Source organism: Lytechinus variegatus, chromosome 1, assembly GCF_018143015.1.
Source record: "Lytechinus variegatus isolate NC3 chromosome 1, Lvar_3.0, whole genome shotgun sequence".
Lineage (NCBI taxonomy): Eukaryota > Metazoa > Echinodermata > Echinoidea > Temnopleuroida > Toxopneustidae > Lytechinus > Lytechinus variegatus.
In genome coordinates this window covers 56,488,272-56,560,360 of record NC_054740.1, presented here as the reverse complement: position 1 = coordinate 56,560,360, position 72,089 = coordinate 56,488,272, and the positions used below count along the sequence as shown (strand labels likewise).

Sequence of the window (72,089 nt, the reverse complement as noted above, 5' to 3'; positions counted from 1 at the left end):
TATCATTGGTAGATGTGAACATATCACAGAGGGGCGGGGGTAAAAGGGATGAGATAGGAAAGAGCAAGGAGAGAGAGAAAGAAAGATATAGAGAGAGAAGAGATAAAGAAAGGAGAAAACAGAAAGAAAGACAAGGCAAATAAAAGTGCTATGACGTAATTAAACACCCCCCCCTTCTGGCCTGGTAATTGAATACCTTCACCTTAAGCCATGCAGGATTAGGTCAAGCTCCTCAAATTCAGATATCGATGGATTCACCTATCTCCATCGATCACTTCCAAAATTAGTGCAAGGTAAACACATCTTCCTTAATGACTTTATTCCCAATCCAACATCCTCATAAGAAAACTGCAGGCAAACCAAAATACTGCTTTGCAATCCACCTGGAGACTTGGTAAACTAAAATCATCATAAATAGAACGATAACTAGAAGAAGAATCAATAAATTTCACCATGATCATGGTGGGACTTGTATCGAATATGAAAATTATGTAGAAAAATGACTATTCATGCAATGTTATACAATAATGGATTTGGATAATTCTGTATGATCTTGGTAACCTTGTAACATAATACCATGCAATCACTTAATCTGTTAAGCAATCTATACCACGTAGGATATTGAGCAGTACTTAGAGGAGTCATTATATATTCATAAAATCCATCTGTGTTGATCCATTTTTTGCATGGTAAGCAAAGTTGTGTGATTTACCCTGCCAAATAGCAATGCAGAGACCAGAATTGCAGATTTTTAGCCTGGTCACAAATTTTGAATATCCTATAGGATAAGCCAATGCTTTTCTTTAAAAGCGATTCCAGTGAATAGGTTTATGTCTTGATACATTACCCTTGGTGATGTAACCTTCCAAGCATACTGCTTCCATGGGCATCCAATATTCCTAATATGTATGTGTAAACAAAATATTTTGCATTTATTTTTAAAGTATGATACCTCTTTTGTATAATGTCTCATTTTTATACTTTGTAATGTTTGTATGTATCCTTGATTTTGCATGTTTTTAATGAAAAATAAATGAATTCAATTCAATACTGATTATGATTTTTTTTTACATTTGACATAACAAAGATACATGAATTTGTGGGCAAACTAGTTCTAATGTAAAGTCAGTAATGCTTTTCACTTGTAGCTTAGCCTTTTAAAATAAATAAACCTTACAGCTTATCCTGGATAAAGATTGCTAATCGACTATAAAAAAAAACATTTTGAGATGAACAGTTGTGAATTAACCTTTCCTTCATTCAAGGGCATTTCTATTACTTAAAGTCAATTATCGTAGGTTATCATGATGATCATGTGATATTTTCTTAGGCTACCTTCGATGCCATCCATCTTAAAAAAACTCTCATCATTGATTGTTACTTGTCACCTTGTCCGAGCATCATTTACCAAGTGTGTTTTGACAAGAAAGTAATGATAATAACACCGTAAATTACCCTCTGTCCCACATGCCGATGTATTGCAAGAACAGATGTACGCACAGACGCGTGACAGGCATGGTGAAGGGACACTGGGGTGGGCTAAGATGATTATGTTTTGATGACGGTGGATCTTGTTCCCGAAAGAGGCGTAATTTATCGGATCATCGGCAGGTAGTTAGAAGCCAGACAGATCGCATCAACGTCAAATATGATTTATGAATCCATCTTTGAGTCATACTCGAGGCAGCGTCCTGTTTCCAAGTATTTGGTCCAACTTGTACAGCATATTTTCAGCAATCAGCAACTGAATGTGTCATTAAAAAATGAAGCCTTAAAACCACCATAGTACTCTGTTTTTTATTGGCTGTTGATGACATGGAAAAACTAATAATATTCTCAATAGTTATTAAAGATAAAGAATTTGTATTTATATCAATTAATAAGTAAACACTTAGTTCGGACAGTAAGTTATTCATTGGATATTAAAAACTAAGCTTAGAAAAGTGCAAATATAATTGGAGGATGTCATTAAAGAGTGAAAAAGAAGTTCGGTAAATCAAAGAATCAAGATTAAGTTGCAATATAAATCTGATATGCATGGGTAGAAAAGAATGCATCAATAATATTTAAATTAAAGTTTAGTTCCTAACAACTTGTTTTTTTAATGCATGATTTTCCCCCTGTCATATAAAACCAATTTACAGGGAATTGAATGAAAATTTCAGAATGCAATTATCGCAATTGACTTTCTGATATGCAATAAAAAAAAATTGTTAAAGACAAGTATTTAGGGAGCCTAATAAGTATAAAGACATTACTGAAGATAAATCCAATTAACGAGATAATTTAACTTTTCATAAAGTATCAGATGATGAAAAGCGATACAAGCGATATTAGTGGGCACTACAAATGAGATGGGGAAACATAGTTTAATAGCAATAATGCACATAACTCTACATTTACCACAGCTTTGCACTGGATTGAGAGTGAGATGCCTTTATCTATCTTCATGCTTTTATTTATCTTGATGCATGATGAAATAATTCAATACTGTTACAAAAAAATATGACAAAATATTTGAAAGATTGCTCCGGGAAAGCTGCAGTATATCTCCCATATCAATCATCCTGTAACTCAATATCATAAACACTTTTAAGCTGATATTTTGAAGTTTCTTTAGTAGCCACAGAATAATTCCCTATTGTAATCAATTATTCAAGAAGCTAAACCTCGATGAAAGAATAAAGACTCGCAATATCATTCCTCATTTTGCTTCATTATTCATGTATTCTTAGCTGGGTAACAGGTGGGCCATGCAATAAATCTAATACCACGGCCGCATCCCTGCACGTGGGGGCGTGCTTAACCCCCCCCCCCCCAATATAATCCCCAAATCTGCCTTGCTTGCTTTATTAGGAGAACATAAATGTCACGGTAACATTTGTAACCATGTGCCCCACATCATAAACGAAGATTGATGCACAAAGAATATTGCTTTTTTAAACTTCCTTAATAAAACAGAGGATGCAGTTGCCGAAAGCCGAAGTCTCTTTTAATCCCCCTTGTACACGTAATGTTTGCCAGGATGATGCACGGCGGCGTGTACATGTATGAAGGTTGTATGACGCTGCCAGCTCTTCGGCTGTGCACCAGTGTTTGAGGTTTTATGTGTGCTCTTGACTAAAAGTCGGCATAATGAGAAGCAAATTTGAATCGTCGTCGTTACTTTGTCTCGCATTTAAAGGAGATGAGTCAGACTGTACGTTCGCAGGCTCTCCATTTTGGAAAATAATGTCCCCAGTTTAGAAACTGTCCTACGACACTCACCATAGCTGTGTAATTTCATTGCAATTAGTGTAGAGATTGTTTTTGCCTTAATTGCATGAATGTTATATTTTTGTACCAATGCGTACCTGTTTGAAGAGTTTTGTTTTTCTGATCAGTATAGATTCAGTTTTGTACCAGTTCATCTGTTTGAATCACTTGCCCTTACAGGGTCTGTGTGTTCTTCCTTATGTTTTTACACACTTTATTTATCCCAAAAAATTGATATCCTCCAATAAAATAGGAAGATAATGTGGTTGTTTGAAGGAAAGTAACTTGTAGATTTTATGTTAACAGTACTGTCTGTTCAGTCCTTGACCAGAACTGTAGTAGTTGCTTCAGCAACCATATACCTTTTGAAAGGAACTGTTTATAATAACTGCATAGCGTTAAGTTGGAGCACGGAGTTAAAGGTGAATGCTAGTTTTGGTAACGATATCAAAATAAGTTCGTACAGAATCCAATGAAATGACCACCAAAGTGTCTGTTTGTATAAATAAAACGCATGTGCCAAAGGATTCTGGAAGAAACTGTAATTGCTGAGAAATCAGCAAATAAGCACAGGATTCGGGTAGAGCGTCGGGCCCGACGCTCTAAGCAATAATTATACATTGTCCCACGTGCGCTAATCTGTGTTGGGGATCTTCGGTGTGAACATTTTTCAGCGTAGATTTCAAGATTTCACAAAGTTCAGTTAATGTAACTGTACCAGATCTAGATCCTCGATGATTTACTGACAATTAAGCCTTGTTTTACAGACTTTCTCATGAAATCAGTGTTTACTGCAACTACTGGAATTTCTCTTTAAGGAAGCCTCCCCCTGAAGACCACCTGTCTGGGAAAACTGGAGACCTCTTTCCAAATCTCCTTTAATGGTCTTAATACTAGATGCATTGTATGACTGTGGGTATTTGAATCTGTTCATTTTCGTGACCTGCTCTAGTTTTCTACTCTTTTTATCTCTCTCTTTACGTCTTAAAATTTGACACCTGAACTTCCCCCTCTCAGCAGTCTTTTATTCATTTTTACTCCTCTCTCTCCCACTCTGTCTCCCTCTTTCCTCTCTCCCCCTTTCCATCTCCATCTCCTCTCTCATTCATCTTTCATGCAATTTTGATTTTCATACGCAACCCTGAACCAACCCTCCGAACGATGACGCAATTGGTTGAGATCAATAAAAGTATGAAAGTCCTGTGGACTGTGAAGGAGGGTTTAGCGGAAGAGACAACCCCAAGGACAAGGATACGTTGTCTAAGTTTAGCGCTATCTCTCACGTTAGGTGTGAACTTGCCTCCATTTTGAATCCGATCACTCATTTTTTTTTTCTGGTCAAGCAGTTGAGGTTTAGAAAACATTGGGTGCACAACAAACAAGGGGCATATGGGCGTTATGCTGGGAAGTCATGGAAAGCAGCAATTTAGTCATGGAAAAGTCATGGAATTCTGTTTTCAAATTTCTGTAGGAACCCTGGTTGGGCTTTTCCAACGATGAACATCACCCTTTGCCTTGGGTTATCTCCAGTGCATACGAACCAGTCATCATGAGCTTGTATGCCTTTAGTTCTCAGAAAAAAACAATTCCATCTGTTGTGATTAATTAGAGGGGGATCGAAACAGGTTCATTTACAGGTTAGCTGCCGAGAAAGATGGAATTTTATCTACTGAAGATGTCAAACAGTGAGAGGGCGAAGACAGGAATGGTCGTCACTTCCTAGAAATATACAAGTACATTGACATTATTTGCTCCTTCAAAATGGCAATATGATTGGGGACTTGCAAATCAATTTTGAGAGGGTTACCTGGTTTTCCCGACCCTGCGCTGCCTTTGTCCAATAACGTCCAATCTCCATACATGCATGTCGTTTTGTAGTATTTTCATTCTCTCCGACTTCAGCTGTTGCATTGTACTGTTTGATGTTGGGTTGATAATACTGCTTTGGAACATTCTTATTTTTAGGGTATTTTTTTTTTATCTAGGTCCATTCCATGGGAAGTTGTTTTTGAGATACCTGAGGGTGTTTTACATAGAGTTTCACAGGACAACAGGGAGAAACTAGAATGTTTCATATTTTTTATAATAAAATACAAAAGAAATAGTGAATGAGTGATGTTATCAGTCCCCTCATTTGCATACTGACCCGGATGTCAGTATAACTGTTTCGTGAAATTAAGCGAAACTTAGAAATATCATAACTTTCTTATTTCACATATCCGATTTTGATGAAATTTTCAGTGTTTTGTTTGTGGATTTTTCTCTTTTTATTCAAATTAACAGCTTGTTGGGGTGGACTTGTCCTTTAAATTCCTTCTTCAATAGTTGCAGATCGGATAAGAATGGTCAAAGCTTTATCAGCCAAGCTTTCTGGTATTTATAAAGATATACAATAACGATAAACGCACCACTGTTTAAGATTCTTCAAAGGTATGGTTCTATGTGTCTTTTCGTTTCAGAGTATTGCAGGTAAAGCTTAGCCGTAGTCATAAAAAAGTAAGGTATGGTTATTTACCAATGTTATAGAGAACTAAATCTTTCTGATTAAAAAAAAATGCATGTATTATCAATTACATACAGAAAGTGAGAATTTATTCACGAGTGAGTTTTATACAGTGATTAAACTCCTGCTATGCTGCAGAAAATTCTGGTTTGTCTCAGGCTTTGAACACCCATGAGCTATATCTGACATTAACGATTGATCATAACTTTCTTAATAATTGTTTGCTATATAGACCTGCAGTTGTGCGTAATTCTTCAATCAATTGTCTCTTTTATATTACACAGGTATGTTATAAATCCCTATTTAACTTTAGATAGACAGGAGACGAAAAAGGCGATTCATCCTGCTATATTCATAGGAACACAATTGATTTTAAGTTTGTTTAATTATTCAAAAAAGTAACACGGGATATTCCTTGAATCATGCCTCATTTCAGTAAAAGAATCCATTTCTTTACAAAATAAGATTTTGTCAGACTCTCTGCAAAGTGATCAATCTGAAAGGAAGACAATACTCAATAAAAGAAGCAAATATGAAGCAAGGCCTAATTGATTTTGCCTGTAAGAGCAATGACTAATGGTATGTGGAAAGCAATTAAGGAGTGCAATCAGTCAGGGATTTTTTTAGGCAAGAATCACTCGCAAGAATCTCAAATCCAAATGCAAACTATAAGCTTGATTATTCTTTTTAATAGGTATTTTTTTAGTAATTTAACTGTAAAATAGAGGAAGGGTTCTTTGAAAGTTTTGTAAAATAATTTTCCTGCGCGTGTTGAGCTGAAAAGTTATCTTGTTTATGATTATTTTTTAAATCCTTCAAAATGTAGAGACATGCATTTTTGTTCTTATTTCATGTAACCCAGGGCCCCTAAGTAAAATAGTATTTTATTACTGATTGGACTATGTGAAATAAATAAAAGTGTCCAGTTACACCGTTTACTCATCTATTTAACGTTGTAAGGAATTTGTACATTTTGTTTTTACTGATATTTCTAAACATTTCTATGGACTCATTTGAATAAAATTGAAACCTTTAAATTCTACTTCTACAACTTTCTTTAAATGGTCCATGATTTTTAATTACTTGAGTAACATGGAAAAAGGCTGACATGGCGGTGGATGAGTAAGACAGCTGAGCTAGGGCTGACAAGATTTAATCATGTTATAAAATGAAGAAGGTACTAAAGCTGAGGCAGGAGAAGGCGGAACAAAATGTTTGAGCTTAGAAGGGCATCGGGACAGATTTCATCGCTCTGACATTCACACGTGTTCATATCCAACAAAGCGGGACTAGGGGCTAAGCCAGGGTTCTGCTGTCTTAGGTTACATTCTATTGAGCAGTTTTCTCCCTAGAATTGCGATTCTCAGAGATGTTTGGTTAAAACATGGCTGTGTTCAAACGAATGTCGTCGCTTTGAAAAAAAAAATAGGTAGAATGTAAAATGGTGTTAGAGTTAACTCTTTCAGTGTTCAGACCACATCCTGAGGTGTAAAAAATACACCTTGGAGTTTGGACATAACACAAAACTAGAAGTGTTCAATAAGAAACATAATGTATCATTTTAACACCAATGGGTGTCAAACTAACACCGTAAATTTTAACGCTGGTGTCCAATGCTTGTGTGGTCCACTGTTAAAAGTGCTTGTGTAGTTTTCAACAAGACTGTTTTGCAGTTTCTTTCGAAACAATCGTTAAGCACTGGAATGCATCAGGGGCTTTCAGCCTTGTTTCCATCACATTACATCACTCTTATGCACTGCAAAAACACTGATGTTAATTTAACACCAGCCTGGTATCTATATCGGTCCACACCAGAGGGGTGTTGAAACAACACCAGTTTGGCGTTAGGCCAACACCAATATGGCATTAAAGCAACACCCCTCTGGTGTGAACCGATATAGATACCGGGCTGGTGTTAAATCAACACTGGTGTTTTTTCAGTTGTGTTCAATCCAGGTTGACGTTTACTTCCTTGGCCGGACTCCACACCACCTTGCGTTGCTCGAATTTTGTAGAATCGTGGAAATAAACGTTGATGAAAACTAGTCTGAATGCCTTCTCATAGTATATGTGTGGGCACATTGTTATATGTGAATCACATTACTTTTGTGATTCTAACAGAATAGAAATTAGGTTGAATACACCCTAAATGGGGTGTTCCCCTCCTTGGTTCATCTTGATGTTTTAGTGAGCTAATATCAAGCTGTTTGCCCATTTGATCATATTTCTTTATATCAAGAAATAAAAAAATGAATTTTGTTACCAGGAATTCATTTCTAGATATCAATTTGTATTGTTAAAAAGATGGGAATTGTTGATATCAAGAAATAGGATTAAGTTGTTTGGCTTGCCATATGTTCATTTGCATACACTGGCTCAAACGTCCCGGTGCAACAGCCCCTTAAGTCACATTACGTTCCCTGATTGAAAAGGATTGAATGATAACATGTCACATGTTCTTACAACCTGATATACCCAAGATCACCAGATAGGGCCCCCTTGAAATTTCTCTTTCCCTTCAAATCAATGAATGAAAGCAAGCTGGGAACATTGACGTGGTAAAAACAAGTTGAACGGCCGTTTTCAGAAGCCACAGGCTGCAGTGATGGAAAAGGAAAGTTTAAATTTAACCATGGTTAGGGGAAAAGGTTCAATAAACTCCCACCGTGTTGGCTTGAAAAATCAGAACCTTTTTGATGCAAATCTTTTTTTATAATTTGTTCATTTTGAAATCTCCGTAATCATGTAAGTTTCTTTTTTTTAAAGCTGCAAATTTGTTCTGCCAAGATTAGGCACCATGCCTACCCCTCAATTAGCGATGGCTTCCAATTTTGAAGTGAGAACTTTCATATTCTTGTTAATAAGATTATTTTGAACAAACATATCCTTTTAATAAGATTTTATTTTTGTTGTTGCTATTTTGCAAAGTATTTCCTGGCACCAAGCCGGGTCTATACAGTATTGCAAATTATTTCATTTATGTGGAGGGACAGAAATATCCCGGGAAATATGTTTCAGCAAGTTAACATCTACATATTTTTACTTCAGCTGTTGTGATTGTGACATGTGGCTATAGCCATACTTGCTTATACACTCCAAAAACAAGTGTTAAACTTTACCACCAGTGTTTGCAAAGCACCACCCCAAGCACTTTATACTAGTGATATATTCATGGTGTTGTGGTGTATATTGAACACCTCAGGATACACTATTCGCACAACACAGGCTGGCGTTCTTATCAATGGTGTTTTTACAGTCAAGGTTTGTGCGTGAATTTAGGATCAGCTTTACTCCTATAACACTCCCTCAGCACATTCCAGAGCAAAAACAAGTTATTACTGAGGGGTCAGATGATATGTTTTTATTTTTTCCATTCATCCTGTGATTGGTATCAGTGATAATCTAATAATCACTTCATATCTACCGAAGATTATCACCATGGCAATCCTTTCATATTATCGTCTATGATGACCTGAAATAATGTGACATTTGCTCTTAGGGGATTGGTACTATACTGTATAGTGGGAGGGAGATTGAGAGCTAAAGAGTACCGTGGGAGCAAGGGAGCTGGGAACTGCATCTAGATATTAACCTACAGGTTCTCCTGCATCATGTACATCCCATAGACTTTTTACAGGGACCATTGATTTCAAGGAGGCAATGGGTTAGATTTAATGTGATATGTAGTATTATACATTTATATGTAGGAGTAGATTGAAAGGAATTAGTATCAGTATATAATGATTTGAGATAATTATTGGTCGTAAAGGTAGAATAAAGTTAGGTGGAAAGTGGAGTAAGAAAGAGAGAGAGTAGGAAGATGGGATTAAAGGAAGAAAGAGAGAGAGATAGAGAAAGAGAATGATGGAAAGACGGATTGAGAGATTGTGAGAGGTAGGATAAATCTTGGGAAAGAGAGAAGAATGAGCAAGAACATGAGGGAGAGAGAAAGGGGGGCGTGGGAAGAGAGAGAGAGAAGTCCATGTAGGATAAACACCAGAGCAAAGTTTGTTCATTTGGGAATTCATGGCTTTTCAATCCCGCCAAAAGTACCATACCTGATTTATTTTCCGTTAAAAAAAGCTGTGGTAGAATAAAGGATGAAGGCGTGGGGTATATAAAAATGCTAAAGTCATAGCGGTGATACTGGCTTGCCAAATTAGCCGTAAACTTTAAATATGTGGTAGAATAATTGAGAATATGTGGGAGAAAACAAATAAAAGACAAATCTGAAATCTGGCTGGTAAAATCTAAATTAAGAACAACGTTGATGCAAGTGATAGATTACAAGATGAGATGTTATTAAAATTAGCTGAATTATTAATGAATATTAGCTGAACTTATTGAGGTAGGCTTGTGTGGGAGAATGTAAATATGTGAGGTTGAATATAATGAGGAACATTATACAGAATCAGACCATTATTTAGTTTGGAAAGTAGAGTCAAACCAGGAAAGAATCCAACAAAAGATTTATTCAGTGTACTTTATGGCACATTATTCACTTATCCACTCTCCACCCAGGTGTTGAATGGGTACCCGGTATGATACAAAAGCCTGTCTGTTATGCCAAGCAAATTAGTTTGGAAACTCTTGTTAGAATGCTTAAAAAATGTAAATTTCAACAAAGTTGATGTGTGCTGAGTTTACGGGCAAACAGGATGTGTGAAATGTGTAACTTCTGCTTTATAGATTTATATGTAAGGCATGAGTCATGTCATAAATTTTTGTCCTGTAAAATCCGCCGGTGTGGCGCCTTGGGAGTCTGGTATTCATTGTATTGATATTATATATTAATAACACACAACAACAGCAAATCAAGGGTTTGCTGTTCCCATGAACTAAATATAAGGAAACATAAGTATGTAGGTTATAACAATAATCGATGAAAATTGCTGATTATTTTTCACTGCTTTTTTTTTCATGAATGTTCCCATTGTCAAAGAAAGACAACGTTTGCATAGAAATTGTCGATAATATTTTTATACAGACAGAAGCCCCCCCCCCCCCCCATCATATATCTGCTCCTATGCCTCGGAGCAGACTTGGTGGATGATTTCTTGGAAATCCAACACCTTCAACAAAAGCAAGTATCTTCTCTAACCTTGGCATGTCTGTAAGCCATGCTAACCAGTGACTCAGACTAGAGGCGAGAATCTTCGTCCTTAGCATGTTTGATCGATGGTTAGTCAACAAAAAGATCTCTTTTCTCTCTCTCTCTCTCTATCTTGAGCTCCATGTTCAGACTGTCTTCTGATTATACAGTGCTTTTTATTATCCCAGCTTTAGCTCAAGCTGTCACTTCTTTAGCAGAACTCGGTGCATTCAAGGAATTTATCCTGCCAGATACCTATCCACCTCACCTGGGTTGAGTGAAGCACAATGTGGATCAATTTCTTGCTGAAGGAAAACTTGCCATGACTTGGATACAAACCCATGGCCTTCTTATTGACAGATGTGAGTCAGAACCACAAGACCATGATGCCCCACAAATGTTGTTTCTCAGAATTTTTTTTTCTTTAAACTTGTTGCCTGGATGTTCACATTTGGGGGGGGGGTTGGAGCAAAATTTGGAGGAGAGAGTGATGTTGAGTGCATATTGATGGGGCTCACCTGTTTGTATAAATCGGCATATGCAAAAGCTCGTTCAGGGATGGCAGCCCATTTCACAACGACTTTTCTGTTTTATGCCCTCTCCACCTTTACACATAATATTTGCATACATGCTCTTTGCTGACTGGAGTTTGTGTTTGAACTAGTGTGAGTGGTCGGTCATGAAAAAGATAATATAAGAAGAAACTATCCTCCTAATTCTTCTTCCTTTTGGTAAAAGTCTGAATGCAGTTGGTTTCCTATCAGAGAGACGGTGGTGGTTAGATTGGCATTACTGTCTCTGTAAACATCAGATTTCTACCTGAGAACATCTTCCTCATCACCAGGCAGTTTAAAGGGCCCAGTCAAACCATTTTATAATATAGAAACAAGAAAATTAAAGCACTTGTATATAAAAATTGAATCATTTGCCCATCACGTTAGATTAATATTTGAATATTTTCATGAAAAAAATAAAAGTTTAAAAATTCTGGGGGGGGGGTGAAGTCCCCGTACTGCGTTCGGCCATGAATGCAGTCTATATAGGTAGTCAAGCTAAAGACGGTAAATGATAATAGCAGGGCCTGCTGGGAAAACGGTTATCCAAACTGAAGAGGCTACCCTGGGGAAATATGCGGTTATTATTGTTATTATCATCATTATTATTATCATCATTATTATGTTAGAGAGTATCATGATACGAAGTTGAAAGCTATTCTACTTTTTATTCATATTTTCTCAGACTCTCACCGAATACTACACAATAAAACACACTTTTTTTCTTCAATGAAACAAGCTAATATGAAAAGGTTCCCTGTGAGGGATAATCATTGCATGTATATTTAATGTGTTTCAACGTATCATTGCTTGCGGCTCATTACTTTCTTCTGATGGGAAGTAGATTTATATTGGAGATGATGGATGAGCTTTTCTCTCTCACCATCCTTCCATCTGCAATCCCTCTCTCGTTTCCATCGTTGCCATGGTAATTGCCGAATATCAGATCTGATAACTGTATAATAATTCATGAGGAAGGGCTCAGGTGCACATTCTGTTTTAACTCTTGGAACTAATATCCAATTGACAGGGTTCCCAGCCCATCAGGGAAAATTATTTAATTTTTTCAAGTCAGGGAAAAATCAGGGAATTGTATAAAAAAAAAATACTACATCAGGGAAAAAATGAGGGAAGTTTATTTTCTTCGAAAGCTGGGAACACTGATTGATGGTCTATTTTCATGTTTTAAGTCTTAAGACCATCTCAAGAATATAAGTATGAAGCATATGATCCTGTCCCATTTTTCACGAAAATCAATACTTTTTCTGAGCCCAAGATGTAGAAATCCATCAATTTTGCTTGTTGCATAACTTTATGAGCAAATAACAGGTGAGGGTGACAATTATGTAGTACGCAGTAAAAATGAATAATTTACACTTGAGGATCTTGGACATTTTTTAGGGGGTGCGCCTTGAACGCCAAACAGGGTAACAGAGACTCCCATCTCTTTATCTATTTGTCTGACACGGCTGGAGCTTGAACTCCCGACCTCCCGGTTGGTGAGACGGACGCTCTACCAAGCAGCAAACACACGGGTCATTATCATTTTTTGTGCTTTTTGTAGAAAGGTTTTTACCATTGAATTAGAAACATGTAAATTTGTGCAAAGTAAAGTAAGTGATGTAAACAAACATGTCAATTGAGAATGACTAAATGTAATAAATTAGTGCAGACAAAAGCAAAGCTAATAGCTTCAATATTTTGGAAGGTTTCAAAGAGTAAAAAGTAAAAAAAAAAAAGATTTCAATGGTGGCATACGTGCTTCCTTGCATGTATATTCCCTAGCTTTCTGTAGTCAGATCCCTATTTATACAACCCAGGGAAGGCCTGAGGCAAGACAATTGCATAATTTACCCCGATCTTGCAGCCGACTCCAGGGGGCCTGTTCTAGGTACATTGTGAGGCCTGCATACATGTCTTGTAGTTTAGAATCAACTATTGGAGACAGTCTCCCAACCCACGTGTGTCAAGCTTTCATTTCTGATCATACTCAACAAAGATCTAACCGACGTTTGAAATAATTTGAATAGTAAGAGTAGGGAACAGGATAGACATTTTTGTCCCCCTTCCTTTTTGAGCTGTTCATTTTCTTTTTCTCTCTTTTTCCATCTTTATCTTTATCTATCTATCTATCTATCCATCTCTTTCTTTTTGTTTCTTTCTTTTTATTTACCTTCCTTTCTTGCTTCCTATTTAACTGTCTCTTTCTTAACTATATTTTTCTTTCTTTTTATCACTTTCTCTTTCTCTTCAAATTCATTATTTTATTCATTTTGGTGAGTAATAGCCTGCTTTTAAAATAATATAATTTGGATGTACATGTATTTTCTTCTTCTTATTTTATTTATTTGGGGGGATAGGTTGGAAAAGTGTTCCGTCTTTTTAATGTATAAATACCTGAATAGTCAGCCTAGCTTAGCCGGGTAATGATAATAGCAGGGCCCACTGGGAGAACAGTTTTTCGGAACTGAAGTGGCTACCCTGGGTAAATATACCATTATTATTGTTATTATCATTATATGCACATATTTATTTGATATAAAGTTATCTCATATAGATAAATTAATATCATTGACATCTCTGCATTTACTTTCTAAAGACTTTGTCAATAATTGATGTGGAAAGATGGATCATGAAAAGAATCTGTCATCGGTTATTGCAAAATTAATACAGCTCTCCCTGCAAAGAAGCACCAAAAAGCATTTCATTTGTGGCAATGGCAACAAATGGACTCAACAGAGTTCAATCATAGTATGTTAATGGTGTATACTGTATACGGATGGAGATCATGTAGATTGCATAATGGCTCTTTGCACGCACCACTCAATTCGCTTTAGAATCATTCTCCGTTCATGCATAAATATGTAGATGTGCAGCACATCCTCGTCAGCTGAATTAATAGTGGATTTCATCAACTTGCTGGACCGTATTCCAGAAAAACTCTCCAATTTGGATGCCCAGGCATTTATCAGGGAGGCTACACTGTCAGCTTCATATGCAATGAAGGCCAGAACAATCAGTCAATATTACGTTGAGGCAATGCCTAATTGCGATGTGGCTGAAATTTGGTTGATTGTGCAGCTACAGGTTGGTGATTTGCTTCAAACGGGCGTGCGTGTTCGTTGTCGTAGAGCGAGTCAAGCGCTGGCTCACACAAAGGAGAATGATTATATTTACGTTTTCTTCTGCAGTCGTTAGTAATTGGTATTGCTTTCTAACGTTGAGTTTAACATTTTTGTTGAGAAAATATTTGTCTTCATCATCATCTGCTTGTTTTTATTCCCAAACACAATCAACGCAACATTATTTTATCATTCTGATTTCACTGCACATCTCATGAGATGTTCTTTTGTCTCACCATATTTTCAAGAGACATTTCGAAAGATGAGTCATAAAAAAGAAATGATGAAAAAGAGAAAAAAATGGGAAGGAGAAAATAGTAAATGGTGATGATAATGAAGAAATAAAAATTGAGAAGATCAAGAACAAAAGGATTGACAAGTAGAACAATAGAAGAAAATTTAGAGGAAAGAAAACTATGAGAAATATCATACATTAGTTATAAATAACAGAAATTATTGTTAAACAAGATGAAAAAGAAGAAAACATCTCTTAAAAACTTGTTGGACATATTGATATTCGGTCATGTTGTGTGAAAGTGAGTGTTGTTAATGATGCAATTCCTCCCGACTTGGTCCTGTGCATTGCATTGTGGGTATCATGTAGCATATATGAGCACCCTGAATGTGCCCCTCTGCAACGTCTTCGATTCTTTCTTCCTTGGATAATCCTGCATCGTCCTCCAAACTGGAGGTGTGAGACGATCGGGGAAACGCAATACTATCAATTCCACCTGCATGTAGTCAGAAGGAGAAAAACTTCCTTTTGATTTGATTTTGTCCCCAGGGGGAGGGGGGGGTATGCTAGAGTTTCATTCTTCCTGCATGTAGTCAGCATATAGTAACTTCCTTAAATTTTTTTTTGTTCCGGGGGGGGGGGGGTATGCTAGAGGTTCACTCTTGTTCCTGGGTAGGAAGATTTATTCAAGGAGGAAAATGGGTCATATTTATGATTTTTTGACCAAGTAGTGTTCAGGAAAACAATCAACATCTGCAGATGCTGAATAAGTAAATAAAGAAGTAGTAGAAGTAGTAGATGTAGAAGTAGTAGATGTAGAAGTAGTAAATTTAGAAGTAGTAGATGTAAAAGTAGTAGATGTAGAAGTAGAAATTAGTAGATGTAGAAGTAGTAGATGTACAGACATAGTAGATTTAGAAGTAGTAGATGTAAAAGTAGTAGATGTAGAAGTAGTAGATGTACAGACATAGTAGATTTAGAAGTATAGATGTATAGGTATTAGATGTAGACGTAGTAGATGGATAATAGTAGATGTAGAAGTAGTAGATGTAGATGTAGAAGTAGTAGATGTAGAAGTAGTAGACGTAGAAGTAGTAGATACATGTACCGACATAGTAGATTTAGAAGTATAGAAGTAGTAGGTGTAGAAGTAGTAGATGTAGAAGTAGTAGATGGATAATAGTAGATGTAGAAGTAGAAGATGTAAAAGTAGTAGATGTACAGACGTAGTAGATTTAGAAATATAGATGTAGAAGTAGTAGGTGTAGAAGTAGATGTAGAAGTAGTAGATGTAACAGTAGTAGATGTACAGACGTAGTAGATTTAGAAATATAGATGTAAAAGTAGTAGATGTAGAAGTAGTAGATGTAGAAGTAGTAGATGTAGAAGTAGTAGATGTAGAAGTAGTAGATGTAGAAGTAGTAGATGTAGAAGTAGTAGATGTAGAAGTAGTAGATGTAGAAGTAGTAGATGTAGAAGTAGTAGATGTACAGACATAGTATATTTAGAAGTATAGATATAGAAGTAGCAGGTGTAGAAGTAGATGTAGAAGTAGTAGATGTAGAAGTAGTAGATGTAGAAGTAGTAGACGTAGAAGTAGTAGATGTACAGACATAGTAGATTTAGAAGTATAGATATAGAAGTAGTAGGTGTAGAAGTAGTAGATGGATAGTAGTAGATGTAGAAGTAGTAGATGTAACAGTAGTAGATGTACAGACGTAGTTGATTTAGAAATATAGATGTAGAAGTATTAAATGTAGATGTAGTAGATGTAGAAGTAGAAGTAGAAGTAGTAGACGTAGAAGTAGTAGATGTAGAAGTAGTAGATGGATAATAGTAGATGTAGAATTAGTAGACGTAGAAGTAGTAGATGTAGAGGTAGTAGATATCGAGGTAGCACATGTAGGAGTAGTAGATGTAGAAGTAGTAGATGAAGAAATAGTAGATGTAGAAGTAGTAGATGTAGAAGTAGTAAATTTAGAAGTAGTAGATATAAAAGTAGTAAGTAGGATTAAGGTCACTTCGTAAAATAATGCCTACCATGCGCATTGTTTTTAGCTGCACAAACCACAGTTTGAGCCAGTTCGTAAAATTATGCAATGCATATGAGCAACACCTGGGTAGGGTTTGGTCGGGTAATTGACCTCTACGTGCAACTCCGGAGACTGCTTCAGTACAGAATCATTTGTGCTATTTCATAAAATCAAATAAGTGGTATGTGTCGTTTTTTTGCAAAATTTACTCTTCTCCTTTAAATAATTCAAATTTTGATGTGAAATTTGGTCATTCTATCAAGTTAATGATGGTCAGAAAATGCAAAAAAAATTGACAAAAAATTAGGTTTATGTCGTTCGTAAAATCACTGACGATATAGAGAAATAATGCAGAAAGCAGAACAAACCGTGACACATGTGCCTTTAAATACTTCTTTGACCTTGCCATATTTCCATTAGAATATTAACTTCATGCTCGAAAGGTAGAGAGATCATAGACATGAATGGTCATTTATTTTTCACATGACCTACTTGAGTTTTACCATATGACCTCGTAGTCTTTCCATGTATATAATGCACATTTAATTACACGGGATATTGTATGTACCCTCTTATCACATGCAATCCATTCATTTGGTGTTTACATTAGAGCGTAGGCTGTAGGTTACGTGGGCCTACAATGTGAGATTGCATCAATTGGACATCCATGATGGTCTGTATTTTAAGGCAACAACAGCTAGATCCATACCTGTTTTTACTTGCACCATGTATATATTTGGCACATGTATGCGATTTAACCTTGTGACACACACTTCCCCAAGTTCTGCAAGAATATTCAGGATTAAGGAAAGCAGACTACACAGAAGTAGAAGAAGAAGAAGAAGAAGGAAGAAAGAAAGAAAGAAAGAAAGAAAGAAAGAAAGAAAAAGAAGGAGAAGAAGATGAAGAAGAAGAAAATTGATTTGCACTTTCTTATTATTTTATTTGGTATTGTACTCATATTGCAAACAATTTTTGACGAACATTATTTGACTAATTTCCCAGCCTGGCTTTCATCTATTGAATTATGACTAATGTAAGATAAATCATATAGAGTAAAACCAGCATTGGCCTTGTGCAAAATTTATTATTATTTTTTTTTTTTTGGGGGGGGGGTGATGGTTCATAGACACACATTTGTAACAATTTTAGCTTGCTGTAGTAATATTTTCAGACTGTTGCATCATCATTCATAGCTGCTATTGCTGAAGTTCCATTTCAACATGCTCCATTATTTTTCACATCGATGGTATGATCTGTGTAATATTCTTTCAACTTCAATCAGCCATACTTCCAACATCATGCGAAGTTTACCTTGAAAAGAATTATAAAGTCAAATGAATTTCCAGGGAATCGTGAAAATCCCACAGATGTGTAAATGCATGATGCTTTCTTGGATGAAATTCCAAATGATGCTGTGCATACCTGTGTTACAATGGTAACCCACTATTTTCAGATTTATGAGATATTCTGCTTTCCATTCAACCAAATGTTTCTAGGCTTTAAATTTGTATAAGATCATAAAGTTTTTCTTGGAAGTTTTGGGCCATTTAGACTCATTTTAATGAAGTGTGACTTCATACTTAACATTGTCTCGGTGTCCATGTATCATCGGGTTTTAAAAATGAAAAAAAAAAAGAAGAGATCTATATTAAGATACCTGACTTTAATGACATGTCCATATCGTATCAGGTTTGGTCAAACTAATTGCCATGATTTGATTTAAGGACCAAATATAAATTGGTCTTTTAATGAATTTAGGGCACAAATTGTGACATTTCAGCACATAACTCAGTACTAATTATACTATACATTATTTGTAAATTGTATGCTTTACTTTTTCTTGTTAGACAAGGGGTCCGTTGCAGAAAGAGTTCCGTTTAAACGCAAGTTAAAAAATCAATTGCAAGTCCCAAATGCGCGCAGTTGATTGGTTGAAAATATAGTTGCGCATGATTTTTAGAGTTGCGATTGATTGCAACTCTTTCTGCAACGGGCTCCTGGTCTCTTATTCTTGAGACCATGGGAGATATTTTTGACATGATTGAAGTTGATTTGAAAAAAAATGTTATATTTTCAGTGTGAGGACTGAAAATTGAAATAGTCACTAAGTTATATGAACATTTCAAAAATTAAATTTCATTATTTCAATTATTCATATCAATCAAAATTTTTAATAACTTCACAGCAGTCATGTCTGAATTTGCCATAAACATTTTGTATGAGGCAAAAAATTAATCAATTAGAGTTGTTTTATTCATTGATAGAAATGTGTTATTTCAGCGGTTTTCGGTGCGGGGCAAGAAATATTTACACATGTGCTGGCTTGCTGATGTATTTGCTATCAAGTGTACTTTTCTGCTGCAAGCATTCATCAGTGCAAGTCTACGTGAGACGTTTCCTGCATTGATCAAATTAAACAGAAGCTTTGAATTGCATTGAATAGCTGTAATCAAATAATGGATTTTACACTCCTGAACAAAAATTCAAGAGTTACGCTAGATGTTGCAATTGCCACAAAATATGCATAGTTTTCAAATAAAAAAAATCATGACCCAAGTGTGTGTCATATTAATAAATAGATATGAACTAAATATTAAAAAAATCTTCAATCTAATATCTTTGATGGTAAGAGATAACCATAATTTTTAAAGGCTTCAGTCAAAATTATTGCTCTCTGCAAAATTATTGCTTTCTAAAATGGAAAAGAAAATACGAGAAGAAAACTTTCAATGTGCATAGTGTTGTGGATAGTAGCACTTCGGATGCATGGGAGCTGTTTTGAAAAACAGCGGCCTCCCTCATCTCTCACTCTCTCTCTTGTATACATTGAAGGTATTTGATTATTCATGACGATGGGTCATTTGATTCCTATGAGAGCTTTAATGAGGTTCGCTCAGACCGGTCAGAACTACACCAATAAATCATGGTAACATGAGCTTATTACCACTCTCAAACTCCATCAAGAATCTCTCCTCTCAGTGTATTCTGTGTCTCCCTCTCTTTTTCTCTTTCTCCCTCTCTGTATTTTCCCTCCCTCTTTCTCCATCTCTCCCACCACCTCCACTGGTCTCCTTCCCTTTTTCAATCCATCAACTCCCTCCCCTGTCTTTCTCTATCTCTCCTTTTCTTTCTCTGTTTCTTTCTTTCTCCATCTACTTCTGTCTCTCTCTCTTTTCTCTTCCTGCTTCACCAAGGGTGTTTTAATAGGTGATCATTCTGAAACTCACATTGCTAAATAGGGCAATTCCATGCTAGAAAAATCAGCCATTATCACACTATTTTTCAACCTGCTGTCCACACGAACAAAGAACTTCAGTTTGCTTTGTGGTAATAATAAAGTACTGCTGTAGGCATGCAAAATCTGACCAACAAAAATATGTTGTCCATAGGTGAATTAGAGCTTAAAATGTTGCGTGTCGTACGGGACATTTCTGCGTCCCATACGACACACAACATTTTCACCAATAACTTACCCATAATCAATTTTTTGTGTTGGTTATTAGTTTATCACATGACTACCCACTATAGCTTTATCATTGACAAAAAAGAATATTTTATTGCTCAAGCATTGGGGTAGGAAACTCGAAATTGTTGTCAAAATGTCCCGTACAACACTTATGGAATCGCCCAATAGCAGTATTTGAAATTCTTGTGAGTATCGTGTTTATTTTTGTTCAGACTCGAGAGAGACAAACATTTAATATGTGATTTCAACTCCTTAGTGAGATATGCTGTTTATGAACTAAACCATCATATAGGTCTGTCTAAACACAATCTTAACTAAAGTGATGTTGTGATATTGTGTTTTAATGGAAACAAATGTTTTTTTTAATCAAACCCATTTCATGGTACATTCTTTGTGCATTAACAATAATGTCAGCAATATCTTTTAAAAATATCTTCAAACACCATCAGATGAAAGCATTTTGAAATTGAAATTTTCTCTTTCCAGCTGATAATTACAAAGTCAATTCTTTCAAGGACGCAAGACAGTTTCCTTTCCTAGAACGAAGTGCAAGCTTGACTAGTCACTGTCTCTCTAACCAATATGCATGTCTAATTAGAATTGTGCATTCCCAGTAAGGACAGATGCTAGAGGAATAAATGATCTTTAGGTTATTTGAATAGTAAAACTCATAACTATGACACTTTTCAAAAACATATCCTCCAATTAGCCGCCTAAGAGTAATGCGGATAATTCAATAAAAATTGCGTTCATAAACTCTGAAAATAAGCCGCATTATTTTTACGAGCGCCCGTCCTGAAAAAGGCGGATAATCGCCATGACAACTGGACACGCCCCCTCCGATGCGGTTATGTTGGAAAAGGGTGACCTTGTGACCGCACCATGGCAATTATCCGCATTATTTGGAAATGCGTTCATAAACTCTAAATCTTATCTCGATGCTGCTATTAGCCGCCTAATTCATTTTAATTGGGTTTATGAAAGGGGTATATGATGACAAATTACAATATTCACATTATGATGATGATGACGATGATGATGATGCTGAAGATGATGATGGTGATGATGATGATGATGAAGATGATGATGGTGATGATGATGATGATGATGATGATAATGATGAATTGTGGTGGTAGAAAATGATCAAAATAAAATTGATGATGATAATAAAAAATGATGTAATTTGTGAAAATAATAATGACAATGATAATAATATGGTATTGGTAATGGTAATCATAAAGGTTTATGATAGTGATAATGATTATACATTGAGTCAGTTGGGATAATAAAAATGACAACAGTAGTCAAGCACTGAAGTGTCTTAAGCACTTTGCATTGTAATTGTATCCCCGAACAGAGTTCGGAGGATACTATGGATTTGGCCTCGTTGCGCAGTGTCCGCCGCCGCAGAGATTTCCTTGTGAGCGCTCTATCAGCTGCATTTCTTCTCCGATCGTCTTCAAATTTGGCATGAAGGTTGAGTATGGTATAGCAAAGAAGCCTATTGATTTTGGTGTAGGTGGAGGTCATATGGTAAGGTCAAAGGTCATTTTCAGGTCAACATCAAAGTTTACATGCAAGACTCTCTTATGACACCTAACTCTGCAACCGTAAGTCATTTTTCAACCAAACTTGGATGGTAGATGGATTTGGGATACCTGCATGTTATGCTGCAGTCGGAGGTCACATGGTAAGGTCAAAGGTCATTTTCAGGTCAATGTTAAAGTTTACATGCAAGACTCTCTTATGACACCTAACTCTGCAACCGTAAGTCACTTTTCAACCAAACTTGGATGGTAGATGGATTTAGGGTACCTGCATGTTATGCTGTAGTTGCATGTAACATGGTATGGTCAAATGTCATCTTCAGGTCAACATTAAAGTTTACATGCAAGACTCTCTTTCTCCGCAACCATAAGTCACTTTTCAACCACACTTGGATGGTAGATGGACTTGAGATCCTGCATGCTAGGGCCATTGTTGCCATGATAATTGTATTTTTTGTCAAATTTCTGTGTGAGCTCTTTATAATGCAATGACGGATCCATCACTGTTCCACACAAAAAAGTGCACCATCTCCACCCCCTGGGGGGATGGGGGGGCATCCTGACCTGGTAACTATTAACGGTGCACACGTGCCAATCAAATCACATTGACGTTCACATTACATCCTACTGGGTACCAATTTTACAACTAGGTGGAGAGTGACAGATGTGGATAAGTGCCTTTCCAAAGAACATTAGCACCGGGTGGGATTTGAACCCTCGAACCTTGGTTTAAGAGTCAAGTAACTGAACCACGACACCACAACAATAATAATGATTCCATCTCACCTCAGAGGGCTGATGAGGACAAATAATTTCAATCAGCTAATTAACCTAAGATTAGGTTAAGCAGATTACTTAACATGGAGTCTGACTGTAATGATCGCATTTATTGGATGTCTCCAGGAAAGTGATTAATGGAGCATGTAATTCTGTAGCCATTGGCTAAAATGGCATTACTTGTAATTACTCTCATTTGAGTTATAACCTTGTAAGGTTATGGTCTCAAAACATTAAAGATGTTAATAATGCTATACACATCGCGATGTTTTGATATTTCATTGTTGTAAAGGATGAGTGAGAAAATTCAACAGGGGTGAAAGGGTGTCACCAAAACAAGTTTTTCCAATTTCATTTTCTTACTTCATTGATTTTTTTACAATATTTTTCTTACCGCTGTCCATGTAAGCTAAATTGAATCAGCAGAATTGATATTCTTTGGGTTTTTTTAAGGAGGGAAGTGTAGGGAGGGGGGGGAGTAAGTCTCACCCAAAATATGTACCATGATTTTTCTGTTATACACATTGAATTCTTCAAAAGAAAAACAAATTCGCTTTGTCAAATCGGAATTTATTTTGAAAAGGATTAAGGGTTGTCAGCAAAAGGAGTCTGTAGTTTTGTTTGTCCCTCTCCCTTCCTCCCTCTAATAAGACTCATTGATTTTTTTTTTAAAAGGAAGAGAAATGTACATCATGGCATGGCATTTTTTTATCATTCACCAGATTCTAAATGCAAATGAATTAAATAAATTAGCATTAGGAAAACGACATCACTCATTAAGAAGCATCCCTGATGTGGCTAAAGAAGCGGGATACAGAGAGAGAGAGAGAGCCAGATTTCTAATTTCCCCCGTATTCTCCTGTTAGCAAGATAAGCCTGTATTTTTCTCATTTAACCCATTAAGGTAAAAGGTCTTCATGTAGAAAGTGAAAGCCTTATTAAATATTCAAGTCTGTGTGAGTCATGCCAAATCACTCGCCGATCGGGAGCAAAGGTGCCCGTCGCCGGATTCTCTCGGCAGACATGTTGCATGGCGGCACTGTCGGCTCAAGACCAGCACGATGGATCGGCAAGTATATAAATCATCCGAGTGCCCGATATATGCATTTGTTGATTGGCATATCATTTTTCATGAGGGGATGCATATCTAGTAATTTATTGTGGGTGAAGTTTTCGCTCTGGCTGCTAGATATCAGTATAATGTTGTATTAATGTGCCAACAGCTATCAGCTAAGCTTTGCACAAATACTGGTTCATGTTAACATCGTGTCATGTTATGGGTCGCCATGATCGCTGCCAGCATTTTTTCACTAGTATCTAAGCCATACATCACAAAGCTGAAGAATTATTTTAATATCCGTGTTTGATATTGAAAGTGAATTTACATTGGTCTTTTCATTCATCGGTCATCACTGATAAAGGTTGAGTAAAAATATAAAAAGAACATGTATGTTGGTTGAGTAATAAGGCACATTTCATGGACATAATTTTTACACATTGCATAAAACTGACTCGGCATTAGGTGTTCTTGTACCCAATAACCATGCATGTTCCCTTTTAACTCTGTTGGGTAAACCTTTCTTCCTAGTGCATTTGCAGAACAGCAAAATAGTATTATATGTAATAGACATGGGATTTTGTCAAAAGTAGAGGTTTCTTCTTGTTAAAAAAAATTGAATAGATACACATTATTGTAAAAAAAATCAAGGAAATGGGTAGTCTAGCTATTTCATTATCTTAAGAATATACAAAGATGGCATTTCATGAAACAAATAGTGATTTTTTGACATGGGATTTTGTCAAAAGTAGAGGTTTCTTCTTGTTAAAAAAAATTGAATAGATACACATTATTGTAAAAAAAATCAAGGAAATGGGTAGTCTAGCTATTTCATTATCTTAAGAATATACAAAGATGGCATTTCATGAAACAAATAGTGATTTTTTTACTGACTATTAGTTATAAGCTACTGAAATCCTTGTATCCGATTGGCTGAAAGCAAAAGGTTTCTTGTAATGCTGCCTATATGGCCTTCCTCACCTTCCCCTTTCGCTGAACCCCAAACCTTTTAGCGGCACACTTCCAATCTCTCCCATGAATATATCAAAATGCATCCTTCAATGTTTGGAGTGTATTTATCGTTGACAAGCTTCATCTTAACAAATATTGAATTGCCATATGAGATGGATAAATGTGCTCTTGACAATCCTTTCCTGCGCATGCATTGCATATGATGATCCAGATGCCTACATACAACACAGACGTTGAATTTTTGCATCTGAATTTATCTGTAGCAGGGGTGGACCCAGGATTTTCCAGGGGGGGGGCATTTTGTACAGGATAATTTTGACAAGCAACAAAACATAAATGTCTTCACTACCAAATCAAGGTCAATTTCTTCCAAGAAAAAATTGACAAGCAAAAAAAAAAGGTCCTCACTTGCGTATGTTTGAAATATTCCCCTCAAAATATTTGTAGGGCCTCTCAAAAAAAGGGGGCACGAGCCGGATGTACTTAGCTTACATTATACAAACAGAACATGTACACAAGTTTTAAAATACAACAAACAAACATGAACAAGCAACTTCAATCAATTCCCTCAAACTACAGATTTTTTTACCATTTTTTGGGTGGGTGGGAAGAGTAAGTTGACGTGTGCTCAAGTATATGCATGCATTTTCCACTCAAGAATCTGTTTATCAGCAAGGGAAAATAAGATGAGGATTTCTAATATTCCCAGTGTTGCAGCTCTCTGCATCCTCGCCCCTTCCGAAAGAGAAAGACGTTATTGCTTTTATGCAGTATCCCTTGAGAAGTTGACAGTTCCCCCTGCTCTATATGAAAATTATTATTATTTGTTCTGGGTTGTGTTTGATTGGATTTTTGGATTATGTTTACAATATATTCACCATCCATGAGATATTGTCATCAGAATGCATTTATGCCAGTGAGTGCACAGCCAGTCCGGGAGTCTGTTTTTTGTTAAGGTATTGAAATAGCAGATTTGTATTTTTGGGGAAAAAACAGATCTTGTATAAATTCTCACCAGTTTGGGCAATTAGATTTATATTTGACAGAGAATGGAGTATTTACTCTGCCATTTATGATTCATTTGGATACTGTTTTGGATTCAGGTGAGGATTCGCTTTCAGAAAAAGTGTTACATATATAAATGTCACTTATGTGGGATTGCAAATGACTTCATTACATTTTGCGGCTGAACAAAGAACTCATCCATCCTTTTCTCGGATTCATTACTTTGGATTTATTTCATATTCATATTTCATGATTGAATACGCTGGATACTTTTAAAAGGAAAGGAGGCTCTGCACATCAGTTTGCCATTGTCTCAATTGTGATCCGTATATATTTTACCTCGTAAAAAGAGAATCAGGAAAAGGTATTGTAATTGGAACATTTCATTCAAGCTTTACATGTTCTGTCTTTCAAACTATCCCAGTTTTCGTGGCTGATAAGAATATATTTCATCATGTTGTTCAAGACTACAGCAAATGTCAAAAATGTTACACTGCAGTAGCAATATCAGCAGCAATACATGTATAACCTTTCGTCATTGTATAATTCTGCTTGTATAACATGATGTTGATGCCATTAGTTGTACGTAGAGTAATATCCAATATATTTTGCATTTTGAACAGCAATCGTTTGTTTCATTAGGGAATAAAGTATTTTTTTATTAGTATCTGTGTTCACTCAAAACAGTAACTATGGATGCTGGGAGTATTGTTGTGCAATGCAATGACTCATGATTTTAATACTTTTTGAGCCATGAGTCATCTTATCTAACTGTTGCTTTTTTTTTCTTTATGCCAGGTGGATTTTTATCCCTTCATTTATCTTTAATAGGAATATGAGAATGAAATTAAAATAATGCAAAAGTTTTGCTCAGTGGCAGAAATGTTAAATTTGTGGGATATATTGGCTGTTTATTGTAGAAATATCTGTGTTCAAGACATTAAGTGTGAAAAATTATGTTTTTCTAAACAACAGGTGACTCATTTGTAGGCTAAATCTTTTTTTTTGTTAAGAATATGGGAATGAAATTTAAATGATACAGGAGTTTGCCAGTTGCAGAAATTTGCCATTTATAATGGAATTTCTTTTCCAAAACATGAAGTACAACTTATGCTTATTCATTGCAGAAATATGAATTTGCGAAACACTTTTTTGTGTTTTGTTTTGAGGTTTTTTTTTAGCAGGTGTTATTTGTATTTCCTAAAGTTTCTATAAGAATTTGTTTTCATTGCATTGGAATATCTTCAGAAATGTAATTTTAGTGGGGTATATTGTGGTTTTCAGTATTAAAGAAAATATATAGTCGTGAATAGAATAAATTAGCTTCTGATATGACTTTGTGAAGAAAGTGGGATGTCTATGGTTAGTGTAGTCGATGGTTAGATTTGCACCATCATAATAAAGGAGATGATATTTCCATTTATTGACTTTTATTCTGTTCCTGTTTCTGTTTATGGCAACTCCTGTAGGAACTCAGCGGGACAACGTTTTACTGGTATTCCTTGACATTGTGCTGCTTTTCCATATTGAGGAAGTTAAACTATGTCATCTTTGGATCTAAGAAAGAATATATGGTTTCAAGCAATCAGAATGCAATTAATTTAAGTGAAATTAATTGCTATTTAAAAAGCAAATTCAATATATTTCCAACAAACAAATAAATATAATACAAAATCATTACATACAGTATGGCCTCATTGAATAATATAACTGAAAATTTACAAATTTAAGGAAATGTACCAATATAGAATATACAAGCGGTATTCAAAATTTGTTAATATTATCCATCCTTTATTTCATCTGATTATTTACCAATGTTTTCACCCCCCCCCAAAAAAAAAAATGACCACATAAATGAAATAACCGCCTCATCATCAAAATTAGTCAGATATTTGACACATGCTTGCCTGTTCGCTGCTTTTAGACGCAGGTTTCTCGAATCCAAGAAATATATTGATTTCACAGCACTGGAAATGATATAAGGCTGAAAGCTTTTGCTATTCACATCGTCGACCCAGACAATTATAATGCAGATTGTCTGTTCAATACGGTAGCACCTTGGCATATAAGCAGCAGACACCGGACTATGCTCACTTCGTCTGCATGTACTGATTGAGTATTTGTTAGTGATCTTGTATTGGATTTTTAGCTTGTTTATCAAAGGATTTACTAATGCATGTTGTTTGATTGACATCTTAGTTCCATACACAGTTGGAATTAAACCATGCATTTTGTATTGTATACGACAGTATTAAAGGGGCACACTGAAATTAGATGGCATAATATACCTCTATGAGTGCAGAAGCAAGCTGTTCATTCAAATTGAATATTTGTGAATAAGGAAAACATATATGCTGTTTATAAGGATATACTTGTCATTGTCTTGGTAATTACACCTTTGAATTAAAGAGAAATTCCAGTAGTTGCAGTAAACACTGATTTCATGAGAAAGTCTGTAAAACAAGGCTTAATTGTCAGTATGTCATCGAGGATCTAGATCTGGTACAGTTACATAAACTGAACTTTGTGAAATCTTGAAATCTATGCTGAAAAAATGTTCAGACTGAAGATCCCCAACACAGATAAGCGCACGTGGGACAGTGTAAAATTATTGCTCCGAATGTCGGGCCCGACGCTCTACCCGAATCCTGTGCTTATTTGCTGATTTCTCAGCAATTACACAATTTCTTCCAGAATCCTTTGGCACATACGTTTTATTTATACAAACAGACACTTTGGTGGTCATTTCATTGGATTCTGTACAAACTCATTTGGATATCATTACCAAAACTAGCATTTACCTTTAAACACATGCCCTCAATTTCCCAACAGGGTAATATTTCTCACAAACTATTTCAGAAAAAGCTTCACAATCTTCCACTGGAATTAGTGACCTTTAAATAGCTTTGATCATAGGAAATGATCTGATGATTTGTGTATATCAGAGGAAGATTCTTAATTCTGCCCAAAGTCTCAAACCATATTATATCGACCTGAAAAAATAGAAGTGTCATTTCGTCCATCTGTTTTTTTCTTGTGCTCTCTTTCTCCGACAGGAACCTACAGAAATACGTCTACGAGGAGGCGCAGAAGAGGATGGTGTTGTCACGGCAACAGCAGTTCAACGAGAAGCATTGTATCTGCTGCTTTTCATCATTTGGGTTCATCTTAAACAGGAAGATACAATGTCAGGTAAGGAGGAAATAGTAAAAAATATCCCACTCCCAATTTTCATTGCTTTATGCACATGATACAGGTTATGTTATATTTCTTATGATACAATACACCGCACAAATGAAAAATTGCCACTTGGATACACCAGTTAAGCTAGTGCATCTAATTATTTAGGAATTCAAGTAAGTTTCTAGCAATGGCTTTGCAGAGCTGCCAAGTAGTACGGATTTTCCGTATTTAGTACTGAAAAATGAGAAGAATACTGATGGTTTCATGCAAAATACTGATTTCTCAAGTTTCATTTTTATGTGTTGTCCTATCATGGTATTTCTTTGAAAATACTGATTTCCTCGCCAAAATACTGATTTTCAGCTTTAAAAATACTGAAATGTTCTTGTTCAGGTTGGCAGCTCTGGCTTTGTATACCTTTGAGTGTAGTCATTCATTGTTTTGTAGTTTTGCCAAAATTACATTTAAGAGCCGTAAATATACCGCAATAGCAAATTTGCATGCATATGACTCCATCTGCTTTTTCCCCTTAAAATCACTTTCAACAAGCTTTTGAAAAAATACTAGCACATTATTTTCAATTTCTCTAAGTTGAAACTAAATGCGGACTTCTGCTCATTAATGCTCATCAATGATTTGTCAAAAATATAACATAGCTATAAGACTTTCTATTAATAGTATTTTTACCAATTTTATAAATGACATGTTATCAAATTCAAACCCTACATTAAGTTGTGTGTAGGTGAAGAAGTATTGCAGCCATATCTGAATATTTATATAATAATTAAAAGAAATTAAAACAAACTGGAATAAAAGGTCCCACTCAATGTGTTTAAAATTAAGTAAAAATTTGATTTTAGTATAAAGTAATATCAAATTATTTCTTACAGGTTTGCCGATTTTTTATCTGCAAAAACTGCAGAGCAAAGTCAGAGAAAAAGGAGGACATTTTGTGTATTGCTTGTGTACAACAACAGTAAGTTTTTTGTTCATATCTATTTCTTCTTAAACTTGCACTTATTATGCCATTAGCTGGATGGGAAAATGAAAAGTATACTCTTAAACTCATTGTGCCCAAAACTGTTATTGACTTTATGGAGACGATGAAGCAAATAGTGTGGAAACGTCATGGTGTACCGGTTCTGACTCTCGCCTTGAAATCAGAGGGTCGTGTGTTCGAATCTCACCATGGCCTAGCGTCCTTTGGCAAGGCGTTAATCCACACTTTGCCACTCTCCACCCAGGTGTTAAATGGGTACCCGGTAGGATGTGAAAGCCTTAATGTAGTATGCCTAGCAATTGAGTCTTGCAACTCTTGTTGGAATGCTCCCCAGGGAGTGGAGAAGGTGCATACATTGTATGCGGGCATGCAAGGATCCGATGACCGGGGTAATAATATGTCTGTAAAGCGCTTAGAGACGTCGTTCCGATGTATTGGGTACTATATAAATGCGGAATATTATTATTATTATTATACTGATTATTGTGTAAAAAAATAAATAAATAACAGATAATTGATTTTGATTTTTTATCATCAGAAAATACACCAAGTAAACCCCTCCTTAAAGACCACCTGGTCATGAAAACTGAATTCCATGTCTTCCATTGGTCTTTATGTACAGGTTTTCATTGTTCGTGTCCAAAATACAAAGATAATGATATAAACCACCTCCATTGCTGCATGAAATGGAAGGTCTGCCTCGCATCGCCCTCGGCTAGAGAACATAATTTGGCATGATAATTGAGCATCATAAAAACTCATGCTCATTAGAGAAGAGATAGAGTGGCAAAAATGTAACCAATGCTTGCAGTCATGACTACCGTTATTAAGGTAGAGATATTGTATTCTCGTGGCTGGCAGGTAGGTCAGCGATACCTGCTCGTTCTCTGCAATCTCTTGTATTATTCAACGAGAAGCTCTCTCTCTCTCGGATATGTGCACCTGCATTTAAGTTGATATGAAATGCCGGATGGGGAGTGGGTGATCGTACATGGAGGGTTTTTAACCTTTCACATCATATTGTATACAAATATTCAATGTTTACGAGTGCGATTATTTTGACTATTACACGAACGTGCAAGTTGAAAGAATCTATTTTAGTTGTGGGATTGGTTCTCTCAGTCATTCTTAAATCTCCATTTTCATTGAAAGTTATCCAATTAATTGTAATCAGTGACATCAAAATACAATGTGATGAATCCATTTGATGTTTTGCATTTGTGAATACAGGGAACTACAGGTGAGAGCATGCGAATGGTTCTATGCCCAAATCAGAGCTAAGTTCAGGCGGTTTGGCAGTGCTAAGGTGGTGCGTTCACTCTACAAGAGAGATAAAGAAAGAGGTATGTTAATACAGTATAAACAAGTCTTTTAAATACACGGTGGCCTTTGCAGGGGGGAGGCAGTGGTTAAAGGGGTACAATTTAAAATTGAAAGCATATCTCTTTAATCAAGAAATTTGTGTTTACACATAGAAATAAGTATTTAAAAAAAAGCTCTGTACTAGCGCTGCTGAAAAAAGCTGCAATGTACAAATTTATGTTTATTATTATTATTTAAATTATTCTCATGAGATTTATTCTATAGCTGTATTTTAGATGTTTCTTGATGTAAAATGAGATCATGTAAAGTAACATAAAATATTGTTCCTCAATATTGTACAATTCAAGCTGATTATTGATGTGATAGGCTTGAAGTCATGTCCCAAATCTATTCATCATAGGTATTTCTCATTGATGAAATGTCATGTCTTACTCAGTTAATACAGAGTCAACCGTCTTTCAATTTCTATGTAGCATTAGGTAACACTTGTTCCAGTGAGGCAATATATAACTCTTCGATAAAAAAATCCTCAAAATATAATTTTGGAAAAGAGGCCAGATAATACATAATACTTGACTCTCAGGTATAATACTTGCCATGCAATTACTCTTAGTTTTCAAAGAGTTGAGCCATGGTTTAAGGATGAAAAGGAAGTCTTCTTTATTTGCTGGTGGACTTGAAAGCACTAAGTGTACAATAGCTATTTGATCATATTCTTTCAAACCCAGTACCCAGTTACACAAAGCTTAGCCATCAATCTAACAATTGATATTTATGAGTGATTGTACATAGTCATCAAGGCAAGCACTTATTAAAATCATTTGCATGATCAATCTCACAGCCCTGTGAAACAGGAACTCGGTTATACCAATGTCCCCTACAGGGTACACATCAGCTGGTTGGAATACAGATTTAATGATTCCCTCGGGGTCAGACTGTCACATTTATTTTAGAGTAAGATGGGTTTTTCTTGGGTCTTGTATCAGTCAGCCCAGATACCCGCTGCCTCCGGCAATCAAACGTTGCGAGTGTATCGCTGAAATGATGCAAAAATTCATCGCCATGCCCCATGCAGCTATCTTAGGGAGATGTGGAACTCCCGATAATTGTTAGATGATAAAAGCATGCCTTACTTTCTTGAACCTGACACTCGAGAATCGAAATGATAGGATTTGAGATGGATATTGAAGTCGCGATGATTCTAGATATTGCGATCTAAAATAATTGACTAAAATACTAGTACATTAACCATAACTTTGTGTCATCTGATCTTCATTTGTGTGGCCTATTTATTAATCTCTTTATCTCTATTCCGCTCTTATTGCTATATTGCTCATCCTGTTTTATCTCTCTCTCTCTCTCTCCCTCTCTTTCTATTTCTCTCTCTGTCTTTCTTTCTCTTTTGCATTGACTTTTTCCATCTCTCCCAATATCTGTTTCCCCATCCCTTTCTTTTTCTCTCTATCTCACATATTTTCATTCCCCTGCTTTCTTACCATTTCTATTTCTCTTTCACCATCTCTCTCTCTCAAGTCTTTCCTTTTTCTTTGGAAATATTATATTTACCTTTTTTTTCTCTGTGCATCTCTCTCTTCTCTCATTTCCCTCCTTTCGTGCTCACTTTCATGCTCTTTCTGTCTGTCTTTCTTTCCTTCTTCACTCTCTGCCGATGACTTGAACTCTCTCCATTCTCTTCAAGTAATCTATTGACTTTTCTCTCCTCTCCCCTGTACTTTTATATGATTCTCTCTCTCTATCTTTCTCTCTTTCTGTCACTCACCTTCTCTTCCACCATTATTTGCCTATCCCAGGTAGTGGTTCAGAGGACGAAGACAGTCAGAACAGCGATTCCGGTGTCGGTCGTCAGAGAAGTCCCGATTCGCTAGGGTCCAGTTTCGATCTCTCCGCCTTCATGCAAGGTCCAAGGAATGATCAAGAAACAAACACAGGTAAGGCGTTGCATGATTGTGATATTGTCTTGTCTTGTGGTCCAGTGGTCAAGTCTCCATGTTATGAACCACAAGGTATGTGGTTCAAATCCTTTAATAGCATCCCTCCTTTTCAAAGACATCAGAGAGCTGAAATATGATGCCTGTAGTAAAAACATATCTGTAACTTTCCTAGATTGCTTTAAAATTGCTTGAACATCATTTATATGAATATGTGATAAAAGAAGATAATGATTATTAACCCAGGTGTTAAATAGGTAACACTAGTGTATGAGGATAAATGCAATTACCCAGCATTGTGAACACATTGGCACCTGAGAGTGGAGATGGTGTGGAGAGTGTGCATGTTTTGTGTAAGTCATTATCATAGTGGAAAAGGAGCATCCATATGAATGATGACTCAAAAAAAAATCATCCAAAGGCAATAAAAATGCCCACCTCCTCTGTATATCTTAATCAAAATCCTTATCATTATATTCTAAATGATGTTTATTGAAGCTTTATATCGGTAATCAATTTCCATGACGATTTATCACTATCAGTACAAATTGAAGGCCAGCAATTTTTTCACAATGTAGTTTGTACAGTGGTCTCTCGGGCGGTGTTTCATAAACCACTTCATCAGTTACAATCGACTTTATGCACAGCTTTATGCATGCCTTCATGGTTATTGTTGATTCAATAAAGCTTACAATTTAAAAAAAAATGTATGATTTCACACGTGACTTGTTATGTTCTTAGCTGCTAAAGCCAGCCATATAGGGACTAAGTATATAGTCTTAGCGTAAAAAAGGATTACAAGTCGTGCATAACATTTTATGTAATTTCACGCAAAATTTACGAACAGCTATCTGAAATGACACTGCATTTTCCTCTATTCTATCTCATCATTCTAATTGTTTGGTGTCTTTATGTGGTTCATGTTACTATAATGAACTGACATTAGAAGACATTATATCCTACGTATGATACGGCTTTTAGAATAGAAAATGTTATTATTTGAGACTTGTTATTTTGATCGGAAAAATACAAGATGAACACATCAATTCAGTGGATTAAGGGGGGATTAAGTGAGAAATGAGAAAGAAGGTGGGTTGCAAAAGTCACTAACAGAATGAAGATGTGGGAAGAGTCCGCCATAAAGACAGAGAACAAATATTTACTCAGACGGGAATTAGACTTGATATTTGGATCGCTTGCCAGCCTTTTGAAGACAGCTGAGATGAGGTGAACCTTTCCACAGTCACTTAGCTCTGATTATCTGCGATGGCCTTTGATTATGTTAAGGTGCGTTCATGCTCTTTGACCGAAGCTTCGATCAGGAACATGAATTCCAATCAAAATGCTAAGGAGCTAACACAGAATATGGTTATAGGCCAACATTCAAGGGATTTTTCATCAACAATGATTCTCCCTCAATTCAAGCCCACCCATTGACACAGGAAGTATAGGTCATCTGTTACCGGGGATAGCATTAAGTGGTTTTCATCAACACTGATTCTTTCTCATTTCAAGCCCACCCACTTGACACAGGAAGTAGAGATTTCCTTTGAGTGTAAGCAGTGCACGTGGGATGGATAGCAAAATGCTCGTCATGGAATCACAATTCAGATCTCTGTCGTATTAAAGTGATTTTCAGCTACTATAATTCAATTCAGAATCATGTTTAAAAATTCCCCTTTTGCAGTATTTCATATTTCATCATGGTAGATGTTTATTTGAACGCAGCAATGGTATGGACAAAATGCCTTTGAAAACCCATGTTTCTTGGGTACCAAATTGTAGTTTGAACACAGCCTGTGTCGGTCTAATGTGTCTCGGGCTAGCTAACTTCTGTTTATAGAGCGCAGGTCTCATCTTTCATCACACAACCACATGAGAGGAAAGTGATTTCTTTCTGTTTGTCAAATTGACTTGGAAATGAGTGGGAAGGCTCTCATTCTTTTTTATCTCGGGCAGAAGCAGAGGAAAATGTTCAGGGGAACATAGGTAATTGGTGTAATGCGAAGAAAAATGAGCATGGCAAGGACATATGTAACATTTGCGAATATCATATAAGAAAAAGAATGAGAATAAGATAAAGAGGGGATGAAGGGTAAGAGGAGAGAGACAGATCTAGACCGAAAGAATAATCTTACAAATTTGCAGTGTCATGCCCACATAGGGATCTAGTGTAGAGCATTATTATCGTTAATGACGACTGCTTCAGAGAGGGGTTTTTTATAACTTTTTTCTTCATACTTGTAATGGTTAATCAGTGGCGAATGTTTTATTCACCTCATAGGTCCATATACAGCAAAAACTGCACCTATCATCTATCAACTCATGCATGCATACATTTGCTTTGATAGCCCATGTAAAATTCATGGATAAGTATTATTCTAATCATCATTGGCACTGCAGGGTCTCCTAGATGCAGTCATGCATGCATTCATTATTAAGCAATGCTATTATTTCCTAGTCATCATTTATGCACTCGGTCGTCAGTCTGGGCGCTTGGATATATCCACAAATGATGTTTCCTATTCATTTATACTGAATTCCCTATTTAAGGCCCATATGCCTATTTTTACAGTATATAAGTAAGGATATAGAGATGCAAAGACCATAACAGTGCTATTGTTTTATGGTAATCAGGGTTCAAGATTGTTAAGTATTGAATAGACAATGTGATGTGTGGTGCAAGAGGAGGAGGAGGAGAAGAAGGAGGAGAAAGAGAAGAAGACAGAATAGAAAGAGAATTAAAAAAGAAGGAGAAGGAGGAGATGATGATGGTGATGATGAGGATGGTGATGATGATGAGGACGACGATGATGATGATGACGACGATGATGATGACGACGATGATGATGATGGTGATGATTATGATGAAGAATTAAATAAAAGAGAAGTTAAACTCCATAATTTTCATCAATATGTATCTCACATGACCATCATTTCCATTACATTCTACATATGACCTCTAAAAGCAAAAATAATTTTCTGCTCTTTGCTTCAGAACAATTGCACCCTCACAGTGATGGCTTGATCAGCTAATGCAATTGACACTTGCCCAAAATGCAATTGCAGCTATCGCCCTTGTATGTATTTGTATTGGACCCTACTCATTCAATTAAGTATTAACACACTGCCTCTGTCCATTTGATAACAGGTGAGGGGGCTATAATGCATCACATGGTAATTGATTATTTCCTTTTAATGGGTCTCTATGGTGTTCTAGAACTTGATGCTCTTGTCGTCTGGCTGAATGGTGTATAGGAGGGAGCAGATGTGTTGCTGTTCAGTGATGAGGGCAATGTCCTATTATTGAGGCATTTATTGTTATAATTGTAGATTTGTCCATCTAGACACATTGGCCCGCATTCTGAAATCAGGTTTAACTTAGACCATGGTCTAACTCTGCTAAAATTATGGGAAGCCAAAAGTGTCAAATTTTTTATTAAGTTGTATTTTTCTTATGTTTACTGTGCTCTTTCCTGATTCATCGATGGTGAAGACAATCATCTATTTATACTTCCTTGACAATTATGAATGATTTGAGAGCCAAATGAGCTGAAATATGATATCTCTACCCGTAGAAATTTATGTAACAATTGGCTATCCATACTTAAACCACAACTTTAAACCTGACTTTAAGTTAACCCGACCTCAGAATACGGGCCACTGTGTAGTTGTTAGCTCTTGTTGCCACTTAAAGCTGAAAAAAATATGTAATTTCACCAAATAAAACCATATTGTTTTTTGCATGATATCTGAAATTGAAAGTAAAGAAATTGTACGTCAGATTTTGATGAATTTTTCAGCATTATGCTCTTTGCTGTCTTCTATTCATTAAAATCAAACACCTTTTTATTTGGGGTGGACTTGGCCTTAAAAAAAAAAAACTTCACACTTGTGAAAATTTGTGTGAATCGTGTATCAGAATGAGATGTGAAATTAGCTCTCCACCGTGGCAAACTAAGAAGGTGCGTTCGTTGAGTTTAAAAAATTATGTGAAATAATACATGGATCACAATTGAAAGCTCCAACACACGCATATATCTAATTTCAGAGAGCATTTAAACAGTTTTTCATCAGCATTGATTGATTCTCTTTATTTTAAGCTAAATCACATAAATGAATCACAAATAAAATCTCCAGCACATATAACCAGGGTGAGAGAGAATTCAAGGGATTTTGCGTCGGCATTGATTCTCATTTCAAGACATATGCAACTGCACACTTTTGTGCATAGTTTGAATCAGGAAATATGTATATGTAAGCCACTATATGCTATGAATCTTTAAACCAGCGAAGTGTCTCACAAAGAATTTATGTAATACGCAATCTTATTGATTAATACGCAGTAGTGCGCATCCACTTAGCATAATTCGACCAATGTGGTGATGCCATTCATACAGCATGCAACTGAAAATTTAAGTGCAGCTCTCTTAAGTCAAAGTTTACTACTTGTGACACACTCCCCAGGCATATCTGTAATGACAAATGATCTAGCTCTCCCTCCCATTCAAGCGACAGTGGTTCTGCTGAGTCACTTTCAATATCACACTTTTTTCAGAGTTTCTTGTGTGCATTTCAAAAGTGTTTTACAGAATAAAATTCAATGCAACCATTTTCTCAACTAATGCTAGACTGGTGGATCCAGTTGGTTTTAGACAGAATATTGTTTCAGGGGCCACAGCATTGTTTGTGCACAATATATTTGTCCCCTCAAAATTATTTTGACTTATCCTCTTGGATCTACCCCTACACTACAGTCACACCAACGAAACCATCTCCAGACCGATCAAGCCTATTCCATTATTTTAAGTGGCAGTCGGTCGGTTTGACGGTTTTAGTCTGACTGCAGCATTAGCATCTTTTTAAACTGAGACCTGTTCTCATCGGCTTTTTAAAACCGGTTTCCCTTGTACCAGGCTTCGCTTGAGTTCTCATTAACATCTCCTGAACTGATTTCCAGGATAAATTTTTGCTATAGGAACGCTCTCAGTGAAGTCGCACGGTCGAGAAAACCACTTAGCATGGTGGTTTTCCAGACTGCTATGGAAAATTTCTTCCGAGACCGCTTTGACTGATCCCATTACTAGTTTTCATTTAACTGGTTCCCACTAAAACTAGTTTAAGAAAGTAGATGAGAACAGGGTCTATAGCATAAAATGTTTTCCTGAACAGGGCCTAAATGTAATAAATGTAATGTACTAGAACGTTGGCTGAATACGGAATGAATCAAGAATTACTAGCAGAGCTTCAGATTGTGTTAGGAGGATAGGCAATTAAATCAAATGAGATAATTTGCGTTGCCAAGTGTTGGTCCTTCACAAATCCATGGAGGGCAATTCAATGGAGGGATTTATCCCCGCAATGATGTCATTTTAGGAGAGCGAGGAATATATTTGGATCGCAATCCTGCAGAAGTATTGGAAACCAAGGAAATGTAAACTGAAAAAGGTGTATTTATATACACAGTTTATACTAGTTTCACCCAGTTTATTTTAGAAAGCAGAGAGGAAGGATGAGAGACGAGAAGTTAAAATCTTCATCATCATTGTTGTACGGAAGAAGTAGGTGATCCTGTAGTGCTTCCGATTGTTCCTTAAAAAAAGAGAGAGTGACAGAGAAATAGAGAGAGAGAGCGAGAGGGAGAGATGTAGGAAGAGAAAAAGAGTAATGAGAAAAAAAAGAAAGAGAATATATTAAGTATGGAGAAGCAATTATGGAGAGAGGGAGGGTGGGATATTGATGGACATGTTGTCAAATGTTCATTCTGTAAACTCATCCTGATATCGTTATCAAATTAATTGGAAAGATTAGAGTTGGGGTTTTAAATGATATATCTTCATATGTCACTACTACTTTTGAGTTCTTTAGTTATTTTACTATTTGGTTGTGAGCATTAATAGAACAATTGTTGTGAGCATTAATGGAACAATTGTTTTGTTATTTTTGTATATTTAGATCATCACTTTTTTAGGCAAATTGCTTTGAGTCAGAGCAGCAAGAATTTGGCAAGCATCTTTTCATCACTTAATTAAGGTGCTTATATAGGATAATCTCAATAAATAATGAATATAGGTATTCCTCATGAGGGTACTTACCTGGGGGGGATGAGGCTTATTTTCATAGAGATCTAACATGGAATATTCTCTTCCAGCTTTCAAGCATAAATCGGGCTTTGAAAATTCTTTGCTCATGTGAAACCTGCACTTGTGCATAATGTCTTATCGACAAAAAAAAAGGCGAAGGAGTCTTGATTGAGTTGCAGTGCGGCCAATGTAATTAGATCAAGCACCAACATTTAAGGTCTTGGGATCAACGTCAAACAAGCTTGATGAATACTTTCCTGAACGTAACGAGTCCTCTGGTGCTATCCCGCTTGAGGTTTTTTCACCCATATAATTGGCTCAATTTGAATTGAAGGAGAGAGGGCAGTTGGGTCGTAGAGACAAGAAAGAGATAAGGAAGCCCTCATCACTGGGGGAGCATTCCATGAAGAGCTCTGTCAGTGATTTTCATCCACTAATTGGCTCTCAGCCAATCAGATGCAAGCATTTCAGTAGCTTGTAACATCTGTCTGTGAAAATCACTGACAAAAAATCTTCATGAAAACACTTCCTCAGGATGCTTTTTCGTTCAAATAGTTTGTCAAACTAGGACTCTATTCACATCCTAGTCAAGCTACATGTAGTGTGACACGAGGAGGATTCCTTTTTACTTTATTCTTTTACAAAGTGAACATTAATGGATTATATGAGAGGATGTTTTCTTCATTGCATTTAGTTGATGATGATGACTTAACTTTGGTGGATGCTAACCATAATATCAGCCTCTACATAGTAATGTTGCATGACTGACTCAACTGCTTTTTCATTCGTAGATGCTGATTTTTCTCCATGAATATAGAATTTTTTCATTGCATTCCTGTGCTTCATAGTGGATGAGAACCAATCTTTTTATGTGTTCTTTCAGCCTCATTATAGACCTGCAAGTTGATGATTATTAGTTTTCCCACTCTGTGAAAGTTTGATTTTCTTGACAAAGGCTTGGATAATCCTTGGTTTAATATTGGAAGACATGTTTTCATTGAAAAAAAAACTGGGTCTTGTGAAAAGTCTTCGGATTGTTTAAGGTGCGTGGAAGCCAACAAATGAATATAATTCTTGAGTACATGTATCTCATCTCTTTACTGTATTCACGCTTTTGAATTGCATCATTTTGTTGAACTGATTTCATTTTCAATTAGCGTGGTGTGGGATATGACAGAAGCCTTGAATCTAGGCCAGCTGATGAAACAAACAATCACGATATTGCTGGAAACAAGGATATAATATTTTGTATGTTATGGATGAGTGTTGATGTCAATTGACGTAAGACATATCAATACATGTACATTCTTGACAATTGAAATGTACTTAAGTGTTCATATATTTGGTTCTAAAAAGCATCAGATCCACGATGTAGAGTGCTCAAGGCACTATTCAGGGATTATGAAGAAATTTAAGTGAAGAAGTATTGAAAAAAATGTTTTTAGGTGTTTTTTTTTTAGTTTCAGAATTTGAATCTTTGTGTAAATGTTATGTATTATTGTTGGTATGTAGTTATTTTTATTTTAGAACTTTCTGAACATTTCCTATTTATATCCATCAGTAAATTTTCTTTCCTTCTAGTTCTGCTAACTACATGTCAAAAGTCATTCTAAACGTTGTTTTACTTTAAAAGGTAATTTGTGCTTTGCATTCAATACCTAATATTAACAGACTGAACACAATCAAAAGTTAACAATGATGACAATGATTTAAAGTTGAATTAAGAAGGGAGTGAGTTTCCATAAATATGGGTTCCACACATAATATATAGTATATATCAGTTGTTAAAACAAATAGCATGTCACAAAAATCTTCTGCCTTCTCGATATTTTGCTTTGAAAGTCTATGAAATTAGCCACCTGTCAGAGCCCGCGAGACAAGTGTACAGAAAAATCACTCTGAGTGTGACGTCACCGGAGGGAATTTAGTGTAGAAGGTGCCTGGGTGTAATACAGAAATGCTATGCAGAGAGAGAAAGATGATTTTACAATTTTTTTTCAAAGCAACTCAAATCAAACAAGTAGGAATCATATGTACAAATCTTTACTTTACCTGTATAAAGAACAGTATGAATAACTATCATGAACTCTTAAATCATGATGAAAGATTGAAAACAGTGAGTTATTGAATGATATTTTCACTATTTCTCATTTATTTTGTCACGATGTTCCATCAAGTGAGTAGCTGGAAAGTAATTCCGGCGGCTAGCTCAGCTCTGCGCGCGCTGCATGCCTATACACACAACACCCAGGCACATGAGTGTACTGCACTGTAGTGGGGTAGTGGTCTGGTATGTCGACCCCCAGACCATCCCCATATATATCTCTATGGTCGAACCGCAGTTCATGACCATGCAGCAATCCCCTGACGTCTTTTTCTTCTTTCCTTTTGTCTTCGACTCCATTTTTATATCCTGTAGATCATTTCCACTCGTGGCTCATTCCACAGAACAATCTTGAATCAACTTACTATTCTTCTCGGCCTTCCGAGTTGTTTTCTACATGTATATTTAATTACGCTAGAGGTCACCGTCACACATACAAATGCAATTCGCAAGTGAGTTGAAGACAGCATGAAAGGTATGCGGTCCGGCAGCTCGACAGCTAGCTGCGCCGGAGCGGGTGGCCGGTCCGCACAAAGCAATTCCGCAACCAACTGTGTTTTTTGCAAAAGCCGCGTCACACGCGGATAAATATATCATGATAACACGTCTGCTACGTTATCGACTGGTGAGAAGATCTTGGTCAAATTTCATATTATTCGCCTTGAAATTATTCCTTTAGGGTCTATGGTATCATTATGAGGGAATTTACATATTTGGAATAATAGTATGGCCATAAATATAATTTTAATCATTTCCTTTTTGCAAGTTCTCCGGCTCGCAGATACAACTTCAACTGCAGTTTATTCAATTGTTTCGCCACGGACACAGTCCGGAACGAAAACAAGGCATTAAAATCGTATAAAATTGCTACAAAGAAGAACAATTTTAACAATGTAGGGACATATTATTGACAATGTGTCTTATGACAATTATTACTTCCTTTCAACATCGTTCACATAAAATCAATAGCGATAAAATGAAGTTTTGACACAAAAGTAAATATGAAGGCGTACGTGCATAGTACACAAAACAGCACTGCCTTGTTTACTACGATACCCCCGGTGACGTCACAGTCAAAGAACACCCGTCTCGGTAGGCATTGCAGGAGCAAACTCGGGGAAAATGAGTAGGGATAAATCGTTCAAATTCACTATTTTGAAAAAAGAAAATGGGGGGTCGAATCACCTCTTAGTTTTTGGTGGGTTGTAAGGTTGCTATTAATGTAAATATCTCAATATTTTGAATCGTCTTCTTAATTCAACTTTAATAAGCTAATTGTCACTGTCCTATACTAATAGAAATGGAAGAAATTGTAATATGGATCCTTGTAAAACAAACTTAATTTGCATCTTTTGATATTGAATTCACTGACATTTTAGCAGATAATGCTGAAAGCAAAATCAAGGTTGAATGTGTTTAGATGTGTTTTAGTAGTAATTTACATTGTGTCCAAGAATAAACACAGCCATGAATGATCAATGATTTATCATAACTTAATCACAAATATAATAAATTAATTAATTACCATTGTAAAGTTTTGAATCTCCTCTCTCACCTGGTTTAACTTAAAAGATTATTCATTCCTTCATGAATGAAAACATGTTAAGTCCAACTGCTAGCCTGTAAAATATTAAAATATTAAAATTCAAGTATAATTTTTAAGAAACTGGACTTTGTTATTCCTTGATCATTTTCTCTGATGCAAGTATCATGTTAAGGAGAAGATATTAAACTTTTGAGATACAGTATATGATAATTTTGGAAAGTTGAGATACCATCCACCAAATGATTTTTTTTTTTCATGTTTTCATGAGAGTTGATTTATACATGAACCATCCAAGATATATCATTTGAAAGAAGAGATTCTAAGCCCCACAGTGATAGGCCATTTGTCTATTATATCGTCGCACGCACCACGAACCGTCCTCTCTGCGCACTTCGATGCGAAAGTTAGTTTGGCAGAAAACGCATTTAAAGAAAAGCTTTTTTAAAACCAGCAATAAGTGCACCTACAGGGAGAGCAAATTATTTACAGGTGTCTTCGTTCAAAAGTTCAGGTTCCAAAGTTTCATCCCGTATCTTTGTATTTTCTTGAAGTGAATTATTTACGCTACAGTGGGCATCGTAACAGAGCGGACGGTTCGTGGTGAAATCGCAAGGCGCGATAGCACACTGTATTCTTTCCACGAACCGTCCTCTCTATTACGGTGCCCACTGTGGCGTAAAAAATCAATTTCAAGAAAATATAAAGATACGGGATGAAACTTTGGAACCTGAACTTTTGAACGAAGACACCTGTAAATAATTTGCCCTCCTTGTAGGTGCACTTATTGCTGGTTTTAAAACAGCTTTTCTTCAAAACTAACTTTCGCATCAAAGTGCGCAGAGAGGACGGTTCGTGGTGCTTGCGACGATATGTGTAATTAAAGCGATGGTCGGGCTGGAAATATTTATATCTTAATACATAGAGTGGAATTCACTGAGCAAAATGCCGAAAAATTTCATCAAAATCGGATAACAAGTAACAAAGTTATTGAAGTTTAATATTTAGCAACATTTTGTTAAAATAGTTATCATGAATATTCTTTAGGTTTCATTAGGTAGAGATGTCACATCTCCACTTTCCGTTTCCTTATGCTATTACATAAAAATTGTATTTCTTTTTCATTATTTCATACTTGTGTGAATAATATGTCTCCCTTATAATGAAATAAGTTGCAGCACTAAATATCTAATGCACTTAATCAGTTGTCAATAAAATTTTTCTAGAACTTGGAGAAAATATTTTGAATAAACCTAATTTAATATTATAAAATATAAAAGAACAAATGGATATGTGACATCATCAACCGACTGTTTTTACAAAACATTGCTAAACTTTAAAATTCAATAAAATTGATATTTGTTATCCGATTTTGATGAAATTTTCAGCATTTTGCTCAGTGAGTTCTACTCTATTTATTAAGCTATGCATGCTTTCAGCCTGGACCATCCCTTTAAGTTATGATGAACTTTAAGCATCAATAATTCTTGGTTTCATTTTTTCAGGGATGCACTGTATTGTATGAATTACTTTTATGCTATATTTTTTCTGTCAATAGATGTGTGCATGATTTTTTTCGCTATTATTCATTGTCTTTTACTTTTGCCTCATATTGTTCTTGTTATTTGGATGTTTCTCCCTTCTTTTACCCCTTGTATAGCTGCTGTATCTTCTATTGCTGTTCTCTCACATAGCTCCCCTGAATGTAAGTGTGTACATGTCCTATACCTTACCTCCTTCCTTTTAGTCGTATACATTCGTAATTCCGAATCTTCGTTATTGCGAAGGTTCGTATATTCCGAAAGTTCGTTAATCCGAAAGCGAAATAAGGTTCGTTGTTCCGAAGGTTCGACAATCCGAAAACTAAATGAGGTTCATTATTCCGAAGGTTCGTTTATCCAAAAACGAAATGAGGTTTGTTGTTCATTTCGTTTTTGGACTAAGGAACCTTCGGAATTACGTACCTCATTTCGTTTTCGGACTAACGAACCTTCGGAATTACGACTCTCATTTCCTTTTCGGATTATCGAACCTTCTTAATTACGAACCTCATTTCGTTTTCGGATTATCGAACCTTTGGAATTACGCCACAAATGTTCGGATTAATGAACCCTTTTTTCGTTTTCGGATTAACGAACATCGAGGTATAGGCAATTTACGTGTTTCGGAATTACGAACTTTTGAGATAAAGAACCTTCGGAATTACGAAGTGTAACCCCTTTTTATAACCTTTTAAAACTTTTATATTGCTCTATTAGAAAGAGTGTGAAATTAAGTGGCAAATTGTATCACCATGAAGTCTAACATATACATTTGAATATTTTTCATTATTTATCCTTTCTTGCATTATTTGTTTATGAAATCTTTGCATACTTGAATAATTTTTTATGTATCTTATCTTGCATTGTCTGTTTGTTTTTTAATCTGTGCATCAGAAAAATAAATATATCTTTTAATTGGCTTAAAGGTTTAGACTTTTTTGTGAATCGAGGCCTTTAAGTTTGGAACACACGTAAAGCAACACATGTAATTGCCTATTCATTGTATAGATGTTGGGTAATAGTACAAATAAAATCAATTTAATTTCCATATTTTCAAACCCATATGATACAACCATCTATATTTTTGTTTCTGAATGACTTCATTTCTTTGAGATGACATATTAGTGAGTCAGGGTGTTTCCTCTTGCCTCAATATTATGTCAATGCTAATATACACCCAATTATAATTATCTCTGCACACAGGTGTTGATTAGGTGTGAAGTTCACACTTCCATTTCTCAGCTACATGTTTGGTTATCTTTAAAGTTACATTATCGCTATCTTAAATGTTATTGGAAAACATGACCAGTAATTATCATTTTCTGGCATTATAGTGTTTTAATAATGTGATTTTGGTCTGTGATTTGCCTTTGCAATATCAGAGCTTATTGCATGATGCGCCAAAATCCTTCACACAGGCTTATGTACAAAAATTTGCACTGCAATCTCATGCCATATTTCATGGGCTGATGAACAATTACCATGAAAAGATAATAATAATTATATTGGATACCTTTTCTTCATGGGATACTAGAAATATTTTACCACTTATGCATAATTTTGCACTCCTCCGTGATTTGTGCAATATTGGCCTAACTCGTGGAATATTTCCTTTATTCCATTCCAAAATGAAGAATTGATTTTTGTCTTTGTTTTCCTTCTTGTGTTTTCAGACCAAGATTGGTTGGATCTGTTAAGACCTCCTATGACTTCAGTGGCTGTTCAGGCGCCCCATGATGAAGGTATACCCACAAACTTCTTTTATTTGTCATTTCTGTCTAATACTTGCACCATATTAGAGTGGCAGTTGATTCAATCTTATCTCAACTTGTGATCGATTTCTCCAGAAAGCCCCTCAAAAGCTTTGGTAAATCTTATGAATATTAAGCTGCCTTTATTTTATTTTTTTAAATTCTTAATCTATAATATTTAAACATCTAGCACCCTCTCTTTATAATGCCTTATTTGTTTTTCTACAAAAGAGGACTTTAAAACACTTATATAAAAAACATATGATTTATTGGATTTTGAAAAGCTGCATACAAGTATTATGTCCTAAATTTTCAGCCCATGCCATGATTTAGAAATGGCTTTATATCCAAAAGTGATATGATTCACAGATATTGAATTTGTTTTAATTCTTTATGCAAACAGATATACACATTTTAGTTTTTGTCTCACCTGCGAAGCAAAGTGAGACTATAGGCGCCGCTTTTCCGGCGGCGGCGGCGGCGTCAACATCAAATCTTAACCTGAGGTTAAGTTTTTGAAATGACGTCATAACTTAGAAAGTATATGGACCTAGTTAATAAAACTTGGCCATAAGGTTAATCAAGTATTACTAAACATCCTATTAGAGTTTCATGTCACATGACCAAGGTCAAAGGTCATTTAGGGTCAATGAACTTAGACCATGTTGGAGGGATCAACATCAAAATCTTAACCTGAGGTTAAGTTTTTGAAGTGTCATCATAACTTAGAAAATATATGGACCTAGTTCATGAAACTTGGACATAATAGTAATCAAGCATCACTGAACATCCTGCATGAGTTTCACGTCACATGACCAAGGTCAAAGGTCATTTAGGGTCAATGAACTTTGGCTGAATTGGGGATATCTGTTGAATTCCCATCATAACTTTAAAAGTTTATGGATCTGATTTATGAAACTTGGACATAATAGTAATCAAGCATCACTGAAAATTTTGTGCAAGATTCAGGTCTCATGATTAAGGTCAAAGGTCATTTAGGGTCAATGAACTTTGGCCGAATCGGAGTATCTGTTGAATTACCATCATAACTTTGAAAGTTTATTGGTCTAGTTCATTAAACTTGGACATTAGAGTAATCAAGTATCACTGGACATCCTGTGCGCATTTCAGGTCACATGACCAAGGTCAAAGGTCAATGAACTTTGGCCGAATTGGGTGTATCTGTTGAATTACCATCATAACTTTGAAAGTTTATGGATCTGATTCATGAAACTTGGACATAATAGTAATCAAGCATCACTGAAAATTTTGTGCAAATTTCAGGTCTCATGATTAAGGTCAAAGGTCATTTAGGGTCAATGAACTTTGGCCGAATCGGAGTATCTGTTGAATTACCATCATAACTTTGAAAGTTTATTGGTCTAGTTCATTAAACTTGGACATTAGAGTAATCAAGTATCACTGAACATCCTGTGCGCATTTCAGGTCACATGACCAAGGTCAAAGGTCAATGAACTTTGGCCGAATTGGGTGTATCTGTTGAATTACCATCATAACTTTGAAAGTTTATGGATCTGATTCATGAAATTTGTACATAAGAGTAATCAAGTATCACTGAACATCCTGTTCGAGTTTCAGGTCACATGATCAAGGTCAAAGGTCATGTAAGGTCAATGAACTTTGGCAATGTTGGGGTTTTTGTTAAATAACCATCATATCTCTGTAAGTTTGTTGGTCTAGTTCATAAAAAGTGGACATAAGAGTAACCATGTATCACTGAACATCTTGTGTGAGTTAGAGTAGTATTCAAAGTCAGCACTGCTGCTATATTGAACCGCGTGATGCAGGTGAGACGGCCAGAGGCATTCCACTTGTATATGATTACCGTTATCATAAATGATTATTGCAATAAAGATTATGATGATGGCATGATTGATTATGAACCTGATTTGATATGAGGATGATGCTGATGATGATTGTGATGATAGTAATGATTTTCCATTAATGTTGACCCCAACTAGCAATTTTATTTACAATAAAGCATGAATTTTCATATTCACAGAAGTCAGTTGACACTTTTGACATAAACATAGTAACATACACCATTTTTGTCTCACCTGCGAAGCAAAGTGAGACTATAGGCGCCGCTTTTCCGACGGCGGCGGCGACGGCGGCGGCGGCGGCGGCGTCAACATCAAATCTTAACCTGAGGTTAAGTTTTTGAAATGACATCATAACTTAGAAAGTATATGGACCTAGTTCATGAAACTTGGCCATAAGGTTAATCAAGTATTACTGAACATCCTATTAGAGTTTCATGTCACATGACCAAGGTCAAAGGTCATTTAGGGTCAATGAACTTAGACCATGTTGGAGGAATCAACATCGAAATCTTAACCTGTGGTTAAGTTTTTGAAATGTCATCATAACTTAGAAAATATATGGACCTAGTTCATGAAACTTGGACATAAGGTTAATCAAGTATCACTAAACATCCTGCATGAGTTTCACGTCACATGACCAAGGTCAAAGGTCATTTAGGGTCAATGAACTTTGGCCGAACTGGGGATATCTGTTGAATTCCCATCATAACTTTGAAAGTTTATGGATCTGATTCATGAAACTTGGACATAATAGTCATCAAGCATCACTGAAAATTTTGTGCAAGTTTCAGGTCTCATGATTAAGGTCAAAGGTCATTTAGGGTCAATGAACTTTGGCCGAATCAGGGGTATCTGTTGAATTACCATCATAACTTTGATAGTTTATTGGTCTAGTTCATTAAACTTGGACATTAGAGTAATCAAGTATCACTGAACATCCTGTGCACGTTTCAGGTCACATGACCAAGGTCAAAGGTCAATGAACTTTGGCCGAATTGGGTGTATCTGTTGAATTACCATCATAACTTTGAAAGTTTATGGATCTGATTCATGAAACTTGTACATAAGAGTAATCAAGTATCACTGAATATCCTGTTTGAGTTTCAGGTCACATGATCAAGGTCAAAGGTCATGTAAGGTCAATGAACTTTGGCCATGTTGGGTTTTTTTTGTGAATCTCTGTAAGTTTATTGGTCTAGTTCATAAAAAGTGGACATAAGAGTAACCATGTATCACTGAACATCTTGTGCGAGTTAGAGTAGTATTAAAAGTCAGCACTGCTGCTATATTGAACCGCGTGATGCAGGTGAGACGGCCAGAGGCATTCCACTTGTTGTATAATATTTCTCCTTTTCCCATTATTATAAATCATTGATCTAAATTGTTTGCATGATCTGCTGTATGTTTGTGGAATGAAACAAATTCGTCTTCAGACTTGAGAAAAAATAATTGTTGTTTACAGATGTGAAATACAATTGAAAGCATCATTTTCCTTTTCTTTGTATTCAAGAAGTACATTCTGTTAATTTGACTTAACATTAAACAGAGGAGAAAATATCAATTTATCCCCTTTGCTTCAAATATTTCCGATAAGAATACAGATTTTAAAGAAAATATTCAAATGTTTCATTTACCGTATTAACTGAAGAAATGTACCAAATTGATGGTAATAATGGTAAATACTGGAAGAGGTGGTCAGAATGTTAATTTGTTTCTGATCACTAATACCTACCTACTTTAGATACATAAATGAAATAAGCATGATTCCCATCAATACGTAATATGTTCATGAAATTCATGTACATTTCTAACTTTATTTTCTTCTAGATAATTCTTTGGAAGACATAATAAAACCGTCCGTTGCCACGGAAGATAGATGTAGTATACCTGATGTAAGTATCATTATATTCTTTTATGTCATTTATCAAATCAGTGTTTTTTCCAGCAAAGTAACTTTTATCTTAAAACTAAATCCGATATTCCACATCAAAAGGTTTATTTAATTACAGTTGTTATTGCATGGAATCTTGTTGTTGTTGTCTGTTTATCATTTAAAAGGGACATTTTCAATTGCTTTTGACATTACTATTTATTGAGATATGACTTCAAAATTACATTGGCAACAATAATTCCTTTGGTTATCATATTTTCATCAAAACTTTAAACACATTTCTTAGAAAATCATTTTGTATTTAGTAATGTAGTGGAAGTATCAAAGATACAGATGAAAATGTATTTATGATTTGTTTTTACTGTGTGGAATGTATCTTTCAGTTATATATTGTAAATCAGTATTTAATGACTCTGTTTTGTGATCCAGTCTGCTTTGCGCTTCGTGTAGCACCTTTTATGAGTTTGTGCATGACCAATCGTTATATTTGTGTGAGTATATTATCTTTTACCTTTTTATTTTATGATTTTGCTTGTAGTAAAACATGTTTATGTGTCGATATTATTACTTGTTTACTTCAGAATTTGTGATTGAATGCCAATTATCTGCAAGGCCATAAGAATTGGTCTATTTTACTCAGATTTTTCTGGTTTTTTCGTATATTTATATAGATATATTATACATCAGTTGGCTGCAAGAATAATAAAGCACCCTAACTTACGAATTTCCTTCTCTAAACCTTTTTTTTTTGCTTGTTGGTGTTTTTAAACCCGATACAAATCAGCAGTCTTGAATAGCTCCACTTGAGGCCTCAAATCCTTATTCTGGCCTGGTTACTAACCCATCATGCAACACTTGGCAGTGAAGTCTTACAATATAGGCCCACTTGATGATAAAACTTTTATTCGCCACTCAATACATTCATATCGCAAGAATTATGTTACCAAGTATCAAAACAAGTGTGGGTTTTCCCCTCACAACATTCAAGTTTCACTATGTAAATAAAATTTAGGCTAAATATGTTAGAGAGTGCACTATGTGCTATTAGATTTACTCTCAAAAGGGATAATTATAAGACTAGCTTATGTAACACGCAGTCTATTAGAGACTTCATGTAGTGTGTTTCAGGTTAGTCTCACTTTAATATTTGCAAGAGAGTTATTGATATATGCCTTTTTAATAGATTTACCTGTTATGATTGCTTCATTTATTGGAGCAATGTCACCTGTGATTTAGTTGTATTTTATAGCACCAGTTTTGGCTCAAAATGTCAACCCTGGACCATGCAAATTTTCACAAACACTTTTGTTCTTTAAGCTATGTAAGAATCTCAAAGCAAACTTCACTATTTTTTCAATGACACATGTTGTATTTTAAAGTAAATACTTTAGTTTTCCTTTATATTTCGCCAATGTATGTTTTTGACGAATATAGGGAGTGATTATTTGCTGATGATTATTGATTTGCAATTACCAAACTGATTCATTTTTTGTGATTTTTATTTCAGAGATGCACCTGCAAGAGTGGGAAGGAGAGAAATGGATCTTCCAGCCCCAGTCTGATTGTGTACGATCCCAAGGGCGACAAGGTCTGTAAAGAGAAGGAGAAAAGCGAGCAGGTTCCACCTCCAGTGGCCAACGGGCGTGGCGGAGACGCAATGCTCTTTCACATCCTCTCCCCCATTGAGGAGATGTCTTCTCCCGAGTGCTCAGACAGGGGTGAATCGGGAAGCAAGCCAGGAAGCCCGGCGGTTGTTGATGATACTCTTCCTCCAGTTGCTGCTAAGATTGTTCAAGATGTTGCTTGTTGTCATGGTGGTGATGGCAGCAAGGAATGCACTCCAGTGAAAGAGGAGGGTGATGATGAACTTGATGCAGGTCGTCATGGCAACGATGAGGGTGAACAAGAGGAGGATGAGGAGAGTATGATATCCCCAAGGGAGCTTGACTCTGGGATTCATCTTGCTTTCTCAAATTCCATGGATGGAGACATGAATGGTCCGTGTCCTGATGCCATTGAAGCAGACAAAATGCTGTCACAGAGACTCAAGATGCAGAATATAGGATGCTCAGAGTCCTTTGAGAGTGTTTCCAGTGCATCATTTAGTCTACTTAGCCTGGATGCCAATGATACCCTAGATAGCCTAGAGACACACATTCACTCCTCTCACAGTGACTTACATTCACCACCACCGGACATCCATGAAGACTTTGATTCGACAAACAGCACATTGACGGGGAAGGTGGAGAATGCAGAGGATGAATGGAAATTGAGTGAAGCGGAGAAGACAAACTTGAGTCGAAGCTCCAGTGAAGACACCTTGAAGAGCGATGAGGATGAAGAAGGATTAGGGCCAAGGGAACTCTCAATGGAAGAGTTCTTGGATCAGATCCAAACTCGGACAACTTCCATGACAGAAGAGGAGGAATCAAAGTATGAGGATGAGGAGCAGGATCCTTCGATCAAGAGCTTCCAAGATGGAGAAGAAGGATGTGCTTCGAGAGAAGAAGAGCTAGAAAACAGAGACCATGTATCATTAAACCTTGAGTTTCATCCGCGTTCATTTTACAAACGTTCCCGATCCAGTGATGATTTCCGTAACATGAGAGATGAGGATCATAATGATGATCCAGGAAGCAACAGCGATGGTGAGGACACAAAAGCAAAGTCAAAAGGCAAGCATCACAGAAATGGAAAATTTAATTCAAACCGTTTCATCCGGTACGATTCACTCCCTCTGGTTGTTGAAGTTTACGAAGCAGACAGCAATAGTCCGTCCTTCTCACCAAGTGATGTCACCAGGTCTCGCTTTGTCTATGATAGCCAAGACAGCGAGTCCCCAAACAGAGGTTCACCGAAGCGTCAAGTCTTCAGTCCAAGTAAATCAGGGAAGCATAATCAACCAAAGAAGTCTAAAGATGTTGGTCAGAGTCGACAGACATCTGTTGAGTCAACAACAACAGAGAGCACTCTGCCCAAAAGCACACCTATATCCTCAGGTCCCACAACACCTGACTTTGAGTGCAAGCGGAAGAACAGCCTGTCAACAGTATCATCAGAATCTGAGGGCTCTCCTGATACCCTCAAAAGAGATAAAATCCTATTCACTCGCCAACTGCTCCAGCAACATAAGGAATATCATCAGTCAGAAGGGATAAGACCGAGCACTACTCACAAGTTGCGAAGTCTTAGCCACAGTGATGCTGATCCTTTACCCTACAGACCACCTCAAGGTGGCATGGCCAGCCATGGACAACTTCAGAAGCAATTATCTCTTCCAAAACAGGGCAGCTTGCATGATGATGAAGAGGAAATTCTGGCAGGATACAGGAGACTGAAACAACATGACAGCACATCTCAGGGCATGTCTGCATCTGGAGAGGATGCAGATCCTGAGCAAGAGGGATTTGAGGATGAGGACGAAGAGAGAGATTACAGTTGTGGCATGTCCAACAGTGATGAGATCACAGGTCTCTTGTCAGAACAAGATGTCTTTGACAGTAGTGATAATGAGGAGGAGGACTTTGAGGATGCTAATAGTACCTTGACAGATGACATCAATGGCAATGATGACAGCAATCATAATGAAGACATTGCCAGTGTCCAGGATACAGATGGAGCAAGGAAGGTGTCTTCCAGGCAAGAAGAAGAAAAAGATTGTTTGTGTCCAGATCAAGAACACTTAGAGGAGAGCATATCAGAAAGCTTCCCTGCATGCATTGAGGATCAGTCTTCTTCCCCAAACCAAGACCCAAAAGACACAGATGATGCTCTCGCTGACACTATCAATGCAAGTACTTTCCAAGATGACAGTGCTGCATCTCAAGAAGATCTAAACTGCAAGGATCTTAGTAGCTCTTTACAGAATGAAGAAGTATGTTACAACAAGATAAAACCAGAGGAAAGAGAAGAGTCTGACATAGGTAGAGCTGAAGCTGACGTAGTTAACGATGAGGAGGATGCTGTTGGAGAGAAAGAGGAGATGACACCAAAGATGCTAAAGAGGAAGGAAGAAGCCGATCTTGCAAACCTCACCTACAAGTTGTCCATCAAGCAGGGTGAGGTCTTACAGTCGGCAGAGGAGGTGCTTTCATCGGCAAATCAGGTATATTTCTTAATCACATTTTCATCTCTTCCACCATATCATGTATTGGACCATCTGCCTCAAAACTAACAGTAAGTCACTAGGAAAGGTGCTCTGTGATTAACCAAAATAGGCCGGGGTGCTAGAGACCACACTCTCCAATTTTCTGCTCATCTTCTAGTAATTGTGACCATTTTAGTTCAGTGTTCAGCCCCCCCCCCCCCCCCTCTTTCAAAATATTCTGTGTCCCTCTCTTTTGATTTGGTCTTCAAAAATAAAAGAATAAGAAAATCAGAATAATCATGCATATAAAAATATTGTTAATGAATTTTGACAAGATATCATTTAGAAGCTTCCTTGTGAGTTTTGATGTGGATGGTCATATTTCTCACATAATGCTGAGACAATGCTACACTCTTTTAGTTTCATATTTTCTGTAGCTGATTATTTTAGCAATATGGTACCTTTCACCAAAGTTTTGGTCTGAAATCTCAAGCCATGTCCATTCATTGAAGGAATAGCAAAACAGGAAAACACTAATTTTGAAAAAGAAAAATCTTGGAAATGGTCTTAATGGGAATTCTCAATCGTTTAAGATAATCTATTTGTGATCAAAAATATAATTGTAAAAACAAAAACATTGAAAATTTGAAGATTTTCAATCTAAATTTAGTGCATTTTTGACAAATTATCTGTGGCCTGGTCAGGGTCACCCTAAATGTATGAGCAAAGTGTATGTAATGAAAGATGACTTGAAAAAACACCTGGCCAATGCATGTACTAGACTGCATAGAGTGTAATGATAACCTGCATTTCAGCTGAATTTTTGTGATAAAATCACCACAACATCATTAGGCCTATTTCAGTTGAATTGGATTAACATTGAGGTGCCTAAAATTTACTAGTCTTATTTTGATTATTGTTTGGCAACAAATTTTGTTAGATATTTCAATAAGCTGATATTGGCTAATGAGATATTGATTTTCAAATGAAGGAATATCGTTCCACCATTATATAAAAAAAGACTTAATTCATCTGTCAAAAGAAATGTGTATACCAAGGAATGATTTTCTTTAGAGAGGTCATTCTGATGTACTTACCGCTCTTTAAAAGAAGAATTTTATTATGATTGTTCTCCCTTGTCAAATCCAGATTATTTAGTTTTATCTCTTCAACATTTTCTAGATGATAGAGTGATAAATGATTTTGCTCACTTTTTATAAATTTAGAATTTTGAATATAACATCCTCTTTCATCTGTTATTTACTTTTTTTTTAGCTTTCCAACATCCAAAATGAAGTAGATGCCCTTGATTACATCTTGACGTCACTGGAAAGGAAGGTTGCTAAGGGAGTTTTGTCTAGTCAGACTAGCAGTGAATATGATGAGTCAGAAGGAGGTGACTTGGCCGTTAGTCCACAGGTTAGTATCACAAAGGGGGGAGGGGGGCAGGGGCAAGACAAATTAAAGGTAACATCTTTTTCCTATATTATTTGGAAAACAATAAAATCTCCCAAAATTTCTTTTTCCTCCCCCATTTTGTCTAATCTCTTTGTCTCTCTCTCTCTCTATATATATATGTATTTATAAAGATATATATATTTTTTGATATAAACCCCTCAAAAAAAGTTTTGCAACTCAGTTTTGGGGGATGATATCTCTTTGGTTAATGAAGTATAAAAGATGAAACTGGTTTCATTGGAAAGCTGAATTATTCCTCTTTACAATGACATGCCATTTGCTGTGATTATGTAATCATGGAATATGCAGTCACCATGAACATTGAGAAAAGTCAGAAGTGAAATGTTGCAAAGTGCATTGATTTCTAACAAGAGTCTCCATTTCTATAGAATTTCCACCATGCTGGCCGGCCGGCGACAGTGAATGCACTCGGTCCATCCTCAAAACAATTGGAAATTCGCTATTGGAAACGACGCATTTTGCAACATTTCATTTCTAACATTGCTGCGTATTATCATGTCTGTGTATTCCATGATAACACTAGCATTACAAATGACACATGATTGTAAAGAGGAATAATCATACTTTCCAATGGTACAACTTTTACATATGATGATGGCTCACTAAGAAATTTATTAGCACTCAAACTTGAGTTGCAGAACTTTTTTTGAGGGGTTTATATAAAGATATATATTTTCTTACTCCTTGTAAAAAATCACAAGGAGTGAATTGCTATCCTTGATGAAATAAAAAATTTGCCTGAAAGTAAATAATTTAAGTATTGTCAGCTGTGAAAGTAGATATGAATAATAACTGACATAAATTGAATGAGTATGAATCAAAATAAAAGAAGTAAAACTGGAGTGACATTTAAACAATGAGATCTTTATTAACAACAGGGTTGATTTGTCATACTATTTTGATTCATTTTCAGGAGCTTGTGAAGGAGGACCTCTGTGATTTAGAAGTGCGACTTTCTCAGACAGACGATGACAATCCCGACTCACAGGTAAGCAATTGCCAATTACAGCCATAATAGAGTTTCTGGGATGGGGCTCAACTACAATGCCGCCGGGGGGGCACCTGGATTTGGAAAGGGTAGTAGGGGTGTGCGGCCCCTCAAAATCTGAAACCATACCCTGAAGAACTGGAATTGCAATAAAATGAAAGGGTTAAGAATTAGATGGTATTCTGCAAATGGGGGTATTTGGGAACTGGATTTTAATATGAAATATGGGTCTTTGTGAACTGACGCCTGAATTGAGCGGCTTATGAACGGGGAAGAACAGGTTGGTCAATGGGAAAGGGTGAAAATAATATCCTTGGGAACTGCTGGCAAGGTGTGAAAAAGGGTCTTGAGGTTTGCACATACCCATACTGCCAATATACATGATTGCCACCACCCCCCACCCCCACCGGATTTCTTTGCATAAATAGAGCATTGAAAAAGATGAGATATGATATTATGAGGCATTTTCAGAGTGTGCAAAATATTGATAAGTAGGAAAACTGCTTATAGATCTAATGAATTTAAAGAATTTCTTGCAAATTTTTTACATGTAAAATTTCAGATCAACATGGCGACAGCCGTGCGGATGATTACTGCTACTGCCCTGAAAGTTCTCAACACCACCGAAGCAGCGATAGAACTGCAACAAGACGATACTATTATCCATGCTCGGCTTGTTGATGACAACATCCTTGATCAGGAGGAAGAACAGGATGATGAGGGTGATGATGATGATGATGAGGAGGAGGAGGAGGAGAATGGAAGGATAGATGGAGAGACAGAGGAGGACAGGGAGAAACTTGAAGGAAAAAATATTGACTTGAATCTTCTCTCCGATCTTTGTGATGATCTTTTCTCAGAGAGCGAATCCGTAGAGGATGGGTACCTGAACTCATTAGCAGATGTTCTGATCGATATCGACAACAATGTCTTCCAGTGTGGACTTGAACCTTGTGGTGATGTTGATGGTGAACTTAGTGTAGAAAAGGATAAGAATGCCAATGCTGTGCACTTGTCACCCCAAAGAAGACTGTGTGATGGTCGATGTGGTAGCGAGTTCTGCAAGATGTCTGCAATGGTTGGCAAAACTGCGGGAAACAAATCCCAGGCATCCGATAGCAAAAGACCTCAAGGAGATACCCAACATCCCGGTGAGAAAGATTCTGTCAAAGATTTACGGGACAGAAAGGGAGTACCAAAGGACTCCCTCAAACTCTCTCTTCCGAGCGCCAAGCCCCAGGAGATGGACAAGAGAAAACAGACTAATGACAAGAGCGCCACGCCCAGTTCAGCTTCCTCCAAACCAAAGTCTCCAGAGGCCACCATATCTCCAGGATCGCGCCACTCCTCCAGTCCGTCATCGGGACCGATCCTGCACCTAACCTCCGGACCAACATCCCCACCGACGGCAACCTTGCTGTTCTCATCCGATGAGTTGGTCTGGGATTCTGCAGTCCCGGTGAGCAGTTCAGACTCTGAGTCCATGGTACCTACAGAGATGGTCCCAAATGAAGGCAAGAACCCAAGAGACGCAGCCAGAGTAGAAACATTAGGTATGGCTATCAGCTTCTTACTTACTTTGATTCTATCCACCATGGAATACATTGGACATGTGGGCCTGTTGCAAAAAATGTTTGTAAGTTATGCATGAGTTTACCGATGAGTGGTGTATGTTCTTGCAATAAATTTTTCTAGGTGTTTAAACTTGTTGGACTAACTTTTCAATATGCCTAATAAGATTTTGATGAAAAGTGAACTTTGCATTGAAATGATTGTTGAGAACAAAGTTCATTTGTATAAATAGAAAAAAAACGTATGGTTTGGCTGGATCTTGCTTACTAACTAAAACACAAATATGCTATTGAAATCCAATAAAGTAAATTTCTCTGCCAGCAAAATGTTATTGAAAAATCATTCTTTGTCCATAGTAATACTAATATTAATGATAATAGGCATTTGTATAGCGCCATCTATCTAGAAATATTCTATTCCAAGGCGCGATGTTATTATTACCCCGGCTTTAGCTCGAGCTGCCTTTCAGCGCCCATGCATTCAAGGAATTAATCCTGCTGGGTACCCATTCACCTCACCTGGGTTGAGTGCAACACAGTGTGGATAAATTTCTTCCTGAAGGAAATTATGCTATGGCTGGGATTCAAATCCATGTGATGACCTGTTTTCATGAAATCTTTATTATCACAAGTATTAAATACTGAGATTAGGTTGAAAAAATGTTAATCAGACTGAATCCATGCATGTTTTAGTAAACACAAACTTCACATAGCCTAGTAAAAATGAATGATTTTGTAAAAGAGATTAAAAGTTTCTGGTGGAGTAACTCCTGTAGGAACTTGCCAGCATACTTTCTTATTAACACCAAGCTAGTATAATTACAAAGGAAACCTTTTCCATCTAAGTAAGGAGGTGCGATAGCTCAGTCGGTATATAGAGCGGGGGGGGGGGGGTGGGGGGTTGGATTCCGGTGACCCGGGTTCGATTCCCACTTGGTGCACTAGTGCCATTTGGTAAGGCATTCATTCTCAGTACCAGGTCCTTCGGAGAGGACCTTGAGCTGTCAGTCCTCTGGTTGCTTACTTACATGCATTCATGCTTCTTAGCAATCAGGTAAAAAAAAATTACTACCATTTAATCAGTCACACTTCAAAAATAACAGAAATTGCTCTTGGGCTTTTTTGGTTTAATAAAGTGGAGATAATGGTCATGGAGGGATTTGAACCCCAATGCCAATACTCTAACCACTAGACCACATAATCCAGATAAACTGCATAGCCCTCGTGATCATTTTAGATATACATATATGTATTTGGTAATGTTCTCTCTTTTTTCTGTTAGATTTCACCCCTAGTCCTTCAAAGAGGCATAAGTCAGAAGTGTCAGTCTTTGAGAGTTCCTTCACCCCTACCAATGGAGATGGTGACTTTAGCCCAGACTTCCTCTCTGCATTTTATGATCGTGTCTCAGAACTCGAAGAAAGGGTAAGGAATGAGCAGGAAGTCTGCCTCTTATGCTGTTTGAGGAGTCTTATACCCCTTAACACTGGGTTGAAAATGACACTGGCCCACTTAAGTTAATGTAGTCAAGGGGTGATTTCAAATCCTAAAAAGACATCAAGGGATTCAAGGGGAAGGGGGGTATTTACTTTGGAAATATTGTGGGCATGTTGAGGGTGACTCTGTGTGATTCTAGGATAATTAGAAAAACATTATTCGCCTTTCTCATTTTCTCTGATTAAACATGAACATTGTGGCCATTTTACTTCCCAACAATTATCATGCATTTGTTTGATCCTTTGAAATAATTTATATTTTTTAATTATTTTAAAGGACAGAATATGCACCCAAAAGAAATATTATGAAAGGTGAACTTGGTAATGACTATGATGATGTATTTGGTGATGGTAATAATGGTGGTGGTGATGAAGATGATTATGAAGAGGAGGATGATGATGATGATGATGATGATGATGACGATGATGATGATGATGATGATGGGGATGATGATGATGATGATGATGATGATGCCAAGGATGATTAGGAATATAATGACAAGGAGGAGGATGATAGTTCTGATAATAACAATTAAAGAATGTCATCATGGGTGTATAAACTACCAATGAACATATAAACTTTCTTACTATTACCTCTTTTCACATACTGCTTCAGGTCTACCTTTCAGCTGGGAAGGTCTTCACCCTTGAGGAGCGGCTGGAACAGCTAGAGATGGAAGTCAACTCTGTAGACTGTACCCTTCCTGATGATATTATGGCTATCCTAGAAGACAAGGTGGCCATGACCGTTGCTCAGGTCCAACAATGCGAGCGAGAGGTAGCCTGAAGGATAGCCCTTGTCCTCCCTTAATCCTACATGCACGCTGTCTTTGGTCTAACTTATATGTTACCAAGATTTGTTTGATTTGTCAAGAAACCCTTGTCCTGTTACTGCTGTGTGCATGCTCTCTTTGATCTAACCTGCAATTATCCAAGATTTGTGTTATTAATATGCTTCAAAAAGCCCTTGTCCTCCCTTACTCTTGCGTGCATGCTGTCTTTGGTCTAACCTACATGTACAATTATCCAAGATTTGTGGTGTTAATATGCCTCAAGAAGCCCTTGTCTTCCCTTGCTCCTGCTCATGCTATCTTGCTGTTAGCATGTTGCCAAAATTTGTGTTAGTATTGATTCCTTGAAAGACACTTTTGGACTCTTGAAATAGTCTACTTTATATGTTTATAGACACCTTATTTTAAGTCTGCAATATGAGTTCAGTATCTTTAACGATCTACATGTACTAATTATTTCAGGAACAAATATTATTTCACCAATTTGTTTTACTATTCAGTTTTCTAATTTGTTGTTCGAAATAGTGAGTAATTTTAGTAGGTACGAAAGCTACTTATGTGCAAAATAAACCTTGCTTATCGACAACGCCACATATGATTTTCTGAGAATGTTTGCTGATTTGATATAAATCTGTACCATTCAACTTGTTTTACTGTGAAATACAAACTTTTTTTTAATATGAGATTATAATAAAACTATTTAATGGCAACACAAAATCCTACATCGTTTTTAATCTTAAGTTTGTTATGTATCACTCGGTATATGATTAATGAGGTGTTTTTAGAAACTTGATATCAATCGCAAGTCAAATTTTGGTCAAAAAATTGATTGTAAGACTTACAATTTCATATTTGCACTTGATGCTGTTTTACTTCTACTTCCAACAAGCAGTAAAATTCAAATTGCTTGAGTTACAATTGATATGTCAATTGTAAAGTTCACCAGATATTGGAATTGATTGCAAATCTTTTCTTGCAACACCCCTTAAGATATTTTTTTTAGTTTCACTCTGGTTTGATATGAAATATATATTGTAACATAATTATTCTATATGAATAGCTGTATTTTTAGTATTATGTTGTTTCTACCTCAGTTGCTTGGCTTTTCTTGCTGTTTGCAAATTATTTTTGTTTGCATTATTTTATTCTGATTCAGTTATTGTGAGTGTGCAATATATCATTGCTTGCTCTGTAACACATTTTATTTTGTTATGTTTTGCAGTGTGATATTTTATTTTGCACCTTTTCTGATTGTGTCAATGTTGTAGTTTAGTTCATGTATCTTCCTTTTTTCCATTTTGTACATCCAATGTTCTTCGTAAAGGATTCTTTAATAGAATAATGTCAAATGTCTCAAGAAGAAAGAGTGAAAAATCAATACAAGCCAACACAGTGACCTTTTTTATTATTAAATGTACTGTATGTAATCTCCAAATACTGAGTGAGAACTGAATAATCTATGCTCAAAGATATTTAATCATTATTAAAGATATTATAATCTGAGTACACTTCGTACATTTTTGGCTGATATAATAATGATATGGGAATGAAATTGTTATTAAACATGATCGGAAATCATTTTAAAGTGTAGATGAGTTTGTGTTTTTTTCTTTGATTGTAGTTGTTGCTGGAAGTCGTGCATAGTGTAATAAGTTTTACATTTCATTCGAATGTAAAACTCCCCCTTTTTACAACATATTGAAAGTATATGAAGAAGTGGATTTTTATTGTAAACACCATAGAAATTTGCAGTTTTTCAAATGATTTATGTCTTACCCGATTATAGGTGTCAGAGTTGACTGTACACTACATGTAACACAGCCCACAATTATTTGTTGAAGAGAAACATAGAGAGAGATGGAAGGAGGGGAGTAGGGGGCTTGTAAGGGGGCAATTTACATTTAAGAATCATAAGAAAAAAGAGTTTGATCTGTACACCATCATTTACTTCCTTAAGAGCAATAATTAGAAATACAAAAATAAATGCACCCTTTCTGAAATATTCTGTTCATAATCAGAAAAGTGCATAGTAGATAGGCCTAATGATGTAGACACCGTAATTTGAAATGAGATCGATATTTCATTCTTCCATTTCCCTGATTCTGCTTTGTCAGGTACACACTGTGGAGGACAACATTTCGAGCCTCGACCACACCCAAGATGGCATCTTTTCTACCATGTACAGTGTCGACCACATCCCAACCACACCCAGAAAACTAGAGACCATCTCGTCAGCTTCATTCCTTCTAAATCATCCAGGTAAAAATAAAAATGATGACGTGAGCGTAGTACGAGTACAAGTAGTAGTAGTAGTAAGTAGTAGTAGTAGTAGTAGTAGTAGTAGTAGTAGTAGTAGTAGTAGTAGTAGTAGTAGTAGTAGAAGTAGTAGTAGTAGTAGTAGTAGTAGTAGAAGAAGTAGAAGTAGTAGTAGTAGTAGTAGTAGTAGTAGTAGTAGTAGTAGTAGTAGTAGTAGTAGTAGAAGAAGTAGAAGTAGTAGTAGTAGTAGTAGTAGTAGTAGTAGTAGTAGTAGTAGTAGTAGTAGTAGTGGTAGTAGTAGTACTGTAGTAGTAGTAGTATCTATTACTCAAGGAACATACACTTTATTGAGGTAAATACAGAAAATTGGCAAATCAGATTACATAATTTATGAACCATCTGATTTACTAAGGAATAAAAAAATATTACATTTACCGATATTTCTTCTCAATTATGGAAAAGCTTTTGGTTTTATTTATGTTAAAAAAAAACAATCGCTTGCTTTTTTTTAGTTTAATTGAACTGCTATGTTTTTTTATTTGAGTGCTTTTATGATTTGCTTTGCCAAAAAAAACGCATTTCTTGCTTACAGCCTTAAAGCGACATCCCTTCAACGATTTGGGCTTAGTGCAGATCGAGATCCCTGGAAACAGAAGGAGACTCAACTCCTCCGCCTCTGATGGAGACATTGTGGCCTCCCCCGTCTCTTCACCTGGCCCTGCGGATGAGGGCACTGGGGGCGCTCTAACAGAAATGGATAACGGTGTGGTAGTCTACACGTGGGGGAATGTTAAGGTCACCGACGTCTTGCCTGTCAAAGATGAGACATAGAGGCTTGCTTGCTCAAATATCCCCTCTTTTGCAGCTTCTTATGATTTTGAAAGTTAGTCTTTATGTTTCCTTGTTTATTTCATCTTTATTGTTAAATCGTCGGCAGTCATCCAAACCGTCACATCACACATACGACGGTGCGAACCCATTTCAGAAAAAAATCGACTTCAAAGTGTACTGTAATTTTCACACTTAGTTTCTTTGCCTTACAACATATGCATCGCTAGAAAGACAATTGCTTGACATTGGTATTTTATATTTACACAAAACCCCAGGATCAGAGAAAATATTCAGAACAGCTACGTGTTTATAATTTCGGTTCGAGCGGAGAAGATTTTCCCTGTACAAAAACGCCATAGGCGATACAACAACCCTGACTGATTTCAGTGCGCGCAGTCAGTCAAGACGTGCAAAGTCAATGCAGTGCCAATACGACGGTTTGGCTGATGGCGCATGTGCATGTTAAGTGCGCAGCTGTTGTTTGCTTTGCTACAGTACACGTTTCCAGTGGGACTGCGCATTTATCAACAATTTGCATGGTATCGCCGTGAAAATCTCCACACATCTTAGAAACTACAATAATAGTTTACAGTAATAGAATAGGACTCTACTTTCATTTTCTGCAAAAATCTTTGCATAGATTTTTAATTTTTTTTTTACCAAAGTTGACTGATACGATGTTTCGGATGAATGCCGACGATCAATATGTCTGATAAATTGAAATGTGATTTTTTCACTCTTTTCATCCAGGATTTTGATCTATGTAAACAGTCATTTTGATTTTCCTTAAGTCTAAATATTCTTTAGCTCAATTATGCAACAATATGTTTTTACTTATGAAACAAGTTTTGAGATTAAAAAAAAGTCAACTCGACAATTCTGTTATCTTTATTAGATATGAACTCTTACTTTATGTAGGAAGTATGTGTGACCAGCCAACCCAAACCAACATTAAGTGATTTTATAAATTGATCTCTAAAAACCCCAAATTAGAAAGTTAGCTTATCTGACAAAACAGTACTGTAAAAAAAATTGAAGTTCTTAAGTTGAATAATAGAAAAGATACAAGAGTTTCTTTGACACCGTTTTTTTTTTTCAGATTGCTTGGAAGTTTCACTGATAATAGCACAGTGTGCACATCTCATGCTTGAGTGAACCCCAAACTTCAACCCTTGTTTTCTTCTTATTCTTCTAGGCTCTTGCTCAATTTCCTCAGCATTCAATCAATTACTTGTTAGGGGAATTGTTGCTCAATTTTGACAAGTTAAGGCTTGGTCACACCGCCCGAGCGTTGTTGGAGCGGTAGGGAGAAAGGGTCGAATTTCGCTCACAAAATTGGGGAAAAAATCGAAAACAAAACTTAAAAAAAACCCACAAAACAATCGAAATCGAAAATGGTGAACGGTAGCGAGCGGTGATGATTTTTTTCTCTCCGCTCCACCACTGCTCCAACAACACTTGGGCGGTGTGACCAGGCCTTTATATACCATTTGAAAGCTTAGGAATTGCTTTTTCAAGCTCAATAGCAATCTAAAAAATTCATTTTGGGCAAGCTATTGTTAGTATTAGAGTGGCTGGTCATATATACATTTCTGAAGACATATGATTATTGATTGGTAGGTATGTGATCTATATCCTATCATAGATGGAAGGGAAATCCCCAAACTCTTTGACATTGTGCTTCTCCTGTTATGACAAGTGCTTCCAATTCATTTATGATAATCCTTGTTCCCCTTCTTTTCCTAGTATCTGTAAAAAAAACCTATTGCATCTCATTTGGAAGTGTTTTTTTCATGGTATTGTTTTTGCTTCGGGGGGAGGGACTTGTCATTTTTTTTTGTGAAGAAGTACTCCTACTCTTTGTCCTCCTCATTGTTGAGATGGAGGAGGATGATCCACCCCTCTTAATATCTCAATCCGACATTGATACCCAATAAACCTTAGAGTAAATCTGCATAATTCTTCTTCACTCAAATCAAGGCATTGTATTCAGACCAGGTGAGGGGCAAGTTTCACAAAACTTGTTACAATAACAAATTTGCAATAACAGTTGAAAGCCACTGAAATCCTTCAATCTGATTGGCCGATAATAAATTTGTTATTGAAATTGTGCCTTTGTGTTTGTTGTTCCAACAATCTTTTGTGAAACGGGACCCCGAAAAAAAGCATTTTTAAGTCAAACTTCGGCAAAGTTGAGCAGACTTCTGAGATTTGACTTAACAGGCATGTTTGTTCTGATTTGAATATACCTTCACATTTGTGCTCTTTACTTTCATATTGCTCGTAGATGAAATGGATGATGAAATGCATGGTCATGCAGGCCCTCTGGAGGTAAGAAATGTTCAGTTCAGACATTTTTGAAGAATGTTTGTTTTAATGAATTAAATTTGTTATTTCACTTCATAGAAAATGCATTTTTACGCTGGTTTAGTTTGGAGTGTGGGCATTTGAGGAATGGGGGGGGGATTCATTTAGAGTAAGAGCTTCTTTTTTTAAGAGAGAGAGAGAGTAATATAATTGATCCAACCTTACATTTTCCCCTCACTCAAATGCTAATTTTATTGGGAGGTCTACAATTTAATTCTGATTTATGGAAGGTACCTCCAAAATTGTCTATTAATGTAATAGTCCACTTTCCTCTGCATATGTACAATCAGAAAATAATGAATTTTCTATTACTTTGGAATTAATTAAAAAAAAACATTTTCTAAAGCTCATGATCATATCTCGCTGCAGCCGGAGAGAAAATGCCTGTTCAAAATTGCTTTGCCAATATAAAGGTTTCTTTCATTTCTTTTTTGGACATTCTTCATCTTCAATATCATGTGTTGCCTATGATCTATTGGCATATGATGAAATGTTTGATTATTTTTGGAAGTATTAATACTTCATCATGAAATCTTTTTTCATTCTATATCTAGATGATGGATGAAACTAGTTCACAAGCAGTTGAGGTCACCCACTAAATAGAGGTCAACAAACTTATGTAGACAGTTCAACAAACTTAGCCCACCAGAACCGTTGCCCAAGCGATAAGATTGCCCTAGTTATTCCAATGTATGTCTGCTGCATAAAATGCATTTTTTCCTAATTCTTTTGTGTGACAATAAATTCATGAACATACACATTGTTGACAATTATTTCTATTATGCTTCGTTAAGCATGTATTTAACACTGTCATGTTAATATAACTATTTTGTATTGTTTTCAATATGATCATGCAACTCTATCACTCATGTGTTTTGGAATAAAACATTAAACTCGCTGACCAAAAAAAATTAAATGTTGAAAAAAAAGAGATAGGGCAAGTTAGCAACTACACAACACCATTGGGTGATTTCAAGTTCTGTGTTTATGCTGGTGTTGGAAGTGCAATGACAGTTTTGTGTTGGTGTTTGGTGGTGTTATAGAAGCACAATTAAGGTTGCCTCCCCTACTTCCAAACACCTACTGTGAGTTAACATTTCAGTGTTAGCGATAGTGACAATTAACAAGCTCCAACACCTAATGTTAGTTAACATTTCAGTGTTAGTGATGGTGTTAGTGTTGGGAGCACAATTAAGATTCATTTTGCCTTCCCTACCTCCAAACACCAAAAGTGAATTAACATTTCAGTGTTAGTGCTTGGGTTGGTGTTGGAACCACAATGAAGATTGCCTTCCCTAGCTCCAAACACCTAATCTGAGTTAACATTTCAGTGTTAGTGTTGGAAGGACAATTAAGATTGCCTTGATTCCTTTACAAAGAAATGGTCCACATCACGCTATGTATGGCTAGACATCTTTTGAGATTCTTCATTTTTTTTTAAATGGTGCTGTACTGGTGTTTAAGTCAACACCTTACACCAACAAACAGGTTGACACCTAACTTGAAATCACCCACTAGTGTAAAATTGGTGTGATGTCATGAGAGACCATTTTTTGTCTCACCTGCGAAGCAAAGTGAGACTATAGGCGCCGCTTTTCCGACGGCGGCGGCGTCAACATCAAATCTTAACCTGAGGTTAAGTTTTTGAAATGACGTCATAACTTAGAAAGTATATGGACCTAGTTCATGAAACTTGGACATAAGGTTAATCAAGTATCACTGAACATCCTGCGTGAGTTTCACGTCACATGACCAAGGTCATAGGTCATTTAGGGTCAATGAACTTTGGCCGAATTGGGGATATCTGTTGAATTCCCATCATAACTTTGAAAGTTTATGGATCTGATTCATGAAACTTGGACATAATAGTAATCAAGCATCGCTGAACATTTTGTGCAAGTTTCAGGTCTCATGATTAAGGTCAAAGGTCATTTAGGGTCAATGAACTTTGGCCGAATCGGGGGTATCTGTTGAATTACCATCATAACTTTGAAAGTTTATTGGTCTAGTTCATTAAACTTGGACATTAGAGTAATTAAGTATCACTGAACATCCTGTGCGCGTTTCAGGTCACATGACCAAGGTCAAAGGTCAATGAACTTTGGCCGAATTGGGTGTATCTGTTGAATTACCATCATAACTTTGAAAGTTTATGGATCTCATTCATGAAACTTGTACATAAGAGTAATCAAGTATCACTGAACATCCTGTTCGAGTTTCAGGTCACATGATCAAGGTCAAAGGTCATGTAAGGTCAATGAACTTTGGCCATGTTGGGTTTTTTGTTGAATAACCATCATATCTCTGTAAGTTTATTGGTCTAGTTCATAAAAAGTGGACATAGGAGTAACCATGTATCACTGAACATCTTGTGCGAGTTAGAGTAGTATTCAAAGTCAGCACTGCTGCTATATTGAACCGCGTGATGCAGGTGAGACGGCCAGAGGCATTCCACTTGTTTTTATATTGTGCTGTGTAAGAAATACACCATCTGGAAGCAAAGGTTCGATGAATCTTGCACCGACTTAAGCAAAAGCCTACCAAAAAGAATATTTTATAATTGCATTTTTATTATGAAAAAGATACATTAGACAAGTTTTCAATAAATAATTGCTTAGTGTAGAGAAGCTCTTTCTTTTTTTCTATTGAGAAAAGGATCAAACATTTTTTATGTTTTTACTTGGATGGTGCAATTAAGTTATTGCAATATGTATGTGTGGTAGCGCACCACGGACTGCCTCTGCAATGATTGCCTGTGTCTCTAAATACATAGGATTAAGATTGTGAAGGTGATTTATAGGCCCATTCGTGTAGCACTGCTACAGATTTAGGTTTTGAAGTTAGTTTTGACTTGATCTTGAGTTGCTTATTTTAGTGCAATATTTGTTACAGCAAATATTATGGAAGCACCGTTTACAATTGTTAAAAATTCTGTGCTATTAACAGAGATAATAAGTCAGTCTTCTTTGTAATTTTTTTTACTATTTTTTTTTTGTCTTGCTCTTTATGGTAATTTCTATATTGTAAAGTTTGTTTTACTTTCAGAGTTTCTTACTTTTTCTCCATTTTTGTAAAGTCAATCATTGAGAAATTGCCCAAAGTAGCGGAGAGTCAATTTATTAGGTTTAAACAAGGGAATCTTAAAAGCAATAAAGTAAAACTGAAACATTTCATCTAAAAGTGTGTAAAGCGTGAAGGGAAAAATAACATTGTTTTTATTGTAATAAGTTTATACTAGAGTAGAAATTGAAACAACTTTCTCTGTAAATGTTTAAAAAACAGTTTTCCATTGTAACGTGCCTTAAGAACTTGGCCACCCATCTCAAAATTAGATTTAAAAATTATATGATAACAATATTAGATACTAATCAGCTTTTGAATGACATTACCTAGAAATTTAGAACTCATATATCCATGCATGTTTGGATACAAGTAATTCATTCATTGCTTGTATTCATGTTGTAAATTTGAAGAATTTGTTTTCAAGAGAAAATTTTGTGGTAGGCATATTCGTTAACCTAATACTGGTATGTTAGAATAGGATTTCAAATTCGTCTGGTTTGTTAACAGGGGTCAGCTAGAACAGCGTCCTTTATGCAGAAATCCTGCAAACATCTTTTTATCACTAATCCTGATATATTGTCAGAGACAAAGCAATGAGCAATACGCTTAGCGCCTTCAGGTGGATTTCTGCTAAACGAGATGCAGCACAGACGCACAGACCTTTAAGAAGCTTTCCTATAAGATTATGTTATAAAACAGAATTTTAATAACCCTGCCCAATTCCTTTATCAGATCAAGACAAAATGATGTTATAAATATATTTATTTAGATGTTATACTCTGCAATGTGAGATACGATTTACTGTACATTTATATAGTGATCTATTTTTTATTGCATGATCAAAGTTATGCACAGGTCTAGTTTGATATTACACCTATTAATTTGGACACATTTTCCTATTCTTATAAGAAAATTAGAAATATTATAATACTATGAAATCAATAAAGTATCATCCAGGAAAAAAACTCTTCAACTTTACAATATGAACAGTGGCACGTTTTAGGTTAATAGTAGTTATATAGAATGTTAATATTAAAACACTGAATATATGAGACTGAGATCATTAAAGCATCCCATAATAGTCTGTAAATCTGCTTATCAATTCATGCGTCTGTCTATATTCTATAATCATTCCGGAGCATGTGATTAAGTACGATGAAAAATATGCCATGGAATTTCATAAACATGTTTACACTGTTAGAATCCACGTGAAGTATATCATTTATACATTCGGTAGAATTAAATAAAAAATATCTAGTTTAGATAATAAAAGACTTTGTTACTGTGGGTAGGTGATAGATATTATGATAAGTTTGACTATGATCTGAGGAAACTTATTTGTTTAATTTACCTATGCATATACATTTGCGAGAAAATAGTTTCTTACAAATGGCTCACATATCATGGTACAATACTTATACAAAAAGAATCAGTAGCACAATTATATTTCAGGCATTTTATTTATGAGCTATTTATGATTAAATCAAGGCAGGAATATGTAAATGTAAATGTACTATTGAAAGAATATACATCAATAATTAAAAAAAAACATGTTTTATTGTTTAATTACTGTGACATATCTCATTGGTTGCTTGTGTGAAGTAACCATTATTAAAACGCACATCTATGCTTTCTTTTTCTATATCAGCTGTAAATAGCTATTTTATTCACATTGTGTCAACACTTAATAATATGTATATGTTGTATTTATTAAAGATGATATCAACAAAAATTATTTAAATGCCATGTGTGTGTTTACAATTTACTTTCATTAAACTATACCTTTATTGTGCTATATCTAGGTATTGTGTTTTTATCAATCTGTTTTATCTGAACTCCATTCCATGTCACATTTTCTTTATATTCTTTTCAAGAGCAATAAGTTATCTCAAATCCTATTTATTGATGTTTTTCTTGAAGTGTATGAAATTAACATGCTTTTGTACTTAAGGCTCTAAGTTGATTTGCATGAATAGAGAAAAATCAAACAGGAATAGCACTGGAAAATTTCATCAAGAGCCAATGTGCAGTTTAAATATTGTTTCATTTCATAACAACACTGGTTACAGTATACGGCAGAGCTGCCAAGTAGTACTGATTTTCCGTATTTAGTACTGAAAATAGAGAAGAATACTGATGGTTTCATGCAAAATACTGATTTCTTAAGTTTGTGTATGTGTTGTCCTATGGTATTCCTGTGAAAATACTAATTTCCTCTCCAAAATACTGATTTTCAGCCTTGAAAAAACTGAAATGTTCTTGTTCTTCGCCTTATGGTATTTAGTTTCTATCTTTATTTGTAAAAAGAGCATGACAATTTACTCTACATGTCGAACCAACTCATGGTCTGGAGATTATAAGTGACTTCACTTTCAGACAATCAAATATTGGTCTTGTTTCCATATAACTTGTTTTCTGACTGTTTATGTGCAACGTATCTGCTAACACTCAATCAGATGACACGATTTGTCACATTTTTAGCAGTACTCTTTACTTGAAATTTAATAGTATTTCTTTGTGTAACTGGGTCCATCAAAGACTTATGAAACTGAATTATTATTTGTCTGGCATCACCTGTGCCTTGGAGGTGAAAAGCGAACTGAATCACTATGACTCGCAGGTCTCTCCTGATATAACTAATGGGGGGGGGGTGGACCACTACACCGGGGTTTCCCCCTACTCTTATATGAATAGTGCAATGGGTTCTTAATTAACTTGCAAAGATGGTGACTCTCCTCTCCTTCATTTAATGTCCTATCCGAGGGACGGAGTGTTTTCCTCTGTAACATAGCCTGCATCTATGGAACAGGGGAGAGACATTTACACACCATGCACTGGCTTCAGTCATCCGCCCTGGGAGGATTCGAACCCACAATCTTGGGTTCAACAGGCAGACGCTTTCCCGACTGAGCCAACTTCAATCCGGGGGTCTTGTAGCAGAACAGTTCAATGCATTAGAAAAATAATATCAAGACACAAATTAATTTTCAACTGAACAGAAATGTGCATTTCAAACTTAACATTGGTTGTTTTTTTCATTTGCGATTGAATGCATCTCCACCTGAAACAGGCCCACGTATGCCTCCTATGCCAGCTCAAAATGTTCGACTAAATTGCGTTCATGGTAGTTACAAAGTAAGAAACTGAAACTTTAAGACCAGTTCCAAGGTGGACTATGTCGTCATATTGGACTGTCTAGAAAGTTTCACATCTTATTTTGTTTCTGCAAAACAGTTGAGTGTAAGAGTAGGGGGAACCCCAGGTGTAGTAGTGGTTTTACTCCCCACTCAGTCCTATCGGGAGGAGAGACCTGTGGGTCATAGTGGT

General features: G+C 36.2%; 1 protein-coding gene across 1 annotated transcript; it reads left to right on the top strand.

Moving 5' to 3' along the window:
• The first annotated feature begins 28,681 nt into the window (after positions 1–28,681).
• LOC121417713 lies at positions 28,682–66,620 on the top strand. Its single transcript, XM_041611450.1, has 16 exons — positions 28,682–28,813; positions 29,695–29,780; positions 31,035–31,147; positions 32,939–33,076; positions 44,467–44,511; positions 46,021–46,089; positions 49,770–49,834; positions 51,341–53,938; positions 55,196–55,339; positions 56,313–56,387; positions 56,950–57,940; positions 59,241–59,383; positions 60,071–60,232; positions 62,360–62,504; positions 65,620–65,663; positions 66,254–66,620. Exons 1-16 carry the CDS (start codon positions 28,718–28,720, stop codon positions 66,296–66,298), a joined length of 4,959 nt encoding a protein of 1,652 aa, XP_041467384.1. The 5' UTR covers positions 28,682–28,717; the 3' UTR covers positions 66,299–66,620.
• The last annotated feature ends 5,469 nt before the right edge of the window (positions 66,621–72,089 follow it).

Bases quoted from the DNA above. Each gene is read 5' to 3' on its own strand.
- LOC121417713 (XM_041611450.1), top strand. From the start codon at position 28,718: ATGGTGTTGTCACGGCAACAGCAGTTCAACGAGAAGCATTGTATCTGC. The intron at 49,835-51,340 runs GTAAGTATCATT...TTTTTATTTCAG, and splicing joins ATAGATGTAGTATACCTGAT to AGATGCACCTGCAAGAGTGG. The intron at 53,939-55,195 runs GTATATTTCTTA...CTTTTTTTTTAG, and splicing joins TGCTTTCATCGGCAAATCAG to CTTTCCAACATCCAAAATGA.